General features: G+C 35.8%; 1 protein-coding gene and 1 pseudogene across 1 annotated transcript; one reads left to right on the top strand and one right to left on the bottom strand.

The window, feature by feature from the left end:
* Window positions 1-33,095: 33,095 nt before the first annotated feature.
* Window positions 33,096-37,228, bottom strand: LOC141672554 (protein SUPPRESSOR OF K(+) TRANSPORT GROWTH DEFECT 1-like; annotated as a pseudogene).
* Window positions 37,229-55,369: 18,141 nt separating this feature from the next.
* Window positions 55,370-61,655, top strand: LOC141672385 (chaperone protein dnaJ 50). The gene is made up of 10 exons (XM_074478972.1): window positions 55,370-55,547; window positions 55,643-55,705; window positions 55,800-55,866; window positions 57,229-57,288; window positions 58,919-58,969; window positions 59,065-59,145; window positions 60,124-60,236; window positions 60,392-60,509; window positions 60,659-60,785; window positions 61,269-61,655. The coding sequence occupies exons 1-10, from the start codon at window positions 55,423-55,425 to the stop codon at window positions 61,370-61,372; spliced, it is 909 nt and encodes a 302-aa protein (XP_074335073.1). The 5' UTR covers window positions 55,370-55,422; the 3' UTR covers window positions 61,373-61,655.
* The last annotated feature ends 10,434 nt before the right edge of the window (window positions 61,656-72,089 follow it).

Below are 72,089 nucleotides of genomic sequence, written 5' to 3'. Positions count from 1 at the left end.
ATAGGTCTTGCATACATATTTGATTAACTAATTAATTAATATTACAATTAACTATAATAAATAATTAAGCTAGCTGATTAACCAGACATATTATTTTAATACAAGGAGATTTGGTCTTAAAGCCAATATTGCTATGCACAGTAAATATGCAGAAATAATTACAAATAGATTCATGTAAATGGCTTTAATAAGCATGGTATCATGTACTCACACAGTCACACATATATGCTAATATAATCCAACATCAATCACACGCATATTCATATAAAATCATAAAGCAACATCCGATATATAAATTATCATGTATAACAAAAAAGACAACATTTTAGCTACACGCGCATGGCATAAACATATAACACAAGTAAAAGTAAAAGAATTTTGAAAGAGTCGAGTACCTCTTCGATCGGTGAATAGATAAAATCTGTACAATTTTTTTTTATTATTGTCTAAAGGGTTCCTTAAATAGCCACACAAAAACCCTAATTTTAATTAGGATATAATAAAATTTCCTTCTAATAATTTACCACCTCTTCATGTAAATTCCAAAAATAAAATATTTGACCCATACAAATACCTAAATTCAAAAGATTTTGATTTTCTAGTTTATTCTTACACTTATTTCCACAAATAGCAAATCTTTTCCCAAATCAATAACTTACACAAAAAGTTTCCGGGATATTCTAATTTAAAATATTTATCTAAACGAATTAATATCATAATATCTAATAAATAAATTAAATATAAAATTACGGATTTTATATTTTTCCCTCCTTAAAAGAATTTGGTCCCCAAATTCACATAATTTTTTTTTAATAAGTCATTAAAGAAAAGAAATCATACCTTAATTGCGATAGTCGTCATTTCCTGTGAGCTGGAATACACGTCCTTTGCCCATCTTGTTATCTGCTTCCTTCCTTGGTTGCGGTGGCGGGTTGTGCGGGCAATTCGAAATCTTGTGTCCTACTTCTCCGCAATGAAAACAAGCACCGGTATTCCAACGACAGACCTTGTCCGGATGATTCTTGCCACACCTCGTACACCTCTCTCGATCACCTTGACCTCCGATGTTATCGTACACGTGTGGCTTCTTGAGTGGTCCCCCTTGAAAAGATTGCCCACCAGTTTGAGTGAACCGCCTCTTATTCCAGCTGCCAGACACCTTTTCAGATTCTGCCAAGCCCCTTTCGATCACTAACGCCTTGTTGAGGACAGCCTCGTATGTCTGAAGTTCAAAAGACGCCACAGAGTTCCTGATGTCACTTCGAAGTCCCTCTTCCAATCTTCGTGCTCGACTACTCTCATCTGCTACTAAGGTCGACGCGTATTTTGCAAGCTTTGCAAATTCTGCTTCGTATTGAATGATGGTTTTATCCCCTTGCTGAAGGCGAATGAAGTCCCTCTCTTTCTGTAGACGAACTGTTCTAGGAAAGTACTTGTCCTCTAAAGCCTTCTTGAACTTTTCTCAAGTGTACGGTTCAGGATTTTCTTCAAGATTCGTTGTTGTCTCGTTCTTCCTCTTCTCCATAAGCCACCAGTCGTAAGCGCTTCCTTGCAATTGGTACACAGCTAAGGTCACCTTCTGCTGCTCATTGCTCCCAAGAAGTCCAAAAGCTTTTTCCATCTCTTGGATCCACATCTCGACTACTGCCGGATCAGTTGCTCCATCAAAAGTTGGCGGGTTCAAACGCTTGAACTGAGAGACGATGTTGGGCTTCGGTTGCTGATTCACAAGTACAGCTAGAATTTCAGCCAGCTGGTCAAAGACGTTTCCTCCTTCATCATTGTTGCCCTGATTTCCATTGTTGTTTTGATTTTCGTTGTTGTTCTGATTATCTCCGTCCATCTTTTCTAGAATACACAAAACAAATTCTAAACTTATAGTCAATAAACAAAAAGCACAAAAGTCAAACATATCAAATAATCACGCAAATAAATGCCTAAATCCAATATAATTTTCTAAGACTTATACGATAGTCTAAAGGATCGCATCCTAGGGAATGTACTAGTCCCATACCTAATACACTCCGAAGGACAGCCTGCTCTTGATACCAACTGTAACAGCCCGCACTTCCGGACTATTAATTGTAAATACAAAAACTTAAATAAAATAGATTCTTATTCGATAATTTAAATATATCACGAAGGTCAAAGCAGCGGTCAAACTCAATAATCAAAATCATAAAAACGGAGACGCAGCTCCACAAATCCGATAATAATTGTCTAACAGATAATCAAATTTATTCTTTAAATACGAAAGTCTTTATTCTAATTCAAATAGCACGAAACTAAGCAGCACAGATCTTCACATAGTTCACATTCCTTATTCTTAATATGCTCCAAATTCCGAACCTGAAATATTAAAAGGGGTGAGCTACAAAGCTCAGCAAGTACAAATTGACTAACTTATAAACAGAAAAATAATGGGTGTTTTAATAAAACGATTTTTCTTAAAACAATAATAGTTTTGTAAAACATTTTCTAAAATAAATCCAACCCAAAGTTTTATATTTTAAAATTCAGAATTTAAAACAGAACAGAGCATATTTTATAACAGAACAGATTTTATAACAGATCAGAACAGAATAAAACAGAACGAAACGATAATTCTTATAAGTACCACAGTCTTGATCTACGGCCACACTTTGCCAGTAGCCGACATCTTATTCTTATTCTTATTCTTATATACCACACTTTGCCAGTGGCCGGCATCTAAAGTTCAATAATTACGCGCCCTTAATAGGTATCTAAAGTTGCACACTCGTGCGCCTACTAAGGGTATCTAAGGCTAGTTCCGGAACTATAGCGTAAAATACGAACGGGTTCGAAAACGTAGAGACTGGGTTTCAAAAGATTCTCGTATCTTATTTCTTATACAGTTCGAAACATAATTCTTTTATCTTATACGAAATTCAAAAATCAGAGTATCAAAACTTTTCCGAATATAAAAGCAAGTCAAAAAGTACTTACCTCAAAGTCGATACTTAAAATCTGAAATTAATAACACGAACAAATCCTAAAATTTAATCATCAAAAGGTAATTAATTAATAAATTTCTAAACAAATTCTATACCCAAACTGTAATCTAATATTAATTTAAAATCACAAAACACGCGATGCATACTTGAGCAATACCAACTAGCAACTTAAATCATATCAAATAACTATACTAATCTATTTAAGATGGCAACACTTGAGTATATGTTTTGGGACGGAAAACATGGCACATGCAGAGAAAGTTAACATCCTGAACAAGGTTACTCTATACATGAACTAATTGGACCCAATACTCATTTACATAAATAACACATGTGTATTATCAATTAATCTAACATTAATTAACTATTAGCTTAACAAAGCATCATGCAATAGAATTCATGCAATTTATTAAAAAGAAAACCTTAAGATCCTCTACTGAAACACACAACATAAATATTTAATTTTACAAAAATGCATGCTCGTTTAATCTTTAATAAATTGTCACGCACACTTATATTAATAGGTCTTGCATACATATTTGATTAACTAATTAATTAATATTACAATTAACTATAATAAACAATTAAGCTAGCTGATTAACCAGACATATTATTTTAATACAAGGAGATTTGGTCTTAAAGCCAATATTGCTATGCACAGTAAATATGCATAAATAATTGCAAATAGATTCATGTAAATGGCTTTAATAAGCATGGTATCATGTACTCACACAGTCACACATATATGCTAATATAATCCAACATCAATCACACGCATATTCATATAAAATCATAAAGCAACATCCGATATATAAATTATCATGTATAACAAAAAAGACAACATTTTAGCTACACGCGCATGGCATAAACATATAACACAAGTAAAAGTAAAAGAATTTTGAAAGAGTCGAGTACCTCTTCGATCGGTGAATAGATAAAATCTGTACAATTTTTTATTATTATTGTCTAAAGGGGTCCTTAAATAGCCACACAAAAACCCTAATTTTAATTAGGATATAATAAAATTTCCTTCTAATAATTTACCACCTCTTCAAGTAAATTCCAAAAATAAAATATTTGACCCATACAAATACCTAAATTCAAAAGATTTCGATTTTCTAGTTTATTCTTACACTTATTTCCACAAATAGCAAATCTTTTCCCAAATCAATAACTTACACAAAAAGTTTCCGGGATATTCTATTTTAAAATATTTATCTAAACGAATTAATATCATAATATCTAATAAATAAATTAAATATAAAATTACGGATTTTACAAAAAGTGTTTAATTATCTCAATTTATTTAAAAAAATAAAAGTCACAAAAAATGTACAATACAAAATCTAATAAACATGTAACTTTTTTTTTTGACAAAAAGCATTCATTAAAACTCTCAGATACAGTCAGGACAAATCCCCGAACTAATAATACAACCTGATTGGGAAATAAAATGAGCTAAATATCTAGTCATTCTATTTTCAGATTGTTTAACAAACAGAATATAAATATTCTTGATAATAAAAATGATTACAAAGGTTTTCAGAGCAATCCAGTCGACACCAACAATCTTGAAAACAGTAGCGTCACAATTGACCTACGCACATAAAAAACAGGTGATAGTCCCGTGTTCATACCCGTCAGTTACGCCAATTGAGACCGGGGATACAGATGTCCCCATACATTGAACAATCTTTCGTTGTGCAAGGTGAGTTTTTGTAATAATCACCACTGTTTCAGATTCAAAGCTAACTTCCCAGATCTCCCGATACACCAATTGAATCATTATAACGGACCAAAATAAAAAAATCGAACACACCAAAATATATTAAAACACACCAACCACTCCAAAAGGAGAGACTCAAACCACTCTAAAAGGAGAGACATAAAAAATACCCAAAAAGATTGATGCACGAATCAAAAATTTCATCCAAAGGATGAAGATTATTGAAAATTATTGAAAGACAAACAGAAAAAATAAGAGAGGAGAATACGTCTCTTGCGATGACAATAGTTATTTAGATTGAGTGTATGAAGGTAGAGGGGGAGGCGGCGAGTGAGATGAAAAATGAGAGAAATAGGAGGTCGACTCTTATTAGGTCACTTATCAGTATCCTTCTTTTGATTACACCCTCAATTTAATAAATATATAACTTAATTATCTTTAAAAGGCACAAACAACCATCATACATGGCAAGTCGCACCATCTCATATAGACACAAGTAAGAAGTAAGTATATATACTTGATCACAAAAGTTGTCCAACACGTATAAATAAAAGTATTTGTAAAAAAAAGATGATTCAAATTTTAAATTTAAAATTCTGTAGTAAGTGATATTTCAATGTTCCACTTAATTAATAGCAGGAACAATAGAGCAGGATTGGATAGTTACAGGGTAAGGAGTTTATCCTCTATCGAGGTCTTGGGATTATTGAAAATGGATACTCATGTTATAAGTCATATTAGTAAAAAAAATAATAGGAATAATAAAATTAAAAACCATTTAAAATTAGAACTAAACAATTTACTAACTTTTAATTATAAAACCAATTATAACTGAAATATTTATCGAGCCAATCATCAATTACAATAAACATCAAACTTCTCTACTAATCCACCATAATTGGTTGATCCAACTGTCAAAATGCTACAAGTAGGAAACAAAGAAAAAATAAGGTCAAATATAGTATCTCCTATGATTAAATTTTAAATTTTGTTTGGGTTCAGACTTCAGATATCTCGAGAAATTTATAGAAAGCTTATTTCTTGAACAGGATTTAACTATACAACATATCAACCCAGTAAACTCATTTTAGATTTTAAGTGCGAGAACTGCTACCTAAATAACCAGAATAGCTTGGTAGTTATGGTTTTATGGATACTCTGCCGGTATATATTTATATATTTACATCTGTTCTTTTTGTAGCTCATCTTCTTTATGCACTTAAATTTCGGCAGAGTTGAAATTTATATCTTGGTTTCAAAAAATTTGTTAATGTAATAGAATCAGTAGAGCTATAAAACTAATATACGTAATTTTATGTGATATTTTTGTGCTCTTCGAAATTCTGGATTATCAAGGATACAAGGTTGGCGAAAGAGAAACAGAAGTTTGTGCTACTTTCTAGATCTTATATGTAAGCTGAAACATGAGCACTTCAGTTAAAGGGAGAGTTTGATAATATTTATATTTGTGAACATGACTACACTGAGTTTCATACAGGTCAAAATACAGAACACTCCTAAAACTACTTGGAAAGTGATTAGCTTGTGCTTTTTGTATAACACGGTTTTATTTTCCATGTGATTATTATCAGGAACTTCTAAGTTTCTAAACTATATATTGTTATTTTAGGTATTTTTTGATAAGGAATGCAATTAACAAGTAGATTTAGAGAAGAAATCGATATTAAAGAGTGAATTGAGAGATAGAACAAAGAGAAAGAAGAGAGATTGACATCAGAGAGAAATAGAGGGTTGTGAGAGAGAAATCCCGGAGAGGGAGATAGAATTAGTTAGAGTGGAGAGAGAAAGAGTTGATCTGTAACCCCAGATCCGGGGTCAGGAATCTTCCGGGGTCAGGAATCTGGGTTGTCACGATCAATCTTATAAATCCATTTTCAAAACATTTCCTATATATTTCTCATCAACATACAATTACTCATATCTCGACCCCTACCTTTCACACACATACACATACAGGTAATAGTCTCAGTGAAAGCACCTATATAATACTGAACCATAATAAAACAATGATCCAACAATTATTACATTCTTCCAAATATCTCTTCTAGATATGCTACTGATTAGGTTATAACAATTTACATAATTTAACTTAAACAAACAGGCTAGGATAATTAGCCACCTACCAGCTTAATCCTTCATCTCAAACCACTCATATGGACTAATAGATATCACCAACTTCCTTGTTATTCGTCGATGGTATAGTCACATTGCTATATGTGAGGTTGGAATATAAAATAACAAGAATGAGCAAATAATGCCCAACAAGTTCTACCAATAACTATCAACTTCTAAAAAAGAATATACTTTAATAGGAGTAATAGGGAAAGAATCAAACCTTTATACCCTTTATAGTGCTCCTCAATCTCAACATCTTTTATAAATCTCAAACCATTTTATAATTCTCTTATAGTTAAACTTACTATCAGATATACTTTTCATTCAATTAATCTTTAATGTATCATTTTCCAGCACTTAGTTGTACTATAATTTAATAACAACAATTACTCATTCCCTCTTTCAACAATCAACATCAGTTTCAAGATGTTTCATTACCAAACAATCTTAACAATCCAATAAGTTGTTAGATATAAGACCATTTATTTATTCTATTTATTATCAGTAATTATCGGTGACAATTCAATTTAAAATATTTAAAATATTTCTTTTTCAGATGGACTGAGACTTTCAACCAACTGGATATGATTAAACGATGATTAGTCATTTCAATCATGTCCTTTCGAGGAACCTTTTTACTGCTAGTAGATAGACAAGAACACTTTTCGTACTTGACCAGGACAAGAACACTTTTCATACTGCCTTTATGATGGACAAGATCACTTTTCAAACTTAACATCATCCTTTGGCAGCACATGGGCCAAAAATAAAATGGTTGGGCCGACTAGACACGGCCACTTACGCAGAAGTACCGCATTTTCAGTATTCTCAATCCAAGGTACTGATACGCTGACCAATCCGGTCGCATCTGCGAGGGTATTATGTACAATGATCCCTGCATTAACAGAGTCCCATGAATTATCAAAAATCTTTACTTTTCATTTTAATCCATTCATAACATTCCATGTTTCACATTCCACAATTACCTCTCAATTTTTTCTATATCAATCACATCATTCTTATCTATTTATTCTCATTATTACTATTATTTATCTCAATAATTTTTTTTGCATTAATTGTTATCCATTAAGGAATATTATTAATCAAAGAACATTCTCGATTTGACCCGGAAGTCTTAACAATTGCTAGGTTATTTAATAATCTCTTACTCTCTGATTTAAAATAATACTTTTAGAATTCAACCTTCATTTGAATATCAATTAAGATTCCTTAACCAATATTATTCAAAATAAATAAACTAAAGAAAATAATTTTATTTAAATAATTAATTGATCCTTCAAAGGATTTTTAAATAATAATTAAATAATTAATTGTTATCATTTAATCTTTATTTACCAAAATCCATCTTAAATCATTCATTAATCCCAAAACATTTCGAAGAATAGATAGATAATGAAATTAAAAACACACCATCCTTATGAGTTTAGTTTATGAAATTACAAACACACCATCTTTTCCTAGTGAAAATAGCTCTCCACAGTGGAAATTCATCTGGAGTTTGAAGGTTCCCTCTAAAATATTAATTTTCTATTGAAATTTCATCATGGCATCATACCAACGACCAATTTTCTTTCGGGAAGGCTGGGGAATTCAAAATTTCAAGACTCATGTGGGTGGTGTGGCCTTCAAAGAAAATCACTAGTGTTAGGTTTCGAGGCATAAAAACATAACGGAAACTTAAATTAAAAGTGTAAAAAGAATAAAAATTAAAACCCACTGCAGGATCCATGCAAAAAATAATATTTAATTCGTGGATGAGATGTCAACTTAAAGAGCTTTACGATTATGATTGTCAAAAGGAGATCATTGCTTTAGCTGAACACCACGTATCCCGCCTTAACGATCTACGCCGTAGAGGTATCCACACGAAAGCTGGTACGGAGGAGGCGTGTACTAGTACCAGAAATCGAACTCGTTCCTCTCTCTCTCTGTTAAAGTTTTGTTATAAAAACGTAGTGGACTAAATCAGCCCTAAGAGAATATATATGAGAGATAAAAACGAATTCTAGAAATTTCTAGTTGTTATCTAATTAAGTCTTACTCAAGCGACTGAATTTTGATTTTAATATTTGTAAATTCGAATTTTATTTATTCTATTAATTAAGTCCAACTTAAATAATAATAAATAAATTGAATTTTTTATTTAATTCAAATCCGAATTTAAATTGAATATTCCTTCAAGATTTCTTTGTGCGACCCTATAAATTATTATTATGTTGGCAATAATTTAAATATTTCATAGTTAAATTATAAACAATGAGCGGCATATAGTACTAAATTATTGCTACCCAAGTAATAATATTTAAATCGGTGATCTATTAAACCTTTCATGAATAATGTAAAATATAATTTAATTCCTTTAATAATATATTATAGATTAAAATCAAGGTATAATATGTGTCATCCTCATCATGGTTTAATCAGAATTTCCTTGATCAATGAGTAGACTATCATTTCAAATCAACATTTGAGCGCAGCGCCATGTATTTCATAGTCTAGTTCACACAAGAGACCAATAATATCACTCAAAATTAAGAAGGTTTAATCCTTTCTACATCATTCATATTTCTCACACAATTTCTAATATACCCAAAGTCCACTTTTATCATTACCCGATCAAATGCAACTTTCAATGTAACCAAAGTATATTAATCATCGTATAGAAATATAATAATATCAAGTCGAAGGACCATTACAGCATTATCACTGTGAGAATTACTTACGACACAACACATGTAAAATCTCACATTGGATCTATCCAGTACCATGTATATTTACATCTAATTGTATTTTCGACTTTAGTATCATTATACCTATGATCAATGAGATGTGATCATCAGTCAACAAACACACTAGTCTTAATGCATTATTATTGTCCCCTAATAATAATACTCGACAAGGGATATTTAAGAATATCGATACAATTCACATAATCTCATTTCTAAGTCACGTACTTAGAGATATAGAATGCATATCATATTTCAAGGACATTTATTAATCTAATATTTATATCGCAGTACATTAAGACGTAATAAATTATAAAAAGAATAATCGATAGAACATAAACATTAATAATCCATAGTGTTGTCGTAAGGGCATAAACACTAGCAGCTAGATCATCTATACTTTCGATGTGAAATTTTTAGATGGTCATGGAGGTTGTTAGAAAAATGGTGAAATATTCAAAATGTCATCTTTTCTTTGAATAACCTATGGTTAGTGTTTAATAAGTTTAAGAAATGCCATTACCATCGGGCTTGGAAAACGAGTGTATGTGCGTTTCTTTGGACCATTTGGTTACGTACTTACGTCGCAATGAAAAAGTGTTCCAGCACAAATCTATCTCCCAAGCTAGTGTAGAGCAACGAATAAATATCAAGCTTTCAAGTGGGTTTAAGCTAATGGGTGGCTGGAATATGACAAAGTGAATTTATGGATATTAAATCCCCAAGGTGCGCTACTATTACAACTATTGTAGCGTAAATCATGATTCTGGACACCTATTTTCCTGAGAAAATGAGTACGTTGCTGTAAATAATGGTTCATAGTGAGATGGTCGTGGGGGTATAGGGGGTGGATAAAGAACAAGGAAAAATGAACAATATTGTTATTTTCTTGTCCCATAGAAGTTTCATTAAGTATTCTCACTGAAATTGGCGATATTTTGTTTGTGTGAAAATCATGATTGTCAAGGTAGGTAATTCAGGAGCTCTAAGAATATACACTGACTCAAAATAACTAGTAGATGGCTTCTCATCACTCTCTCTTTCAAAAAATGCTGAAAGTTGAAAAAGAGGTATGGATGACACTACTAATGTTATAGGTCTTAATCTTCATTTAATTCTCAGTGCTTTTAATGAGGAGGCCCATGATATGCCAATTAAATAAAGGATTAACTCGTTTACAAAGTGTTCATGACTATAGCCTAAACCTTTATTGAAGCACTCTATCCCATCTTATTCAAGCTTAAGAATTTAAAATGAATTGGGTGATGCACTGTCTCAGTTTTGTTTTTATCTAGTATGTCTATGATGTTAGTTCTAGTGGTTTAGGAGCGTCATTTATAGTGGTCTGCTTTGTTTCAACTTTCGTGTTTATGTATGGTTTATGCATTATTAGTAATATAATTGCCTTTCAAAAAAAATGATACAATACGTAATGCCCATTTCGAGTTTCATAAACCTTGACTAATTACCAAGTCAATGTAGAGTTTTAAAGAACCCAAAACCAGCCATAATGTTCACAATTCTGCCCTAAGTGATAACTCCGGTGTGCGGGGCTGCTCCTTCCGACGCCGCGCCTGGACCCTCGTAGGGGTTGTGGTGTAGCTGTTGTGGGGTGTCTGCAAAATAACACCGGAAGGGGGGGTTTGAGCCCCACAACGCCTCCGATGTGAGAGTAAGAACTCACTTCAGGGAAGATGAAGATAGATAGGAATACAAGGTGGTCGTGTGTGTATACTAGTGTGTAAGAGAGCGTAACCCCTAAACCCTTTTCCCTTGAGGTATATATAGCCCAAAGGTAGGATTTAGGGGTTGGTACCTTTAGATCAGGGTCGTTCGTTGTTGGAGATGGAGGACTTCTGGCTCGGATGGATTCCATACACATGTCTAGGCAAGGACCACCTTTAGGGTGCACCAAAGGTCTGCTGACGCATGTCATGTTTGTCTCAGTTGTTGGTTTTTGATAGCTGTCATTGTCACGTGCCCACGTGCCCCTCCTTGGCGGGTTGTGGGGTATACTTTTGTTTGGGGGACCCCACTCAAGCCCGGCTCTGCTGAAGGCTGGGTTGGACTCTAGCTGAGAGGTGATCCTGTTCCTAGGTTGGGCCTGGGCCCGGCTATCCACCTGAGCCTGGCTCTCTTTATTTGCATGTTCCAGGTTAGGGGGTCTTGGCTCTCCAATTGAGCCCGCCTCACCCTAGAGCTGGGTTGGGTGCTCATACCCTATCATTTTCCCCCATTTCCTTGTGTAAATTTTCTGGATGAGGGAGTAGAGCAAGGATATAGAATTGTTGTTACCTTGGAAAAAATTTGCTGCCTTCTTTCCCCCCAATCCGGGTAAGGTATTGTAGAGACCAATCCGGATTCAAGTATAAGAAAATGGTTGACTTATAAAAAAATTATTGCTTGATTGCCCCCCTCCCCTAAATCCGGGTATGTTATTGTAGAGACCAATCTGGATTCAATTAAAAGAAATTGGTTGACTTAGAAAATTTTTGCTGCTTGATTTCCCCCAATCCGGATATGGTGTTATAGAGACCAATTCAGATTCAAGTAGAAAAAATTGCCCCCAATTCGTGTATGGTGTTGTAGTGACCAATCCGAATTCAAGTAGAAGAAATTGGTTGCCTTAGAAAAATTTGTTGCCTGATTGTCCCCCAATCCGGTCAAGGTAGGAGAAGTGGGATCCGGGTAAAAGGCTTTGAATTCCGAAAAAAATAAGAAAGTTGTAACGTCTATTCGGTCCCCCCCTCAATTTGAATCGTGGGCATTTAATTCTCCTCAAAAGACGCCACGTAATTATTTCCCCTCTTTACTGAAACTGTTACATATAATTATATTTAATTATTTTTATATAATAAATCATTTATTGGCCAATCCCGTCCTACCACATGGAAGGGACAGTTCACTTTCCCCACCCCCTATGAAAGGGGCTCTTCCTACTCTTTTCCTTTTATTACTTTCGCTTTACCAAAAACCCTCACCGCAAAACACTTTGCTTCTCTCTTAATTCTCCGGTGAACTCGAAGGTTAAAGGCTTCTCTTTCTCAAATTATGCAGTTGCTCGTCTTCGTTGTGTTCCTTTGCCGCCTTGTAAGTTTCTTTTCTTTAGTATTTATTTGTGATTTCCTCTTTTTGTTGTAGCTTTTTCTTTGATTTTTACATGCATCATTGTTCACTCCATCGATTTTGGTTGATTTTGTCTTGGTATATATACTGCATCTTTGTTGATTTCCAGAATATTGTTGGCTTTTGTGTTTTGGTTTAGATTCTCATAAATTTGTTATTTTTTTGTTGAGTTTTGGCTTCATAAATTTTTGGGTTTTGTGTTGGTGTTCTTGGTGTTCTTTGTTGAAATAAGTGTATGTATATGTAAAAAGGGGATGTTTTGGTTGCTTGATTCTTGGTAGAAACTGTTATTGGCTCGGGGCTTTTGTTTATGGTCGGGTAGGGGGTTCATACCCGGGTATGTATTATTGTATCGAATCTGTGTGTTTAGTTATCCTCGGAAAATGTTTATGTTTATACTCGGGTTGGAGGGAATAATCGGGTATGGGTGACTATGAATATCTTTGCTTTTTGTTTTGATAATTAGGGATTTAGAAATTAGGATAGTTCTAGTCCGTAAAAGCGATGTATGGTTGTATCGCCGGTTGGACTTACATTGCTGGTTCAGATTGGAAGGTTATGAGAGAACTAACATAATGTGTCTGGTCCGAACCACTTAGTAAAGAAATAAAACTCGTAGGAATTCAGACTAACTCACAAATTTTCTTTATAGATATATGGTCCGGACCAAGGTTCTTGCTAAGAGACCGCTCTCCTATTACCCGGGTTCATCAAGCCAAGAAAGTGATCCGGATTCTTTTGAGATAAGCCAATCCCGGGTAGAGATGGGTAAGATCACTGCGACCTCCAATGAAATTATTAGTAGGTTCCGGTTTAAGAAGCTCCCAGATTGATCTATACCTTTTACTCCCAATGGATACTGGATTGATGTGAAATACCACTTTGTGATTAAAGCCCGGGATGTTGAAAATTATGTTTATTATTTGAGAATCAAGTACAAGAAACAACCAGATGGTCATCCCGGGGTATATAATCAAGTGTAGCTGGATCGTGCTTTTGCGGACATGACAATAAGAAAGGAGCACTACGCCCTGAAGGACTCTTTTGTTGATACGGACCCAGTTGAGATGGATAAGGCAGCCCGGGTCGCTTTTCAGTTGACCCCGAACATTGAGTGGAGATGGTCAGAACCTCATGAAAGGATCTACCACCGGCCGGCTGATGACTTTGCCCGGTCTGAATGGAGAATCTCAGATCCGGTTGGAATCCCCAGTGTCACATGTTTATTAAGCATCTTTATAAGCATGTTTATAGGATTTCCCCTATGCAAATTACTCCAAATAGGATCAAGTCTATGACCTGGTTCATAGCTTGTTGCAAAAAGTTTGGGTTTCAGACTCCCCTGAAATTATTCCACCTGCTTTTTTATCTATTTAAATCTTAGTCAGAAACCCTTTTATGAGATCCGGTTCAGAGCTGTCGAGTGTGGGTATGGTCCGGGTAGGTCCAAGCCGATTATGCACCAGACTTCACAGAAGTACTGGAATGGGGAGATTATTCTGCTAAAAGGGATGGATTTCGCCTATCTCCTCTATTTCACTTTAGAGGGTATTCAAACAAAGTTCCACCTGGCTGTTCTTGAGGGTGAAGCTGTTGATCAGATTAGGGTTTTTTGTGATTGTCTTGGGTTTCAGCTTACCCGTGATATGTTCTTGAATCACAAGACTCATTTAAATTTTGGGTTTAAGTTTCTCGGTATTTGCTTTAGTTTCAATCTTTTTTCAGTATACCCAGTTATTCTTGTGGTTTTTTACCCGGATAATTTATAATATGCTTACTCGGGGCTTTTGTGAACTCTATGATACAAAGATTGTACACAGCTGCCTACAAGTAGAATCACAAAGAACAGAGAACCACAGATACGGCTTTTTTATTTCTCTAATTCAAGTGCTTGCTTAATTTTCTAATTGTAACTCTTGGTTTATATATCACCAAGTTATATTATAAAAAGACAAACTAATAAGACAAAAGTGTCTTAGTCTAATTACATGCTCCTTCATTTCTCCATCCAGCATCTTTGAATATCTTCAAGTTAGCATGGAAATGGAAATGCTTCTTTGTTCTCTAAAACCTGTAAATAGGCTGCCACATTCCATTTGCATCTAATCAACCCATTTGACTGTCAAGTCACTATCAACTGCAATTTGAATTAGAACATCCGTTGAAACTTCACTGGATCATCACTTGAAACTGTGTCGGATCATCCGTCGAAACTTCATTACATCATCCGTTGAATGTGACTTGGATCATCCGTTGAAACCTAGTAGAATCATCCGTTGAAAGTCTTCCATAGCAGTTAACTCCATTTCACTTATGCAAAATTACAAGGCATCTAATATGTACAATTAGCCAACCTATTTTGCATATCAAACTAGTAGTCAACATGATTTTGAATATCCTACAACTTCTAGATCTCTAAGGTATTGTAGTATGCAGGAATGTGTTACAAAATTTATTAAAACATAAGCTACACTCTCAACGGATGTTAAAGTGATCATCCGTTGAAAGCTACAAAAACACTGAATTAAATCTATTAAGGTGTTTTGGTGAACTTATCATCAAGCCTATGACATATTCCTAACAATCTCCCCCAATTTATGTCTACTGGAATTGTAGGCATAAATTTAGAGAAACTTGATGATAACAAAACACCTTCTAAATATAGACCGATTAATAGTAGATAATATTAACAAGTGTTGCAATTTATTGACAGTTATACAGAGGAAGGTTTATAGAAAATCTCATAAGCCATTTTCAAGGTGCTCCTTTAGACTGAGCAAATTTATCTTATTTCCTTGAATGTCTAGACTTCTTTCCCAGTTTCTTATTGTTCTCTTCAATCTGGTGTTGAAGTTTCCTATAGAATTCATATTCATCTTCATTAGTCTGATCCAGCATCTCTTGCATTTCCATGAGAGTTTCATTGCTTGAAATTTTTAGCTGATCTTTTAATCTGAAGAATCTTCTGATATTCTTCTCATCATTGAACCCCATTATCCAGTAAGGCCTCAATGCACTCTATCTCCATTTTAGGGAATAGTTAAGAATCTTGGGAGTGCATTTGGGTCTCTCCAGCTATCTCTTATCTTCTCAATTATGTTCAGTATCTCCCTTTTGACAACAATGTTGAACCCAAAGTTCTTCTTCATTGAGGAGAATATCTTCACTAAGACAGAATAGCCTTCATTGAGAATTCTGTAAAGAGGCCAAGTTAGCTCTTTTCCACCCTTGTACTTGAACGCTAATCTCTCTGGAAGCTTTTTATGAGCATCAATAGCTCTTACTTCATCTAGCTCATCCAGATAGAGATTTAGGTCTGAAAATTCCTTGATATCACATATTTAGAGTTGATTTCCCTTGTTGACAGTTGGTTTGGGTTTGGCTAGAGCTTTGGATTGAAGTCTGACAGGTTTGTCTTGTTTGATTGCTCTTTTCTTTGTTTTCCTTGGTTTGGTTGGAATTGGGATGTTTAGATCAGGGATTGGTAAGCTTTCCCAATCTATAGGTTCATCCTTGGGAATTATGGGTTCATCATGAAAATTTATATCAGAACAAACCTTGAATTCATCCTGCTCCATTGTGGGCAAGGTTAGTTGACTTGTAGTGGTGGATTGGGTTGGCATGTACTCTTCCTTTTCTTCATCAAAATCTAGCTTCCTCTTTACTCTGAATTTCTATCTTGGTACTTTTATCTGCTTTGGTTCCTCTTGCTTTTCTTCACTCACAAGCTCAGCTATCGCAATAGGATTTTCAGTTTCTATGGTTGCAGGCTTCTTAGCTTGGTTCTTGGCATCTAAGGCAGCTTGACTTTTCTGTTGTTTGAGCCTCACTTTTTCTTCTTTCTTAACTTCTGCAAATTATGGATGTCCAACCATCACACAGATCAATTTGCCATGCCTGTAGATTTTAGCAATTCTTTTCTTTAAGACTGTGTCTCTTGGGTCTTTGTGATAAGCAATGGACCTTCCAAACAGTTTCTCTTTATCAGGCTTGGGAGTGGCATAGACCAGGTCCAATGGATTTTTGCTTGAATTCTTTGAGTAGTTTTTCTTTGGCTTTAAAATCACATTGGCATGTTGAAGTTTTCTTGCTGAGGATTGACCCTTTTCCAAATTCTTTAAGCTCATTTCATTGATTGAAATTGGTCTCAATTGAGTGAAATATTTCACTAGTTTTTAGGTTATGCAATTTGACCAAAATTCTTCTCAATCTTCTCATCAATCTTTTTCCATTTTTATTTTAGCTCTAGTTCAGCTGCTGCTATTTTTATCAGGTCAATGGTGTCTAGCATTGGTGGCTTTGTGAAGGTAATTTCTGGAACAACTACCTTATTGACTTGAATGTGTACTTTCTCCCCCTCACTAGTTGTCCCCCCCTTACTAACTGGAATGATTACATTATTCTCCCCCTTTTGTTAGCATCAAGTTGGGCAGGGTTTGAGGTTTGTACAGCCACCAATTGCTATAGCAGATCTGTCTGTTTCCTGATTTGCAAGTATCTTGGCCATTGATTTCTCCATATTTGCAATTTTTGAATCCATAGCCTCAACTTTTCTGTTCAGATCAGCTTCCCTTCTAAGATTCTAGACTATTTTTGTCATGGTTATTTCTGGAAGCCTAGCATCCAATCTAGAAACAAAGTCTTGTTTAACTTCAGCAATTTCTAGCTTTAGTCCATCCACATCTTGACTTTGTTTGAGAGTTTGAATCTTGTGCAATTGTAGAGACTCCAGATGTGCCTTGAGTATACTTTTGGTGATGGCACTTGTGGTTGCTTGAATGGCACTTTGGGTGTCATGAATTAATTTGAAAAGTGTGGTTTGAAGATGTGAGTAAGTGCATTCTTTATGCATCATCCATGATAAAATATCTGCATCTCCCCCTATGTCCATGCCTTCTCCTTCATCATCCTCACCATTATCCCCAAAAGAGTCTTCAGAATCACCAGAGGGATACTCAAAATCATCACCGGCTATGGAGGACATGGCTTTGATTACATCTTTGGCCCTTAGAATGGATGTTGTTGTGTGCACCAAATTTAGAATCTGCTCAGCAGCCTCATTGCCCTGTCCAGCAAGAACTTGATGTGCTGGATTAGGGTGAGTAAATGTCTCAGCATCATAAGTGACAGAATCAAAAACAGCTTGATTTCTTACTAAATTAGCTGTCTCTTTTCAGCCTCATTGACATCCATTAACTCACTAACAATGGGAATTTCCCATTTATCTGTACCTGCTTTTCTCCCATGATCTCTCTGTTTTTGCATCAGGGGCTCCCCTTGGCTTCCCACCCTCACACCCTCACCTTCACCATCTAAGGCGGGACTCCTCTCATTCATTTTTGCCAAGCTGAAAGAAATAGCTTGCATTTTTTCACTCTTTTCCTCTCCTTTTGCCTGTCAGCAACTCAGCCTCTCACTATGTTTACTCCATTCTCTCAATCCTAATAGTGATTTTACAACTACTAGATCATCTGCACTTGTAACAATTGTTGAAATTTCAAGTGGTGCAGTGATATTCAACGGATGAGAGACATTCGTCGAGATAGTAGTTGAGAAATTCAACGGATGATTTCTGCTAAGCACATCCGTCGAGATACAATCACTAGTCGACGAATGAACAATATCTGTCGTGATAGTAGAAGTGAATGAGTTTGAAGTTGAAATTATTGTAGAATCTGTGGTGATTGATTTCAGATTGTCCACAGATTTCTCAATATTTTCAGAAAGAAATGGCAAGTGGGCCAACAAATCATCTAAAAGATGATGCCCACTTGCTTGAGATTTTGGCTCCTCCAAGAGAGTTAAAGATGGAAAATCAGGAAATGATGTGTGAATCATGTCCACATCCAAAGAGTTAGTGGGTGAGTTTTGTGTGTGAGGTGCTTCTATAGTAAGAGATTTTGGTTGTGAATCCACATTTATTGGAGCCACGTCAATCTGATAGTGAGAGGGTGTGTTAGGTCACACTTTCACTGTAGAGGGGGTGAATACAGTATTTATCACAATCAAATCAAACTTCAAGAACTTATGTAACAGAAAACAAACTTTATTTAAACAATAAACTCTGTTACAATCTGGAACTGTTATCTCTCAGTGATGAACAAAATATCACGAGAGCTGCTAGAGTTATACTAAATAATATTCTCAATAATAATAACACATATAGTGTAAACTCTATTTCTGTGTTTATATACTACACAGTTACAAGATATTCGCTAATTGATATGGAATATAATTCTGCTTCCTAAAATATATCAATCAGTTATCTTCTATTCCAAGTATTCCATTCTTCACGGAATTCCTTCTTCATGCATATCTCTTCTTATGTTTATCTTGATCTTCTTAACTTTAATCAGCTACTGTCCTTATCTGATCGTCCTTCAGCACTTAAGTTCTGATATCTATCTCCTGATAACATAAGTACTGATATCCCTTAAGTTCTGACTTCCAGTATAAGTACTGATCAGTTAAGTACTGATTTGTTCTGTTCAAATAAGATCTGAAATCTAAACATAAAACATATTAGCCATGACATTATCAAATATATCTAACAATCTCCCCCAACTTGTAAATTAACAAAATATACAAGTTTAACAGATATTTGATGATGTTAAAAACATTAAGTACAAATGCATGAGAAATAGACAAGATAACTACAACTTACAGTCCTTAAAGTTTTTACCAATTCAACTTCTGATAACAACTTCAATCTGTATAAATATCAGAATTTAAGCAGTTGTAGATCTTCGACTTGGCTTCATCATTTTCTGATCTCTCTGATGTCAGGAGTTGTTCTGAGATAATTCTTCAACAAACATTTCTCAGCATATCTGAGTTCATCAATCATTCTCCGTTTGACATCTTTAAGCTCTGCAGTATCTTCACCAGTTTGAAATATTGCAGCTCTGAGATCATTAATCTTTGCTTTTCTCAACTCCCGATCTAGTCTTATGACATAAGCTTTATTAGACTCTAGATTGAATTCAAGCCCCTTAATACCAAGATATGTTCTGATCTGTGCAGTATTAGGCTTCATATCAACAATATCACCATTGTGATTTCTGTACCTTGGAACATATCTGCTGTCAGACTTAACAGAATAAAGTCTTTTCTGTCTCTGAATCTGTTCCTTTAAGTAGTTTGCAGCAGTCTCTGTTATTCTGTCATCCACTTGAAGTAAGAACAATACATGCTCCAATTCTTCAAAATACTTCAACGGAATGGCATTTTGTCTTATATGATAAACCCTACCATCTGTCATGAAATACAACATGATGTATTCTTTCAAGTAGGTATGGTAAACCATCTGTACAGATTCTAGTTGATCCAATCTTTCAGGAGTTGCTCCAATACCTGGTTCACACAAGGAAGTTGGATCATCAGTAGTGTTGTGTACTCTTCTTTCATCAGCACTTCCCAATCCAGTTTTATCTCTAGCTTCCTTTCCAGTAACTACTCTTGCTTCAAAACCACTTGAAGTAGTCTTCAAAGATTGAGTCTGTTTTGCTTTAGTGAATCCTGGTAGGAGTGTTTTAGATTTATTTTCTGATATCAAGTTAACTTGAGCACTGTCAGAGGTTACTTGCTTCTTCTGAATATCAGAACTTACAATTTCTTGACTCTGAACAACTTGAGCCATGTCAGAGGTTGTTTTAAGAACTTTTCTTGAAGTCAGAGCAAGATTATCTTTTCCATCAGTAATTTCTTCTTCCTCAGGAGGTACATAAGGCTTGATAGGTTCACCAACCTTTTCTTTACCCTTGGATCTTGGATCTATCTGTGGTTGTGATCTAGCCAAAGTTTCTTCAGTATGTATCCTTTCTTTGATCACAATGCCTTTAGGTTTTGGAAGTAACTTTTTACCAGAAGCTTCAGATTTAGATGTGACTTTCTCTGATTTAAGTCTGGCTTCTTCTTCCTTTAAACTTTCCAAGTCCATCCCTGGATTTTCTTGAAGAAATAACTGTCTTGACATTTCCTCATCAAGATCTAGAAGTTCATCAGAACTTATCCTTTTACCAGCAGCAGAACTTATTCTTTTCCCAGTATCAGAACTTGTTCTGTGACTAGCTTGTCTTGATGTAAACCTTCTACCTTGACTATGACCACTACCCATTCCAGAGTTTCCTTGGTCATCTTTTCCATCATCCTTTCCTTGCAGTGACTTGTTGGTTTTGCATTTGGACTTAATTACCTTCTCCCCCTTTTTGGCATCAGCAGGTAATAAAAGAGAGATAAGTAGTTCCACTGAGGTCTGGATTTCAGTAAGTTGCGATTGCTGAGAAGCTTGATTTGTCAGAATTTGATCAATCTGAGCTTGTTGCTTCTCTTGAGTTTTCTCAATATAAGCAACCCTGTCAATGGTAGGTTGGAAGAACATTTCTTATCAAGTTTCCAAACTTGTTCCTGTTTAATAAAGTTCTCCTGAATCTTGTGTAGCTCTGCATGAGTATTGGAATGAAGACCTTGTAGATGTTTAGTACTCAATGCAGTGACTCTAAGCTGGGTTTTAAAATCATCAGAATTTAACATTTCATCAGCTTTAGTCAAGTGCTCAGCAAGATGTAAAGCATTTGGAACACAAGAAACTGAGTTCCATTCCTTAGTCCACTCCTGACCTGCAGGAGTTTCACTCCAAGGTACTGGTGCATCCCTGATAACAAACTCCTTTAGCAGTTCAGACTTAGGAAGAGTCAATGGAGGAGTATGTCCTGAAGGACCTGCTGCATCAGCATCTACAGTTGTAGCAGCTTCACCAGTATCTCCAACATTTGCAGCATCAGAACTTAAAGAATCAGTATCTTCTGATAAGACAACTGTGTGAGTAGCAATGGAGGCTTCAACATCCTCTAATTGCTGATCGGATACTAAGTTCTGATCAACAGCCATATCCTGATGCTCACCTAAAATCTGATCATCATCTTGATGCAGAGAAGGTGATAGTGATAACTCAGGAGTTTGAACAGCATCAGTAACAGGTGTTGTGGAAGGATTATTTGTTGTTGGAGCTTCTAACAAAAGTATTTCAGGCACAACCAAGTTCTGAATATCAATTTCAGCACTTGTGCCTGGATCAACAAGAGATATAGAAGGTGAATTAGCCTTGTCAGATACAGGTTCCTGAGATTGAGTTGACGGAGAAGAAGTGACTGGAGCAAATTCCTTGTCTTGCGAGATCAGAGATTCCTGATCCCCTTCCTTAGCTGCTTCCTCCTCATCATCTGAAACTGGCCTCTGTGCCCTCTGTTTCTTGTACTTCCTTGTTGATGTGGATTCCTTGGGAGTTGCAGGAACCGTCATACGTCTAAGCCTCTTGAGAAGCCTAGAACCCCCAATTGCAGAATCCTTCTGAGAAGTTGCCTTCTCAGCTTCATCTATCATAGGTTCTGAAGATGGAATCTGATCCTCAGAATCTGATTCATCTCTCAAAGTAATCCTCCGCTTCTTCTGAGATGTTTGAGGAACAGTCTTTGTTCTCTTTGGCTTAGAGGATGTAGGCTTCACAGTAGGTGCTGAAGAAGAAGGTTGAGCATTCTGTGAAGTGGAGAGATAGGATTTGAGATAAGTTCTGAGGGTAGGTTGAGTAGAATGAGAGGTAGGGACTGAGGTTGATGGATTTTGGTTACGGTGAGTTGGTTGAACATTTGAGTAAACAGATTTGTAAGTAGCTGGATCAGCATTTACCAGAATCTGTTTCACAGACTGAGGAATCTGTAATTGTCTCACCATTGATTTCTTTGTGTCAGCATTTATCAGGTCGTTAAAGTACCTTTTTGCAACCTTAAAAGGTGGGGTTTGAGTGCTTACTAACTGGGGTTCAGCAGTACAATACGTATAAATAAGTTGACAGAATCTAGCAAAATAAACAACATCTCGATCCTCTGTCATCCTATCCCCAATAAAACCAATTATTCCAGTTGCAAAATCAAAATGAGTTTGATGGATAATAGCATACCCGATGTGCTGACTTAGAATTGGGATGGCATCAAAATTTGAACACTTGTTGCCAAAAGCCTTGGTGATGCAATCGAAGAAGAAACTCCATTCTCTTCTGATATTAGCCCGTTTCAATTGTCCAAGTTTCGTCAGACTCTTTTCATATCCCAATTCAGCCATTAACTCCCGAAGGGCTGAGTCCTCTGGAACTGAGAAAGTACAATCTTCTGGAAGATGTAAAGCCCTGCGTACTGTACCAGGAGTGACTACAAAAGATGAATCACCCACTTGGAAAATAATACTGGGAGTTCCACGGTTACCACCATCATCAAAAATGCCAGTCCTCCAGAACCTCAGAACTTGTTGACTTGAAAAGAATTCAGGCTGAGTTAAGGCGTACCCAACCTCACTATGTGCAAGAAGATCTTGCACAAAATGCAATTCAGATGGAGCTTCAGCATGATCAAGAATTGCAGCATAGTTGTTTGGAACGAACTTTGCTCCATCAATGATTAAATCCTTTGGTGCCATGTGAAAAAAAATTGAAATTCAAGTATGCCTGTTAGGTGTTTGAGATAATATCTGTATGAAAACAACGGAAATAGTAAAGTGAAAGAGAGTAAAAGTAAGAAGAGAGATAGAAGATGAAGAAATTAAAAAGATTAAAGAAATCTTCTCTCTGCTGTACTTATACAAAAAAAAAAATGTTACCGTTGGACACCTGTCAGACATGCAGTAATAACGGATAGTTACTGGGCTCGAGAAAACAGTAATCATGACTTACCCATTTGCCGAGTTTCAAGGAAAAAAACTGTTCCTTTTATCAAGGGAAACAATTCAAATTTTAACCCGTTATCACTGATTGGATTGTTTTTCACTGCAACATTAATATTCTGAAAATGAATCATGTTAAAAATGACCGAGATAATTTCTATGAATAAGTGCTGACGGAGAATCAGAACTTAAATAAAAACAAAATTTAAATGGTCATCAGAATATCAATCAGGATTTATCAACACAAGATAAAATAACTCAGAGACAAAATCTTGAAGTAAAGACAGTTTTCATTAATATATCAAGTCAATACATATATGAAATAGAAATTACATCAATACAAGATTTTCCCTAAGCTTCTAATCCTAACATCAACAGTTTTAGTCCTAGCTAAGAAGCCTGACAAAGCTGAGGATGAAGAAGAACAGGAAGAAGACGAGATTAAGTCATCTTCCTCTTCCTATCTTCGACAAACAAGATAGCGAGTCGAATGATTCGCTCTTGCTGACTGATACGACGAAGGTGAAGGTCTCTTCGAACGGCCACCAGATCACGTTTGATAACCTCTGGAAATTGAATCCAGAGATTGTGAGGGATGTTGGTGATAGGGTAGGGAGTTGGAATTCCATTCAAAAAGACATGCACCGTCTCATCACCGTAATTGTAGAACCAGCCAAATTCAGCCATTTGTGATAGTAAATGAAAAACAAGACTGAATTTGTGATACAAGTGTGATGAGAAGACTAATGTGAAGTGGCTGCATATATAGGCAAGAGAATGCCAAGAGACGCAAAGAAATTGAATGCTGACAGGTAGAAGTAATTCTACCTCGTCTCCCTAGACTTTGAAAAAGAATAACAGTCATTGGAAAAGGAATGTGCACATGTAACAAGAGTGATCTGTTCAAGGACGAGTGCCATTATGTTTTAACCATAGACTATTAATCTTCCACTTCCACATTTCGAAATTAATCTGAGACTGTTACCAAATTTTATTCACAGATAAGTCAAGTAAAGGGTTAGACTGAAAAATCAGAACTTAGACCTATACCAGAACTTAACAGTCATCAGAACATAATGTCTTAACTCGAACAAGGGATATCTATCTTAGTAAATACTCATACAAGTTCTTAGTTATGAACGTCAGAACTTAATTATCAGAACGTGGAACTAGAACTTGTCCTCAGAATTTGTGCAGAAGTGACACAATGACTGTTTATCTAAAATAACATAGACCACCACAGAAATTTCATCATTCATATGGAGTGATGTGTGTGTGCATTAAGCTAAATAACAGACAAAGAGTAAAGTCTGATCTACTTCAGTACATCTTAGAAATAAGTCATAATTAAAATTTTGCTAAAGAGCTGTCATTATCCTGAAACCTACTGATAAATGAGTTCATGCATGAGTCCACCTCTACTGTTTTTGTGCTAATTTTATGCATCTTTTGAAATTCTATTTTACAGAGGCTTCTCAGTGTAAGTGAGTCACGACTGTTTATTAGAATTTATGCTATTATCAGAGTATTTCTCCAGTAATCATAGAGTGTGAAAAGTCACCAAGAAAAATATTTTGCTTTTCTAATGCATATTTACTTAATACCAGCAATGCACTTGGGTCGTCCCATTCACATTTTTACTCTAGATCTCAAAGGAGTACCTGATATTATTCTTTGATTCTTTTTCTTTTTCTTTTGATAAGTGAGGTTTATCAGCACTTAGTACATTCAGCAGTTTTACTAGAATCAGAACTTAAACAGATGAGTAGCATTATTCTAATTTGTGACTTAGTAATAAGATATACAAAGTAAACTTAACTAAGCTCAGTTATCAGAATTTGCTTGTGTCATAAGATTTCCACAGAAATAATTACTTCTTTCATGGGATCATTTGTTTATTGAAGACTAGTAGGTCAGTATCTAGCACAGTTATCCTCATGGGATTAAATAGTTACTGAAACAGACATATCACTTATCAGAGTTTAGAAACATATATCAGACAACAGTCAGTACTTAAAGACATTTATCAATTAATGCACAGAATATACAAAGAGATTAATTCTGTAAATACTGATCATAAAGTCTGATAACATAGAACAAGTTTAAGCAGATTTAGAGAAAGAACCTGAAATCATTCCAAGTTCATTTACCAATTTTGAAAAGGTAGCTTCACACAGTGGTTTTGTGAAGATATCTGCTACTTGTTGATCTGTGGGAACAAAATGCAATTCCACTGTACCTTCATCCACATGTTCCCTGATGAAATGGTACCTGATGCTGATGTGCTTTGTCATAGAGTGTTGAACTGGATTACCTGTCATAGCAATAGCACTTTGATTATCACAGTAAATAGGGATTTTGAAATATGTTAACCCATAATCCAGTAACTGATTCTTCATCCAGAGAATCTGTGCACAGCAGCTTCCTGCAGCAATATACTCTGCTTCTGCAGTTGATGTGGAAATTGACTTTTGTTTCTTGCTATACCAAGAAACCAACCTGCCTCCAAGAAATTGGCAGCTTCCACTTGTGCTTTTCCTGTCAATTTTGCAACCTGCAAAATCTGCATCTGAGTAACCTATTAATTTAAAATCTGATTCTCTAGGATACCATAATCCTAGATCAGCTGTTCCTTTAAGATACTTAAAGATTCTTTTTACAGCTGTTAAGTGAGGTTCTCTTGGATCTGCTTGAAATCTTGCACAAAGACAAGTAGCAAACATGATATCTGGTCTACTAGCAGTTAGATAGAGAAGTGAGCCAATCATACCTCTGTAATCAGTAATATCTACTGAATTACCAGTATCCTTATCCAGTTTTGTTGCAGTGGCCATGGGAGTGGATGCACTTGAACAGTCTTGCATTCCAAATTTCTTCAGCAAGTTTCTGGTATACTTAGATTGACAAATAAAAGTTCCTTCTTCAGTCTGCTTGACTTGAAGGCCCAGAAAATAACTAAGTTCTCCCATCATACTCATCTGATATCTTGACTGCATTAGGTTGGCAAACTTTTTGCAAAGTTTGTCATTTGGAGACCCAAAAATGATATCATCAACATAAATCTGGATCAGAAGTAAGTCCTTGCCATGATTGAGATAGAACAATGTTTTGTCAATAGTTCCTCTGTTGAATCCACTTTCCAGAAGAAACTGAGCTAAAGTCTCATACCATGCTCTTGGAGCTTGCTTAAGTCCATAAAGTGCTTTATCAAGCCTGTAGACATAATCTGGATGTTTGGAATCTACAAAGCCTGGAGGTTGTTCAACATATACTTCCTCTTCCAATTCTCCATTGAGAAAAGCACTTTTCACATCCATTTGAAAGACAGTAAACTTTTTGTGAGCAGCATAAGCCATGAATATCCTTATGGCTTCTAACCTAGCAACTGGAGCAAATGTTTCATCATAGTCAATTCCCTCCTGTTGAGAATATCCTTTTGCAACCAGCCTTGCCTTGTTCCTTACAATTATGCCATCACTGTCAGTTTTGTTTCTGAATACCCACTTTGTACCAACAACCGATCTATTCTTGGGTCTTGGCACTAAGGTCCAGACTTTGTTTCTTTCAAATTCATTCAACTCTTCCTGCATTGCTTGCACCCAATCAGCATCTTGAAGAGCTTCTTCCACTTTCTTTGGCTCAGACTGAGAGAGAAAAGAATTGTAAAGACATTCATTCGAAGTACCTGTTCTAGTTCTGACACCTGCCTCAGGATTTCCAATTATTAAATCAGGTGTATGTGATTTTGTCCACTTCCTTGCAGATGGAAGATTTTCTCTAGAACTGGATGCTCCCCCATGATTCATGCTGTCTTCGGTTTCATTTTCTGATGCTCCCCCTGAAACTATGCTCTCTGAGTTGGATCCTTCAGTATTTAGATTTTCAGCACTGTCAGTACTTGGCTTATCAGAACTTGACGAATCAGAATTTGAAGAGCCAGATGTATGTTCTGATGCTTCTTGAGATGTGATAATATCTTGAGTATGCTCCCCCTGCATTGGTGCATCTTCCTTTGACGTAGTCACCACAGTTTCAATAACATCAGAGTTTAATCCATCAGAATTTACAGTATCAGGACTTAGACTGTCAGGACTTGAGATATCAGAATATGAATCTTCATTTTCAAATCTCAGCTTATCATGATCAATGCAATCTTCAAGTCCAGTGATCTTCTTGTCATCAAAAGAGACATTGATAGATTCCATGACCACTTTTGTTCTCAAATTATAGACTCTGAAGGCTTTTGTAGAAAGTGGATATCCTACAAAGATTCCCTCATCAGCTTTTAGATCTAACTTGGATAGCTGTTCAGGATGAGTCTTGAGAACAAAACATTTACATCCAAATACATGAAAGTATTTGAGATTTGGCTTCTTGTTCTTCACCATCTCATATGGTGTTTTTCCATGCTTGTTAATGAGTGTTGCATTTTGAGTAAAACAAGCAGTCTGCACAGCTTCAGCCCAGAAATAGGTTGGAAGCTTTGCTTCTTCAAGCATTGTTCGTGCAGCTTCAATTAGAGTTCTATTCTTCCTTTCAACAACTCCATTTTGCTGTGGAGTTCCAGGAGCAGAAAATTCTTGCTTTATTCCATGATTTTTGCAGAACTCTTCCATTATCAAATTCTTGAATTCAGTGCCATTATCACTCCTCAAAATTTTCACAGAATCTTTGATCAATTTATCCAGATGTTTGACATGATCAATCAGGATAGATGCAGTTTCACTTTTTGTGTGCAAGTAATACACCCATGTGTATCTGGTGAACTCATCTACTATGACCAACGCATATTTCTTCTTTGCAATAGACATGACATTCACTGGACCAAATAGATCAACATGAAGTAGATAATAAGGCTCAAGAATTGATGATTCAGTCTTGCTCTTGAACGAAGATTTTCTTTGTTTAGCCTTCTGACATGAGTCACAAAGACCATCAGGAACAAACACTGATTTTGGCAGTCCTCTCACAAGATCTTTCTTGATCAGTTCATTTATCTTGTTGAAGTTTAAATGAGAGAGTTTCTTGTGCCAATTCCAGCTTTCTTCAGTTGAGGCTCTACTCACTAAACAGATTGCAGAACCATCAGAACTTGTTGAAAGCTTAGCTTCATAAATGTTACCACGCCTGAATCCCTTCAGAACAATTTTTCCTTTAGATTTACTAACTATTTCACAATGTTCTGCAAAGAAATCAACATGATAACCTCTGTCACAGATTTGACTTATACTCAGTAAGTTGTGTTTAAGTCCTGAGACTAGAGCTACATCTTTAATGATGACATTCCCAAGATTGATATTGCCATATCCCAAAGTTTTTCCAATGTTGCCATCTCCATAAGAAACACTTGGGCCAGCTTTCTCCACAAAGTCTGATAGCAGGGCCTTATTTCCAGTCATGTGTCCTGAACATCCACTGTCCAGAACTAAAATATTTTTCCTGTTGCCCTGCAATCAAAAAGACCACTAATTATTAGTTTTAAGGACCCAGACTTGCTTGGATCCTTTGGCCTTTTTAGGTTTGTTAACATTTGCAGCGGATTTAACATCAGATTTTATGTTAACAGTTTTCTTATCAGAACTTATACTAGAAGGAACAACAGAAACTTTCTTTAAAGAAGGTTTTATTTGATAATAATCATAGTACAAACTATGATATTCCTTACAAGTATAAATGGAATGTCATAAACTACCACAATGAAAACAAGGATTTTGTGGTTTGTATCTAACAGACTGACTCTTAACTCCTGACTTTGTAGATAAGGAGTTAATATTCTTATTCTTCCTGCAAAAAGAAGCCAGATGGTTAGAACTTCCACAGTTATAACATGCTTTCCTAGGAGCATCAGGAATAGATTTATAGTTATTGCTTTTATTCACACCTTCCTTTCCATTCCTGTTTTTCCTAGGTGATTTTACCTTGTTTGCATTCTTAACATCTTTCAGCTTATGCTTAAGCTGCTTCTTTGTCATTAAGCCTATGTTAACTTCAGCTGTCTTTTCCTGTTTTAGTTTGTCAGAAGCTAATTCCTTTTTAACTTCTGATTTCTCAGTTTCTGATTTTTCAGTTACAAACTTAACAGGTTTTAACTTCGGCTTTTGCTTATCAACAGGCTTAATTTCTTCAGTTCCTTTTTCATTATTTTCTTCATAACCTAAGCCCTCTTTCCAGTTTCCACTGCTCAGCAAATTTTGAGTTGTTTTGCCAGAGTTAGTCCAAGTTCTGATAATCTCTCTCTCCTTTTCTAACTCAGTTTTTAGAGATTCATTCATTTTTAGCACTTCATCCCTAACATAAAAAGCATCATCTCTATCCTTCTGAGTTTGATGAAACATGACTAACTCTTTTTCTAAGAAATTGTTTCTTTTCTTAAAAGCAAGATTTTCAGAAGTTAATCTTTCACATGTTAAAGTTTGATCTCTATAACTAACAAACATGGTTTTAAGATATCTTCTCAACTCATTAATATCATCAGTATGAAAAGCATAAGTAGTCTGAGGTACATTTGTTTCAGCAGTTTCAGAACTGCTCTCAGAACTTGATTTTTCAGCATTTGCCATCAATGCATAGTTCTCCTCACTTTCAGAGTCTGAGGTGTCTGTCCAGCTTTTCTGCTTTGTGACAAGAGCTTTGCCTTTGTCATTCTTGGTCTTCTTGCACTCAGGAGATATGTGGCCTTTCTCACCACAATTATAACATTTAACATTAGCATAATCTCCTCTGTCAGACTTTCCTCCTTTTCCTTCAGATCTTCTGAAATTCTTCTTATCAGAACTTATGCCTTTCCTGGAAAACTTCTTTCCCTTCCTGAACTTCCTGTATGCAATCTTTGTGATTCCTTTCACCATAAGAGCACACAGCTTCATCATCTCCTCATCAGCATCAGTTTCAGGCAAGCTTTCAGAATCTGAGTCATCATCACTCTCAGAACTTGATGACTCAGTATCAGATTTTATGATAAGAGCTTTACCCTTATCTTTCTTTGAGGAAGGTGGTTTGGGGGATTCCTCTTCAACCTTGAGAGCAACTGTCCTTGACTTTCCTCCTTTTCTCTTGCTTCTTTGTTCCATCTCAAGTTCATGAGTCTTGAGCATTCCATAGATTTCATCAAGAGTTGTTTCATCAAGATTGTAGTTGTCTCTTATTGTTGTTGCCTTCAAATCCCAACATTCAGGAAGAGCTAACAGGAATTTGAGGTTTGTATCTTCAAGATCATACTCCTTATTAACCAATGACAAGTCATTCAAGAGTTTGACAAATCTTTCATACACATCAGTCAATGACTCATTAGTCCTAGAGTCAAAGTGTTCATACTCTTGAGTGAGTATTGTCTTCCTGTTCTTCTTAACTGTTTCAGTTCCTTGACACCTTGTCTCCAGTGCATCCCATATCTCCTTAGCAGTCTTGCAGTTGATTACCCTGTTTGACATTACATTATCAATGGCACTATGCAATAAGTGACGTACCTTGGCATCCTTAGCAATAGATGCTATATCTTCAGCAGTGTAATCATTCTTTTCCTTTGGTACGGTCATTGCTGCTTCACCTGGAACTACAACAGCGAGCTTGGTAGGTTTGTGAGGCCCTTCCCTGATTCTATCAAGGTATTCTGGATCTGTTGCTTCCAGAAACATGGTCATCCTTACCTTCCATATGGGATATTCAGATGGTCTCAATATGGGAACTCTGATAGTCTCATATCGACTCTGAATTGATGTCTTTGATGATTCCTCAGTTTTGGTAGGCTTAGTTGGAGTTTCTGTGTTAGACATGACTGTGTTTGGATCTTTAACTGTATGTGTGTTAACAGATTGCTCTGATACCACTTGTTAGGTCACACTTTCACTGTAGAGGGGGTGAATACAGTGTTTATCACAATCAAATCAAACTTCAAGAACTTATGTAACAGAAAACAAACTTTATTTAAACAATAAACTCTGTTACAATCTGGAACTGTTATCTCTCAGTGATGAACAAAATATCACGAGAGCTGCTAGAGTTATACTAAATAATATTCTCAATAATAATAACACATATAGTGTAAACTCTATTTCTGTGTTTATATACTACACAGTTACAAGATATTCGCTAATTGATATGGAATATAATTCTGCTTCCTAAAATATATCAATCAGATATCTTCTATTCCAAGTATTCCAATTTTTCACGGAATTCCTTCTTCATGCATATCTCTTCTTATGTTTATCTTGATCTTCTTAACTTTAATCAGCTACTGTCCTTATCTGATCGTCCTTCAGCACTTAAGTTCTGATATCTATCTCCTGATAACATAAGTACTGATATCCCTTAAGTTCTGACTTCCAGTATAAGTACTGATCAGTTAAGTACTGATTTGTTCTGTTCAAATAAGATCTGAAATCTAAACATAAAACATATTAGCCATGACATTATCAAATATATCTAACAGGGTGCTACAACTGAGTCTTTTACTGCAGTTTGCACAGTGTGTGTGCCCTGTGTATCCCCGGTGTGTTTAAATTTCTTCTTTCTTGTGTAAGTTTGACCCTTTTGGCCTGTGCTCTTGGCTGAGAGCTTTGTTCAATAGTGACATCCTTTTGGGAGGATGCAACCAGTAATGAGCTTGATTCCTTATTAATCACTACAGTTTGTTGGGAAACTGTAGTGTGGCTAGGCTGGGTTACACACACCTCACTCTCCTTATTCTTATGGCTTCTTTGATTTTCACCCTGTCCCTCACCAGCCTCACTTCCCTTCACACTCCCCTCTTGGTGTTTGGTAGATTTTAAAACTAGTTTCTTTTGAGAGAGACTAGAGTGAGTTTTCTTTGACTTGGATTTAGAAACTTTTGATTGTGTGTCTTGGGTAGGCACTTGTTTGGTCACTGTCACAGATGTCATAGCCACAGTTGTTTGCAAAAAAATTTGTGGTTGGGTAGAAGCAGAGACAGAAGTGTTTACCTCACTTACCTGAGGTTCCTCCATGATTGGCAAGTAATTGAGGGGAACCTCACTGGTGATTTGCCCTGTTTAGATCAGCAATAACTCTCCTTTCTTGAAACCAACAATCAAGCTTGTTGGTTGGGTTCTCAATTATAAGATCTTCAGAAACAAAGTTAGCTAGAACCATAAACAATCTAGCATAATATATGTTTTTAGATCTTTTCTTTATGTCTCCCAGCTTATACCCTAACTCATACATCACAAAGTTACTAAAATTAAAATACTTATCACTCAAAAGCATCACAACGCCATAAGTGGCCTGATGCAATGTCTTTCTGCTGTTACAATAGGTCAGAAAAGCATTACAATAGACCTATTGTAACACTAAGGGGCGTTACACTTGCGAGCATTACATCAGGCCCCTATTGTAACACTTTAGGTATCTATTGTAACAGGAAGAAAAGTATTACAATAGACCCCTAATGTAACAACGTATTTCCAATTGTAACGTTTTATAGATGTTACATTAGATTCGAATTATTATACAGCAGTGGACCTCAATGTGGGTCCCACCTAGTCAAATGTAACACTCTGCGTGTGTAATGTAACAGTAGTGCTTTTTTTGCAGCAGTAGGATTCATGAATGTAACACTACATAACAAGCAAATGCAACAGTTAATCTTATAAAATTTGAAATAATAGCCCTATTTAGGCAACAATCCCATACACAATATTACCAAAACATCATCCAAAGTACTAAAACCATAATTCATATACTACAACCACAATCCAATAATATTATATTAACAAAATTTAGTTGATGCACCTAAATCTAGTACGTCAATGTTTTTTAAACCATTATGAGCATAGAAATTGAACTGGTCAGATTCAACAGCGAAAGCTTCTGCAACTTCATGATGATGCCCTTGATTACTCCACGACGAAGATACTGGATACCAAACCCAGTCCAAATAGTCCATAGCTTATTCGAATGATTAAACTTCAACTTTTATATTTTTCTCTAACCCTTTTATGCCTTTCCATTTAACATCGGATTACCGCGTATGATATCCCTGCAAAGAAACACAGAGTATCATTTATAGATTTCAAGTTGAGACATTTTTCCAAGATAAATATGATTCCCCGTGTGTGCAAAAACAACTAATGTACTAGAATGTTTATGGAATTTTCGGGTTGTAATAACAACTAATGGGTCTATAGCTTCATCTTACGATCAGTGAGATTGAAGGTTTTACAATCAGAGAAATTACAAAAAAGAAGAACTTTTACATTAAAGTGCAGATAAATTGGAAAGTTAAGAAAAGTTACCTATATCGACGAGCTAGAGAGAAAGGTAACACTACAAGGCAGTGCATCGACTCTAATGGATGTGTCCGTTGGAACAAAGGCTTTGAGCATAACTGCAACTTCAAACTGAAGGACCACAGCAGCAACTGGAAGATTGAGTTAAGGATTAAAGTAAGTACATAAACTGTAGTAACATACTTAGGTATCATTAAAAAGACCATATGATCATTTACATAGAACTGCTATGGTTATTTATAAAACAACTTTGTCAGAGACAGGATGCAGAATCAATTAGTAAACCTTCACTATTAGCCCAAGTCAGCTTAGATACTGCAGAATTTGCTGGTCTAACTGAAAGTATCGAGAAAAAAATGGAACTGCCTTTTTCATGCTGCATCAGCGGGTCCACGGTTGAGGCCAGACTAATAGTAAGAGTAAAGCTTATTTAATGACTAAAACAATTCAATTTTCTTTGTGCTGAATTACCACAACTGAATTTCAGGTAAAACTCCGCTGCCCAGAAGCCCAGCCCCAGCAAATAAATGGCAGTGTACACCCTATTTCTTATAGTATTTATAAGAAATGAATTAGGTGGCTTTTGAAGATATTATAAGAAAATAAAAAAATTTGGACTTGGGCCGATCAGGCAGCAATAAAATGCATTTAGGCCTAATAAAAGAGACATTTGAATATATTGCGTATTGAGCCTAAAACTCAGTTCTGCTTCAAAAAAATAGTAATTTTGAGAAATCAAAACAAAATGTGGAAAAGGCCAATAGCATTAATGAAATAACTTTGTTAGGTTCAATGCTTACACAAACTGAAATATCAGAACCAGAAAAACCTTCTGTTTATAACCCAAGGTTTCAAAGCCACTTTCAGTCAAGTCATTGGGGGTATCTCCTAAGTGCACCTGATTATGTACATCACATCACAACAACTAGATAGCATAAGTATAAAGTTGCTTTTGGAAAATTAACTATACAATAAGTCCCTTCACCTTAAACATGTGTTGTCGTGCCTATCCTTCTGGAAGGGGAATGTATATACGTTTGTCAAATCTTCGCCTAATAGCCTGTAAATTTATCATTTACTAAAAGTACTATGATGAAGATTTTCTAAATAGGGAACTTCATATAGAACCCCCAGACCTGGTCCAAAGCATAGGGAGTATTTGTAGCTGCAAGAATAAGAACTTTCTCATCATTGGTCCCCACACCCTGAAAAACGTGTCCGGGCAATAAAATTAAATAATAAAACATGTAAAACGAACACATCCAGAAAAATAGTAATAAATTAGCAGAGCCATTTGCACATGTCAATTTAGAGTGTATCTGCAGTAAATTTCATCATATAACAGTTCTCCGTTAATTTGTAACTTAAATACCTGCATTTGCATTTGTACAAGAAGCTCGGTTTTGATACGTCTGTAAGCTTCACTTTCATTGCCTTCTCCACATTGTCCACACAAAGAATCTATGTCATTAATAAAGATGATAGAAGGAGCACTATCACGAGCCATTTGAAAAAGATTTGATACTAGTTTTTCATTTTCTTCCATCCACTTCGAAACCGGATCTGAAGAAGAAATACTGCACTAAGGAAGCAGTTGGCACTTGCCAACTTATTGGATTGAGTTGATGTACATTATGAAAAATACTTCTACAAGAGCAATAGATTTTTATATTGACAAAGTCATAACAAACCAAACCACTAATGATAGTTTTGCATAAATGTGAGAGATAAGTTTGCATTAAATGCCTTCATAACATCGAAAAAAGCTGAAAATTAAAGCATGCATTAACAATAGAAAGTAAACATAGACAATCATAGTATTATTCAGTAGTATTTGTAGTTTCCAATTATGCAACGTTAAGAGCATGAAATGTTGGAGTAGATTTTTAACAGAAATTGCTAAGAGTGATGTAGAAAAGAAAGGATGTAGATCCCTTCATCAGTAACAAGCTGGTCAGGCTTTGAGAATTAGAATGATAAACTTCCAAACTTTTATATAATGTCCATTATAACCCCTTAAGACTTGCAATCTTGATACCTCTGGAAGTATATGAACTATACACAACATAGGCAGTATCAGCCTAGAAGCATTGCTGATGCAAGTCACTAAACAAACAATTTAAGTCAGCAAACATAAAATACTCTTAATTCAAATAGAAGAAAAATACTCAAATTCATTTATTTAAAAAAGAAAACGTATCCTCAATATTACTTAAACTTTGCATCCAGAATATTAGTAATTGAGCTGAACTACAGTCACACCACTATGAGCATACAATAACAACACAGAATTATTAAAAAAAAAGAACTCAGCAGCCAAGGAACAAAACATGTAGCATCAAGGATGTTTTTCTTTAATCAGTAAATCTATATAAAAAAGACATAGATAATCAAATGAACAAGATAGTAAGATGTGGATTAAGGAATCGAAGTTCTTAAACAAGTTATACATTCAGCTAATAGGATTCATGCAAGTGTGCATAGTAATAATTTTTACACTATTTTTGAGACCTCATCTGACTTGACGCATAATTTGTACATGATAAGACTTGATATTTCTCCACACTTGCATAAGACTTGATTCTAGACATATTAAAGTTCAGTCTCTTGGTTAACATTTCTTTCACAAAAGAACCATCCTGGAAACCAATACCATAAAGTTTATCTGTTGGACGTTGTAACCGTGAAACAATCAGATTAGAGGATAAGGTGGCTGTGTAACTCTGCATAACAATATATGTCGTAAACAATTATATGACCGATACAAACTTAGACCATTTGCTAGCAACCATATTCCCTGTCAAACACCAGTTTAAACATTACTCAGCTTTTTCTAGTCGAGAATTGGTAGTGGACTAAACTATAGCTGTCCAAGCATAACAAAATCTTAACAATTAAAGTGCAACAAAGAGCTTACTTTCAAGAAAAATAAGAGAGGCTAATGGAAACCAAACCAGCATCAAGTCTTATGCAAGTGTGGAGCAATATTACAGTGAACTGATTTCTATTGTGTACTAACTGACCTTGTAAACCTGCAATGGGATGACAAGGATATAGCCCAGACTGATATGGATTGCTTTATGGAAGACGGGTCTCTTGATGATAACAGGAGACAATACTCCGGTTGTGGGATTATTAGGCGGAAGCGGACTCGATGGCATTGGAGGCGGATTCACCGGAACCGAAACTGCCTCATCCGCTTCATCCTTCATAGCAACATCATTTTCACCAATCTTCGAAGGCTGGGTTGATACTATTTCTCCTACAAATTAAAATCAAACAAACTAAACTTAATTTCCCAATGTGAAAAAACTAATAAAAATAACAAATTAACTTATAACATCATTAAAAAAATAGCCTAGTGGTAAAGACGTATCTCAGTATCAAAAGAACTCAAATTACAAACCTAGAAAACAAAGTTCCGCTTTCCAACCCTACTGCACATCATACTTCCTCAAGCATCTATCTGAAGTAGTTAGCATTAGTTTTGATTTGAATAAAGTTGTCCTATTATTTAGGTAAGTATTACTTAGGTAAGTAGTTGTTAGTCGGTCAAAGTTTATTTGAATAAGAATTAGATTGTTACTATTTTATAGGCACGTAGGCTTGTTGCTGGTTTATCGGCACACTTATGTATTTCTCGTTTTGTCAGGCTTTATATAAGCCAATGCTATCTATCAATAATAGTTAAGTTGTTCAGAGAGCAATAGCTTTGTTTTAACATTTTGGTATCAGAGCTATATCTGAATATATAAGTTGAGAGCGAGGTAAACAATATAGAGTGAAAAGGGTATGGCAGAAGCAAATAGCAATTTTGCTCAACCTGCTATTCCGAAATTTGATGGAGATTATGATCATTGGAGCATGGTCATGGAAAACTTGTTGAGATCCAAGGAGTACTGGAATGTGGTGGAATCTGGTTACGAGCAGCCTGACAAACCAGAGAAGCTGACGGCTGAACAACGGAAAGTTTTAGAGGAATCAAAGCTGAAAGACTTGAAGCCTAAAAACTATTTGTTTCAGTCTCTTGATAAGACGATTTTGAAAACAATTACACAAAAAGAGACGTCAAAGCAGCTTTGGATTCCATGAAGATGAAGTGTCAGGGCAACGCGCGGGTAAATAAAGCTCAACTCAACCGTCTTTGCAGGAACTTTGAGGTGCTCGAAATGCAGAGAGATGAACCAGTTGCAGACTATTTTAGTCGAGTTATGATCATTGCAAATGACATGAGGAATTGTGGAGAAGACATGCAGGATTCTTAGATAGTTGAGAAAATTTTGAGAACTCTCACGGATAAATGGAACTTTATTGTTTGTTCAATCGAAGAATCGAAGGATATTGATGAGTTGTCTGTGGATGCTTTGCAAAGCTCACTGTTGGTTCATGAACAAAAATTCAAATACAGGAATAATGAAGATGAGCAGGCACTCAAGATTACTCATGAAGCTAAATATAGTTCAAGAAGACGCGGACGAGTATCATATCGAGGAGGTAGAGGCAGGGGAGGAGGCCGACAAGCATTTGACAAAGCCACAGTTGAATGTTACAAGTGTCATACTCTTGGACACTATCAATATGAGTGTCCAAGGTAGGAGAAGAGGGCCAACTATGCAGAACATGACGAGTCAGAGGAACTATTGCTAATGGCATCTGTAGAGATGAACGGAGGTAATTTTAAAGGTTTATGGTTTCTTGATTCTGGATGTAGTAATCATATGTGTGGTGATCATTCTATATTTAATGATATCGATGAAAGTTTTAAACACGTTGTGAGACTTGGAAATAATGCCAAGATGGATGTTTCCGGAAAAGGGAACGTAAAGTTATGGTTAAAAGGCACTAGCTTTATTCTTTCGGATGTCTACTATGTGCCGGAGTTAAAGAATCCTCTCATTAGCATTGGTCAATTACAAGAGAAAGGATTAGATGTCTTATTCAGATCAAATCAGTGCCGAATTTATCATCCATCAAGGGGTTAACTTATTCAAGCAAACATGACTGCAAATAGAATGTTCGCTTTGCTGTTTGAAGGACGATCACAGAAGGAAATAAAGCCAGATGTTTGTCTGAATACGGAAGCTCAAGAATTAACAAAGCTTTGGCATCGACGATACGACCACCTTGGCTATAAAGGTCTTAAGACATTACAGCAAAAGGAAATGGTAACTGGGCTTCCTGAGATCGATGAAAGTGGAGCTGTGTGTACTGATTGTTTGAAAGGTAAACAATATCGAAATCCGTTTCCTAAGAAGACCACATGGAGAGCATCGGAGAGATTGGAGCTTGTTCATTCTGATCTATGCGGACCAATCACTCCTATATCAAACGGTCGTAAGAGGTATCTTATTTCTTTTATTGATGACTGTACTAGAAAATCATGGGTGTATTTTATGCACGACAAATCAGATGCGTTCTATTCTTTCAAGCTATTTAAAAGCCATGTTGAAAAAGAAACAAGTCTTGCTATTAAATGTTTAAGAACAGATCGTGGCGAAGAGTTCACTTCCAATGAATTTCATAATTTTTGCAAAGAAAATGGAATTCGGAGGTAGTTGACTGCAGCATATACGCCACAGCAGAATGGCGTTGCTGAACGAAAGAATCGTACAGTGATGAATATGGTGAGGAGTTTGTTGTCTGACTCAGGTGTCCCAAAGATATTCTGGCCCGAGGCTGTCGCGTGGAGTTTTTATATTTTGAACGGGTCTCCTACTTTATCTGTGAAAAATATTACTCCAGAGGAAGCATGGAGTGGGACTAAACCTTCAGTGTCTCATTTCAGAGTATTTGGATGTGTTGCACATGTGCACATTCCAGATACACAAAGGACGAAATTAGAAAACAAGAGTAAGAGTTGTATTCTCTTGGGAAGAACAAATGAGGAGACACAGGCTTACCGCCTTTATGATCCGGTTGGAAAGAAAATAATCATAAGTCGAGATGTTATCTTTGAGGAAGATAGGAGGTGGAATTGGGATACAGATTATGAAAAGGAGATTGCGTTTGATTTAGAATGTGGCGATGATGAGAAGTTAGATGATTCTGTTGAGCCTCAAGATAATGAACCAGAACAAGCTAGCAAGACAAGCTCAAGAGTTAGAAGGCCGCCCATCTGGATGCAAGATTATGTACCTGGAGAGGGTTATGATTCTGGAGAGGGTTTTTCTGATGAAGATGTTGAGATTAATTGGGCGCTATCTGTAAGCACAGATCCGACAAGTTATGAAGAGGCAGTAAAAGATGCAAAGTGGAGAGAAGCCATGGATGCAGAGATGAAATCAATCGAGAAAAATGGTACATGGTATTTGACTGAATTACCAGCAGGTGCAAAGAAGATCGGGGTTAAATGGGTATTTAAGACAAAGTTCAATGAAAACGGTGAGGTTGAAAAATATAAAGCTCGTTTAGTTGCAAAGGGGTATGCGCAAGAGTACGGAATCGATTATGAAGAAGTCTATGCACCTGTGTCACGCATGGATACTGTTCGAATGCTTCTTGCTTTGTCTGCACAAAGAGGCTGGACTGTTTATCAGCTTGACGTTAAATCAGCTTTTCTTCATGGAACATTGAAGGAAGATGTTTATAATGAAAAACCAAGAGGTTATGAGGTGAAAAATGAACTACACAAAGTTTACAAACTCATCAAATCATTGTACGGGCTTAGACAATCATCACGAACATGGTTCGATCGCCTTGAAGAATATTTTAACAAAGAAGGATTTGTGAAATGCAATAGTGAATATACACTGTTTACCAAGGTCGGCGAAACAGGTAATTTACTGGCTGTCAGTGTTTATGTTGATGATCTGATATATGCCGGAGATGATGAGAAGGTGGTTACTGAGTTTAAAAACTCAATGATGAAAGAATTTGATATGACAGATCTTGGCAAAATGAGATTGTTTCTTGGCATAGAAGTCTCACAGTTTAATCGTGGAATTTTTATTAGTCAACGAAAATATATTTTGGATGTTTTAAAGAAATTTGGAATGGAGCATTGCAATGCTGTTCAAAATCCTATTGTTCCAGGTTTCAAGATTTCTCAGGATGAAAATGGTGCAGAGGTGAGTGGAACCTATTATAGGCAATTGGTGGGTAGTATGATGTATATCACAGCCACAAGGCCTGATATTGCTTATGAAGTCAGTGTGATCAGTAGATATATGTCCAGACCAACAGAGATTCATTTATTAGCTGCCAAGAGAATTTTACGTTATCTACAAGGAACTTCTGATTTTGGGCTATTTTATAACAAGGATGGAAATAGGGAGCTGGTCGGATTCACTGATAGTGATTATGCTGGTGACATCGATGATCAGAAGAGTACGTCTGGTTATGCGTTTATTTTGAGTTCAGCTGCAGTAGCTTGGTCCTCGCGAAAGCAGCCTATTGTCACTCTAAGTACAACTGAAGCAGAGTTTGTAGCTGCCGCCAGATGTTCAACTTAAGCCGTGTGGATGAAGAGAATACTGGGGACCTTCGGTTATGATGGCAATGAAAGTACTGCTATTTTTTGTGATAACAGCTCAACTATAAAGTTGGACACAAACCCTGTTTTTCATGGTAAGTGTAAGCATATAGAGGTGCGTTTTCACTTTCTGCGCAATCTGCAGAATAATGGAATTATACAGCTGACGTATTGTGGTACACATGATCAAATTGCCGATGTGTTAACCAAGCCATTGAAGTTGGAGTCTTTCTGAAGGATGAGAGAACAGTTGGGAGTATGCCAAGTACCTGAAGTAAACTAACTGTAATGAAATACAGTTTAGTTTAGAGGAGGAAATGAAGTAGTTAGCATTAGTTTTGATTTGAATAAAGTTGTCCTATTATTTAGGTAAGTAGTTGTTAGTCAGTCAAAGTTTATTTGAATAAGAATTAGATTGTTACTATTTTATAGGCACGTAGGCTTGTTGCTGGTTTCTAGGCACACTTATGTATTTCTCGTTAAGTTGTTCAGAGAGCAATAACTTTGTTTTAACACTATCACACTTCCACTTCTTTTCTCCGTGTTTTCTCAATAATACATATACATTAAGTATGTATTGTAAAATCAACTACAGAGCCAAAAACCTCAAAATAATTAAAACCTCTAGATAATCAAAATAAAAACCTGGTTAGGTCGAATCCCTAATCTATTGAAGTCCTAATAACCTGCAAAATAAAACCCCAATTAAGAAAAACAAATCCCCAATTACCCAATTACCTTGTTGAATACTCCTTCAAAATCACCTGCAAAATCATTCAAAAAACTAATAAAAATCTTACAATTAAAATTTGGAAAAAGTGAGAGATTTAGTTCGAAAAGAGTGTGCAAGAGAGAGAGTGAGTGAGAGAGAGATTTCAATTCAAAAGAGCGACGAGAGGAAGAGTGTATGAAGATGTGTGTATTTTTTGTTTAGGGGGAAGAATAATTTAGGGGTTTTCATCTACAGGGGGAAAATACCGCCCGAAAATTTCATCTCGGTAGATGTTTTCCTCTTTAATTTTAATTTTAATAAATAAAATATGTAATTAAATATATTTGTATATGTTAAAAATATTTTATGCATATTAAAATATAATATTATTTATTTTTAGACAAAATTTAAAATATTTAAAAAAATTATAATATCATATATAATATTCTATAATCATGAATAACCAAGAATATAATTATAATTCAAATTTTATGATAATATAATCAGTTTAATTTTTTTTTTTTAAAAGTAGCTAATGTAACACCAGGTACATGTTATGCAACACGGTCACTCTCGTGCAACACCAGATTTATAACTATTGTAACACTAAATCAGTAGTGTTACAATAGGACAAAAATTTCTTAGCTACTGTAACGAAATGCTTGTAACGCTTTTCAAAAAACATTGCATCAGGCTACTTATGGCATAGTGCATATAAAGCATGTTAACAAAGAATAGCTAACAGCATCAAAATTACTAATCTTGCCAAAAAATGCCTTTACAAAAGAATCACAGAGAAAGCTCCACTCTTTTCTAAGGCCCATTCTCTTAACCTCACCTAACTTGGAGGGATTAAGAAAATAACCCATAGAAGTAAGCATGTTGCTCACATCTGTGTCTGTGTGTGGAACAAGAATGTTATTTTCAGGCAGTTTAAAGCATGTTTGCAATGTATCACTATTAATGCAATGGTCCTTACCTTTGAGAGAGAAGGTAAAGGTTTTGTCCTTATAATTGAAAATAGCAGTTGTCCAAATCTCCTCAACAATTTCACAGTAGATGACTGGAGACTCCAGCATAACATAACTTAGTTTGCAACTTTGAATGAAATTCATCATTTTGTGATAGTCTTCAGAAGCAACAATCTCCTTGTTCACCAATTCTATGAAGTTGTTCTTTTCATATACAAACCCAGTTTGGGACATGATCTTGACTACTGGTGCCATTGCTGTGATTGAAAGTAATCGCAGAAAGAGAGTTTTTGCTTTGGAGACGCAGAGAGTTAGTAGAAATTGCTTGAGAAAGATTAAAGTAAAAATGAAAATGAAATAGTCTTTTATACTTTCTCAGAAATAAATGGTTAAAAAGTAAAAAGTAAAATAAAGTAAACAATGAAATTTGCCCAAAATAGCCCTTTAAAAATAAAATAAATTGTCGAAATTCTAATGATTATCCATCGAAATATACTTACAGACTGTAAGTAAATCCGACCGATGATACATATAATTAACGGCTATGATTAAAGCAATTCGACGGATGAGGATAAAACAAATATCCGTCCAGATAAAAAGTACCCAGAATAATACTTGATTTTTCAACAGATAATGAAATTCAACGGATATTCATTTTCGACGGATAATGAACATCCGTCGAGATGTAAATTTTGACAGCTAAAATTTCATCCTTGACAAGAAAAATCAAATTTGATTCTGGCTGCATTTCAAATTGCTTAGATATCAAAACCAATTAGGAGTAATTAAGCATACCTAACTCACTTATCAACCTAGTGAAGGTGGATTCATCAAGTGGCTTGGTAAAGATGTCTGCAAGTTGCTTCTCACTTGTGATAAAATGTAGTTCCACAGTACCATTTATGACATGCTCTCGAATGAAATGGTATTTGATGTCAATGTGCTTGGTTCTTTAATGTTGTCCTGGATTTTCAGTGATTGCAATAGCACTTGTGTTATCACAGAAAATAGGAATTTTATCCACCTGTAGACCATAATCCAACAGTTGGTTTTCATCCATAAAATATGTGCACAACAACTGCTAGATGTAATATATTCAGCCTCAGTTGTAGAAGTAGAGATTGAATTTTGTTTTTTACTAAACCAGGATACTAGCTTATTTCCTAAAAATTGACAGGTTCTTGTTGTACTTTTTCTATCAATCTTACAACCTGTATAATCTGTATCTGAATAACCAATTAGATCAAAACTAGAATCTCTAGGATACCAAATGCAAGTTTTGGTGTTCATTTGAGATATCTGAAAATCCTCTTAATAGCTACTAAGTGAGATTCTCTAGGATCAACCTGAAATCTAGCACAAAGACAAGTAGCAAACATTATATATGGCCTACTGGCTGTTAAATATAAAAGTGAGCCAACCATGCCTCTATAGCTTGAGATATCCATAGACTTTTCAGTAGTGTTTAATTCAAGTTTAGTGGCAATGGCCATGTGAGTTTTTGCAGATGTGCAATTCATTAAGTCAAACTTCTTCAAAAGATCATAAATATATTTGGTTTGACTAATGAATATTCCATCAGTAACTTGCTTAACTTGTAAATCAAGAAAGTAAGTTAGTTCTCCCATCATGCTTATTTCATATTTACTTTGCATCATTTTGGCAAACTTTTTGCAAAGTTTCTCATCTGTAGAGCCAAATATAATATCATCGACATAAATCTCAACAAGTATACTAGATCCATTAACATTTCTAAAGAATAAAGTTTTATCAACAGTACCTCTTGTGAAATGATTTTTTAAGAGAAACTTTGAAAAAGTGTCATACAAGGCTCTAGATGCTTGCTTCAATCCATAAAGTGCTTTCAAAAGATAGTAGTCATATTTTGGAAAGTTGGGGTCTTCAAAACCAGGAGGCTGACTGACATAGACTTCCTCCTCCAAATCTCCATTCAGAAATGCACTTTTAACATCCATTTGATAGACCTTAAAATTCGCACGGGCTGCATAGGCTAGAAAAATTCTGATGGCTTCAAGTTTTGCAACAGGAGCAAATGTCTCATCAAAATCTATTCCTTCTTGTTGACAGTAGCCCTTAGCAACCAATCTAGCTTTGTTCCTGACTACTATGTCATTTTCATCCATCTTGTTTCTGAATACCCATTTGATGTCAATAGGATTCTTGCCTTTAGGTTTAGGGACTAGCTTCCATACCTTATTTCTTTCAAATTGGTTTAGCTCATCCTGCATAGCTAAAACCCAATCAAGATCCAACAAAACTTCTTCTACCTTTTTAGGCTCTTCCTGAGACAGGAAGCTGATGTATAGACATTCTTCTTGAGTTGTTTTCCTAGTCTGCACTCTTGAAGTTGCATCACCAATAATAAGTTCAAATGGGTGATCTCTAGTCCATTTTCTTTGATGTGGTAGATTAGCTCTAGATGAAGAGGCTTCATAGTTTTCTTGATGTGTGACTGATTTTTGATTAGAAGAAACTCCCCCTAAGTTTGTGGATCTTTGACTTGAAGTTGGGGTCCTTTCTGAGTGTGATCTGTATTTCAACTCCTATTGATGACTCAAGGGATGTTGATCTTTGCCTCTCGACGGATGATGCAGATTGTCTCTCAACGGATGATACACTTGGTCTTTCGACGAATGTTGAATTATGTGCTTCATTTGTTACTGGCTTTTCTGCATTTTCCTTAGAGATTATTTCTTGATCACTTTCATCATCACTATCATCACAAATTATCTCAACATTATCAAATTTGAGGCTATCATGGAAACCTTCATCATGCAGTCCTTCAATCTTCTTATCATCAAACACAACATGTACAGATTTCATAACAATGTTGGTTATGAGATTGTAGATTCTGTATGCTTTTACAACTACATACCCAACAAAAATACTTTCATCTGCTTTGACATCAAACTTTCCATGCTGCTCAGTTTGATTCCTTAGAATATAGCATTTATAGCCAAAGACATGAAGAAAGTTTAATGTTGGCTTCCTATTCTTGAACAATAGGTAGGGATTCATGCATATTGCTTGATTGACCAAAGAAATATTCTGAGTGTAGCATGCAGTATTTACAGCTTCAGCCCAAAAATATATATGTAACTTTGATTCTTCCAGCATTGTCCTTGCAGCTTCAATAAGAGATCTATTCTTTCTTTCCACCACTCTATTTTGTTGTGGAGTTCTAGCTACTGAAAATTCATGCATGATTCCATTTTCTTAACAAAACAACATCATAACAGAATTCTTGAACTCAGTTTCATTGTCACTCCTGATTCTTCTAACTTTGAGATCAAGATGATTGTTGACTTGTCTTATGTGATTGATAATGATTTCACTAGCTTCATCTTTAGATTTAAGAAAAAATGTCCAAGTGAACTTTTAGAAATCATTAACAATCACCAGACAGTATCTTTTCTTTGAGATTGATAATACATTGACTGGTCCAAACAAATCCATATGCAGTAGTTGTAGAGGTTCTTCAATTGTTGATTCAAGCTTCTTTTTAAATGATGCCTTTATTTGCTTTCCTTTCTGGAAAGCACCACACAATCCATCCTTTGAGAATTCCACTTGAGGAATGCCTCTTACCAAATCTTTCCTGACTAGTTCATTCATAGTCTTGAAGTTAAGGTAAGACAGCTTCTTGTGCCATAGCCAACTTTCATCTTGACTTGCCTTGATGAAAATATAAGTAATAGATTCTGCATTTGATGAGTTCAATTTAGCTAGATACATATTTCCTTTTCTCACTCCAGTGAGAACCACTTTGTTGTTTTTCTTGTTGGTCATAACACAGGCTTCAGAGTTGAATGTTCTAGAGTTGCCCTTATTACAAAGTTGGCTGATACTCAACAAATTATGCTTGAGTCCATCCACTAGGGTAACTTCCTCAATAATGACATTGTCTTTAAAAATCAAGCCATATCCCACAGTATAACCCTTGCTGTCATCTCCAAAGGTGATACTTGGGCCAGCTCTCTCCTTGAACTCAGTGAGCAGGGTGGATAACCAGTCATTTGCCTTGAGCACCCACTATCCAAATACCGGAGATTCCTTCTATTTCCCTGCACATATCAAAATCCAATCAAGTTAATTTTGGTACCCAAGTTTCCTTGGGTCCTGCCTTGTTATCCTTTTTCTTAGGTTTCTTAGGCTTGTCCTCATTTGACTTAGGTATCTGGGATTCATCCTTAGTCATTTGAGTAGAACCTTTAAAACCACTCATCATTGCAGTATTATCATGCACAGATTGGTTGACATGGTATGACATACTATGTGCAAACATGTTATTCCAGAATGGCAAGCTAAATGACATTTGTGGCATACTAAATGCGGTATGATAAGGATTAGGTGCAAAATGCATAATAGCATAATGTGCAGATAAGTTATGTGCAGGCATAACATGCAATTGTGATGTAGACATATTGGAAAATGAGGGAGGTGCAGACATAGATGCATGCATAGTAGATTTACAATTAACAGACAAATAATTAATACTACCATACTTAACATATTTTTCTAGGAGCATATTTTTCAGGTATGTAGTTATTATGCTTGTTAATACCTACTTTTCCATTTCTATTATTTTTCCTTTTTGAGTCTGCTTTAACCTCAATTTTCTCCAATCTGTCATTCAGTTGCTTGATTGACAGACGTCTTACATTAACTCTCTTGTTTCCCTTGACTTGACTTGTTTCTCCTGTAACAAAGTTCTTAGAAATTGATCCATATTTCTCATTCAACTTAGCTAGCTTGACTTTGCTAACTGGCTTTCTATAACTCGACGGATGTTATTCTTTGTCTTTCGACGGATAAATCTTTGAGTCATTCGACGGATAATCTTCATTATCTGTTGAATCCATATCCGTTGAGAGTCCTTCTACCAAACTAGGATCTACTTTCTCTTTACTCTTTTTCCAGGCTTCCTCACAGAAAGAATCTATACCTTAAACTTTGGTAGTTTGAGTATGGACATCTCTAGATGATTTCTAAGCCTTAATTACCTCCTCTTCTCGTTCAAGTTGCTTTCTTAAAATCTCCTCTTTCTTTAAGGATTCAGTCAATTATTCCTTAGCAATTCTACACTCTATTTTTAATTTTTCAAACTCAATAAATTGAGTTTCTAACACAACATTTCTCTCACTTAAAATTAGATTATTATCTTCAATCCTATTGTTTTCCTTGGTGAGTGACTTAAGTGTAACGCGCAGATTATACAATTCTGTAGACATGTCATTTATAGCTTCATTACACTCAGTTTTAGAAAGATGTGCTAGGTTAGTGGTGATTACCTGATTGCTTGAAGAACTAACATCTGCTTCATCTGATTTGGACATTAGGGCTAGGTTGACATAGCTTGGTTCCTCATCATAATCTTCCCCGTCTGCTGCCCAGTCATTTTCCTGAGTCAAAAAAGCTCTTTCCTTTTGTTTGAGCAATTTAAAATACTTCTTCTTATAGTCAACAGGCTCAAACTTCTTTTTCTTAAAACTAGGCTTTCTGCATTCATTTGCAAAATGACCACTCAAGCCATATTTGAAACACTTGAATTTGGATTTATCCATCATGTTTCTATTTGGCTTGGCTGCTCCAAAATTCCTCTTGAATTTGAGCTTGGCAAATCTTCTTGATAGGAAAGCTAGATGTTCATCTATATCTTCCATTTCATCTTGACTAAGATGATCTTCAAGTTCAGCTACTAGCCCTTTTCCTTTGCCTTTACAAACCCTGGAGTTTGGTGCAGATTCCACAGCTTCAACCTTCATCTTTTTTCCTCTCTCATGCTCAGCTACCAGTGCTATAGATCCTCCCTTCTTCCTTCCTTTCTCCATTTGCTCATCTTGTTCTAGCTCAAGTTCATAAGTCTTTAGAATCCCATACAGTCTCTCCAAGGTAAATTCTTTGTAATCTTGTGAGTTTCTGAGAGAGACAGTCATAGGCTTCCATTCCTTTGGTAGAGATCTAAGGAACTTCAGGTTTGAATCTTGTGTTTAATAGACCATTCCATGCAGTTTTAGTGCATTTAGTAGTTTTTGAAATCTACTAAATATGTCACTTAAATATTCACTCTCTTCACAATGAAAGTGCTCATATTGCTGGATTAGAAGTTGCATTTTGTTTTCCCTTACTTGTTCAGTTCCATCACAAATGATCCGAATTGTATCCCATAGATCTTTAGCAGTCTTGCAGTTAATGACATTGTCAAACATGTCTCCGTCAAGACAATTGAACATAATGATCATAGCCTTCTTGTCTTTGTGTACTTGCTCAATGTCTTCATCTGTCCATTCTGCTTGTGGCTTTGGAATAGTTTGCTCATCACCTACAACTCCTTCATTATTTGTAGCAGCTTTTATAGGGACATGAGGGCCTTTCTCAATACAATCCATATAACTTTCATCTTGAGAGAGAAGATGCAGGTGCATTTTTACCTTCCAGTGGTGATAGTTATCTTTTTCCATAAATGGAATTTTTACTCCAACATCTTTTTTGTTCATCTTGTTAGTTGTTGTGATCTTTAAACTCTTTGTACTTCAAGAGCTTGCTCTGATACCAATTGTTATTCCCAAACAATCTAACAAAGAATTACAAAAGGGGGGGTTGAATGTAATTTTGGTTTCTTTTCAATTTCAAGAAAAACTCCAACTCAAATATATATAACAATGTTTGATTAAGCAAACATGCAGAATGAATATATTGATGTAATCAAACATAAAGTAATTAAAAACAAGTATTTAAAAAATTTCTGGTGGATTGAACTTATCCACCAGATATATATATATATATATATATATATATATCGAGAACACTGTGATACAAAGATTGTACACAGCTGCTTACAAGTAGAATCACAAAGAATAGAGAAATTCTCCACATATACGGCCTTTTTTATTTCTCTAATTCAAGTGCTTGCTTACTTAATGCTCTACTTGCTACTCTTGGTTTATATATCATCAAGTTACATTATAAAAAGACAAACTAATAAGCCAAAAGTGTCTTAGTCTAATTACACGCTCCTTCATTTCTCCATCCAGCATCTTTGAATATCTTCAAGTTAGCATGGAAATGGAAATGCTTCTTTGTTCTCTAAAACCTGTAAATAGGCTGCCACATTCCATTTGCATCTAATCAACCCATGTGACTGTCAAGTCACTATCAACTGCAATTTGAATATAAATATTCGTTAAAACTTCACTGGACCATCCATTGAAACTGTGTTGGATCATCCGTCGAAACTTCATTAGATCATCCGTTGAATGTGACTTGGATCATCCGTTGAAACCTAGTAGAATCATCCATTGAAAGTCTTCTATAGCAGTTAACTCCATTTCACTTATGCAAAATTATAAGGCATCTAATATGTACAATTAGCCAACCTATTTTGCATATCAAACTAGTAGTCAACATGACTTTGAATTGTAGTATGCAGGAATGTGCTACGAAACTTATTACAACATAACCTATAAATAGCCAGCCACTCCGGGTATTTGATTTCGCATATGATTCCAGCTTTGAGTAATTTTTCTACCTTTTCATCTATCGCCTTCTGCCTCTCTAGGGAAAATTTTCTTCTTTTTGTTTGACTGGCTTCCTGTTCGGGTTGACATCCAAGCTATGCATTGTTATGGATTCAAGAAGCCCGGGCATGTCTTTTGGGCTCCAGGAGAATACGTCAACATACTCTCGGAGCAATGAAACCAACTTTTCTTTAAAAACTGTCTTTATCCCGAATCCTATCTTTACTTTCTTGAAAGGATTGCTCTCATCAATCAGAATTGTCTATGTTTCTACTCCAGCCTTGACCTTTGCTTGGTCCTGGTTTGACACCATTTGCTGGATCCGGGCTTCAGCATTCTTTTTAACGTATACTTGGCCCTGGGCTAATTCTTTTGTTTGTTTGTTTTCCTTTAACTCACTTGTCCTTGTGTTGGTTGCATAGTAGGATTGCCCTGGCAGAGAACCAGGTCTACTTTAATCTCTACCATGTCTTGGTTGCTTTTTGGCTCCTCTAAGCCTGGCTTGGTTATTTTTGGATCCATATTGGATTCAATAACCTGAACTTTTTTCCCACTCCTTCCCTTGAGCGGGGGTGGTTTTTCTTATAGCTTTCCTTTCGTTAACTTGGTGGGTTTCCACCATGACAAAGGCCTGGCAATAACATCTTTCTGCGACTTCATGATCTTCTTTGACTTCTACGACCCCAATCGGAGTTGGGAACTTGATCTTCAGGTGCGAGATAGAAGTGATTACATGCATTCTAGTCAGAGCCGGGCGGCCAATTTTTCCATTGTAGGATGAAGGAGTGTTGATGACATAGAACTTTATAACATGGGTGACTTGGTTTGGGATTGATCCAAATATGACAGGAAGGTATAGGGTCCCCTGGATCGGGACCAAGTTGTTGCTGAATCCATAGCGGGGTTCTTCCCGACATTCATTTGAGCGGACGCTTCCTAGCTTCATTCAATCCACAGTATGCTTAAAGAGGATGTTGACCAAGGAACCATTATCTATCAACATCCTTCTAACTTCATTGTCGAAGATGTCTAGAGTAACTACCAAAGTTTCATTGTGACTAGGATTAACCCCTTCGTAATCCTTGCTGCTGAAAGAGATTATCATTTCCGAGAATGACTGAATAGAGAGGACCTCATCCCCTGAGTCCGGGCTGCGGGGAGGTGAGTGGGAGCCCCCTAGGACTATATTTACCATATTCTTGCCCTTTCTAGATCCTTCCCCTTTCTGATTAGTATCCCGGGATATGTGCTGGCTTAGGTTCCCCTTCTTGACTTGCTCCTCAATGAAGTATATGAGAGATAGGCAATTCTCTATTTTGTGGCCATGCGTTTCATGATAATCACATTGTCTATTGTAAGGCCAGCTCTCCGGGGAGTTTGCATTGGCTTTGACAGGTTGTAGAATGGCTTAACTTTTATCTCTTTCAGTATTTCTCCCCTGGTCCGGTTTAGGGGGTTCAATCTGGCTCTTGCCCAGGCTTCCTGTCTTTCCTAGTTGGTCATTGGCCACTCTTGGATTGCATCCTCGGACCTAGTCTCTGAAATATGGGAGTACTCTAGACTAATTGAGTATGTTGGCTTTGCTTGAACTTTTTATCCTGATGATAACCCCCTTTCGGTAGGTCATCAGAGTTCTTGCTCCTGGATCCTCCGTTCCGGGTCATCCTCATGGCTTGGAGCATATCTGTTTCCTTGATGAATCTAGCTGTCAAGGAATAGGCAGTGGCCAGGCTCTTGGGTTCCTTGTTGATAAATTCTATAATATACCTTTCGTTATGTTTCGGATCTAGGTTCCTCCGAAATATGCTTAGAGCCTCCCACTCATCTAAGTTCGAGAACTTGTTGATTGCTTCCTGGAAACGCCTCATATAGGCAGAGAGAGATTCGTTGTCCTACTAGCGAATAGTTTCGAGATGGAACATGTGCAGCTCATGTGTCTTGTTTGCTTGGAACCTCCTAAGGAAGGCTCCGTGAAATTCTTTTCAGTTGTGGATGTTCCCAGAGGGGATCCTGCTAAACCACCTCTGAGCCCCCCCTTGAGAGTTGATGCGAAAAATCTGGATTTGGTCAAATCATTGTAATAGTATATTTGGGCAATTTGCTTGAAGTAATTCAGATGTTCCTCTAGGTCTCCCAATCCATCAAATGAATCGAAGTTATAATGCTTAAGGCCTCTTTGTTGGGGAATGGCCTCTAAGAAATGGCTGAAGGGTGTTAGAGTTTCCCCAACCTCCATTCCAGAGTCCTTCTCCATCTTTCCTTGAAGTTCATAAATCATGTCTTTGAGGTCCTTCTGCCCCTCCTCATCATCATCAGAAATGACTTTGGGGGTGGGGTCTCTCCGGGTCATCTTGGTTTTGGACTTGGCCAGTACCCTCTCCTCTTTTAGCCGCATTCTTTTCTGGATCTTGAGTTCAAGCTTTGCTTCTTCCTCCCTTCTAATCTGATCTCTCATCTCTTTCAACCTCCTCTTCCTGGTTGCTTCTGTCTCTTTCTTATTAGTTTGATCCTTCTGATTCTTCTTCCCCTTTGCTTTGATTCGGTCAAAGACAGATCTCCGGGATTGTTGCGCGTCCCCGGACTCTTCTGGGTCATCTTCATGTTCAACTTCTAGCTGAGCCCGGGCTTGCTTAATGAGGTTCCTGGCATCTTATTACCTTTTCCATGACCGGTGTATGTGTTAATGGTTGCGCTTTGAGGGTGTCTCGGTCGGCCCCAGGGTCCTGTGCCTGTGAATGGTCATGGTCCTGGACCTGGGTACTTACGGAGGGTCTCCCAACCGTATTCTTCCCTGCTCTTACCATTGTCTCAAGTGTACAAACAACAACTGACCAAGATTTGAAGCTAAAAGTGTAGATCTAAGGTTGCTTTTTACAGATAACAAAAATTATGCAGAACAACAACAAACAAACTTTCTGGGTTTTGCTTACAATATCGCGGAATAAGTATAATGGGGTCTAAAATACGAAGACAATATGCAAGCTAAAGTAGATCTAGTTTCTAACACAATCAAAACTTTCTATAGCACACACAAACGTGCTTTAAAAACAAACGAAATTGGGCTCACACAAACGTGGCCTAAAATGATGAGCACACACAAACGTGGCTTAAATAAACATCGTTCATAGTTATAAGATAGCAAGGTTGCTTGATTTCTTACAATTTAAAGAAATGAACTCTTTCAAGAGTTTGCTGATGAAGGTGAATCCAGGGGCACCGTGACCCAAGGATGGAGAGCCCCTCCTTCTAGCGTCAAATGATAACTCCGATGTGCGGGGCTGCTACTTCTGATGTCGCGCCTAGACCCTCGTACGGTTGTGGTGTAGCTATTGTGGGGTGTCTTCAAAATAATACCGCAAGGGGGGTTTGACCCCCACGGCGCCTCCGGTGTGAGATTAAGAACTCGCTTTGGGAAAGATGAAGATGGATAGGAATACAAGGTTGTTGTGTGTGTATACTAGTGTGTAGGAGAGTGTAACCCCTAAACCCTTTCCCCTTGAGGTATATATAGCCCAAAGGTAGGGTTTAGGGGTTGGTACCTTTAGATCAAGGTTGTTCGTTGTTGGAGGCGGAGGACGCCTGACTCGGATGGATTCCATACCCGTTTCTAGGCAAGGACTACTTTTAGGATGCACCAAAGCTGTACTGATGTGTGTCATGTTTGTCTCAGTTGTTGATTGTTGATGGCTGTCATTGTCACGTGCCCACATGCCCTTCATTGGCGGGTTGTGGGGTATGCTTGTATTTGGGGGACCCCCTCGAGTCCGGCTCTGTTGAAGGCTGGGTTGAACTCTAGCTGAGAGGTACTATCGCTCCTAGGTTGGGCATGGGCCCGGCTATCCACTTAAGTCTGATTCTCTTCATTTGCTTGTTCCGGGTTAGGGGGTCTTGGCTCTTCAATTGAGCCTGTCTCACCCTAGATCTGGGTTGGGTGCTAGCCGGGGTGCTCATACCGGTGATAATTTATGGACTCTTTTTTTTTTGCTAAGCGATTTATCGACTCGTTATATGCAAGACATTAATATGCAAGACATTAAAGACATTAGCCCTTTTATTCAAACTTCTTTTAGTCTCCTATCTCCTGTGCTCCGTAAGTTTTATTATTTTATATTAAAGTTACCTAAGCAACTAGAGCATATAAGAAAAAGAAATTCACATAATCAGACTTTACATGATAACAACAAGGTTCCAAAAATGCAAAGAACACGACGCATAACCGTACGTAAGCCTAACTAAAATAATAACTAGTAACTACTTGCTACCCTCAAACTTGGGCATTGACATCAGCTTTGAGATTACACACACATTATGATGCACGCCATAATGACACTGCTTTTTAAATGCCGACTGAGCACCTTTATCACCTTCAGATGATGCAGTTGCTTAAGCATTATGACTCATCTAGCAGGACAACATACGTCCTAAGGTTGAATTTATGGAACATACAGCCAACACTATTTAATCGGAACACACAGCCTGCACTCTTTGTACAAAATGCAACTGATCAGCAGAATAGAGTAGAGTGTTGTTACAGCTGATGATCAGCAGAATAGAGTAGAGTGTTGTTACAGCTGAGGATAAAGCCAGATCAGCTAAGATCCGGCATCTATCGTAGTCTTCGACATGACACATATTGATCATGTTCCGAAAACTTACAAAATTCCAGTGGCAAAATCATTAAGTAAAAAATATAACAGGCATAAGCTTCATCTGCTAAGTGTCGAGAAGACGATTTGCTCTTTCATTTTAGTTTATTGTAAGATCTCAAATTCCTTCTCATTGCCTCCAACTCTAATTCTGATATTTCTGTTCTTCGATTATGCATGTTTGTGGCCTGCGTGAATATATATAGTGTGAGGCCCCGATCCAATAACCTAATTATACTCGAACTTGGACATTATTATAAACTACGAAAGCCCACCTAAATTAAAAATAAAATAAAAAAACAAGACCACTCCACTCCAGCCCACTAAAAATAAAAAATTGGGCCTCACAGTCCACTCTAAACCCATTCGTTTGAAACACCCAACCAAAATAAGGAACCAGAAACTACAGAGAAGACGACCATGGCGACACCACCACGAGCTGCGATCCGGTGTTGCGCGGTCGCATCGATCTTCGTGTTCCTTCTCTTGATCCAACCCTCATTCTCTATCTACTGCGATGAAGATGATTGTTACGATCTACTCGGGTACATACACACACATACATACATTTAACTCAATTTTCTACTTCATTTTTAGCTGCTTAATTATATTTATTTATTTATTTTTTTGTTGATTTTAGAGTTACACAAAGTGCGAATTCTTCGGAGATTAAGAAAGCTTACTACAAGCTCTCTTTGAAACAGTAATTTACTTCTCTTTATATATTTATATTTGTGTGTATTGTGTGTTTAATTGGAGATGTGAGTTTAGTTATGACTTGTGATTGTTGTGTATAGTCATCCTGATAAGAATCCCGATCCGGAGTCGAAAAAGCTGTTTGTTAAAATCGCAAATGCTTACGAGGTAATTGATTACTGATAGTTTACTCTATTTTTACGCATTTTATGTTGTTGATGTATAATGTGGAATATGATACTTTGAAAATTATGTACGATTGTGTGATGCTGCGATCAGTAATAATTAACGGAATTGTAAATTGGTTAACCAAGTATGTCTGACGGAGTACTGAACAGAGTACAATTAGCGTTTTCAGAACTGAAAGGATTACTGAAAACTACATCCTGTACTAGCAGACTTTGGCTCACAACCTTCGACCTGTATTTCAACCGGTGTTTTAACATATTAGAGCAAGTCCAACAAGTGCATTAGAGCATCTCCAGGAGTCTCTCAGTACAAACCCTATAAATATAATAAATAATTAGATTTAGGATATTATAAATAAGGGAAGACTACTCCGACAATACTCTTTATATATGCTCCTTATAATTAATAAAATATTAAATTTAAAGAAAGAAAGAAAGAGAGAAAGAGAGGAAAAAAGGAATTAAAAATGGAGGGAAATGAATATTTTATTCATAATAATGAGATAAGGTTCCTTAAAAATAAGATAGAAGGGGAGCATGTCAAACTTTTAAGGAACAACTAGCTAGTCTCTTGGAGTGAATTTTATGTCAAATTTCTTATAATTTGAATTTTAAGGGTCTATATAGCTAGTCTCTTGGAGATGCTCTTATATGTTGTCCTAAGCTAAAATTTAGGGCACTTGATCAAAAAAGTAGATCCAACAATGTCCTAAAAATGCCTTATATCACTAGGACAACCTCTTCAAGCCCTATTTCTAAAGTACCATTATACATGCCTTATTTCACCTCTCTCAATAAAAAATTGACTTCCCTCCTTTTTACACATTAATTGTTGGAGTTCATGTGCACAAATTATGTCCTAAACTACTAGGACACTATATTTTTATAATATTTATAAGGCAACTACTAGGACACTCTTGGACTTGCTCTTAGAGTGTCTACAAGAGGCTCCCTGCATTGGCTCTTAAGTTAAAATTTGAGGAGTGCTCTAACTGAACAGTATTTGCATCCATCCTCCTCTTTTTCATCTCAGCAAGCAAATCTTAAGCTTTGAATTTTAGAATTATATTAAAATTTTAACTTTTGTTGCTAATTTAAGAATTCAGACACTTTAAAGTTTTGAAGTACTATGTCATCAAGAAGTACTTATTTGGCTAATACCATACAATTTTCTTTTCTGATATTAAGTTTGAATTATGTATTATTTTTTCAAATATTTGTTTACTTTAATGTGTTTTAGGATAAATATCTTGTTGTGGTCAATGATTCAATTTCTGAATTTTAAAAATAAAAATTGATTACTGAGAGAAACCGGAGTATGGAATTCACTATTTACTTGCAGATCTTAAAGGATGAAACTACAAGGGGACAGTATGATTATGCAATTGCACATCCAGAGGAGGTGAGTTAGTGCTCGTTAGTTATGGATATATTATATTTAGATAACAACTCAACTGTTTCTTATGCCTTCTCCTACCATCCAATGTCGCCCAAATATGTTTCCACATTTGAGATTTCCTTAAGAATTTATTTTTTTGGCTGATTGGGATACCCTTAGAATTTCTGTTAAAGGTTGTGCCAAAATAGGTGTAGCTATTGTTAGAATTTGCACCTAAAAGTGATAATTGGTGCTAAAATAGCACCTTATCTCTCTCTTTTGGTACTAAAATAGCACTTTATCTCCCATGCATAGTTCTAAATATAGCTAAACTTGTTTCAAATTTAACCAACTTTCTCAACTATCTTTCTATAATGCCTACATATGTAATTTTCCTATCTAGTTCTCTCTCTTTTTTCAAAATGATGCCGCAGATCTAGCACAATGTTATAGTTTGTTTTATATATAGCACAAACTATAACATTGTGCTATTTTAGCACAATATTTTGCATACCATTGGCTTAGCATATTTTAATTTTAGTGTCATATTATAGATATAGCATACCATTTAGCACACCATTGGACATGCTCTAAGATTTGGCAAAATTTTCTATGAAGGCTGTTTATCAAAGTTCTAACTCTTAACAGTATACTAAATTATTTGACTATCCTAAGTTATAACTCTTACTTTTTATGTCAATGTAGGTGTAATTTCGTGCAAGTTTTTTTTGTCGTTGCTCAAACTTTAAAATTAATATCCACTATATGATTTACAAGAGTTTATTCTCTATAGTCATTATGCAAACACACTTGAGGCACGGCACTCTCGTGCAATTTGCACGAAGTTACTGGATCATGATAGCTTATTAGTTTCAAAAGCAGATCTTTTCTACTAGTAAGCAAATGTTTGCATAAATACTACTGATAGAGGATACTGGGGCATGTTCGCTAATGAATTTGTGCTTTGTTTTAGCATCTCAACATGTACTTGGTGTTGCAAATTCTGGTTGTTAGAAATAATATATAGACACTGAAGATCTCTCGGTACTTTTGGCATATGTATAAGCTTGTGCAAATGACTCTGATTTAGCTTAATTACATACATTCCATAAACTTTGATTACTGGGCTAGTTAGCAAATAGAAAAGAAAAACTGACGAGGAACGAATTTATTTATGTTTGTTATTAATTATTTATATGTAATTATTTTAGAGACAATTAAAATATTTGTTTAAATGAATTAAATGTGGAGCTATCTGTTCTTCTTATGTAGGTTATTCTAAATAAACCCGATCATTACGGGCCTTGCTCAATTAGGTTATTTTGTTAGGGTTTCTCTTTCCTATATGAACATTGTTATTAGACTTAATTATTGAGATAGTATTGAAATATAAAATTGGGTCCTTTTCATGGGTTGCCATCTGTAGCTTTTTACCCTCTGTGGTTGGGAAACCCTTGGGGTAGTGGTTGTTCTCCGGTTCATCCACCCAAGTTTATCTTTTCCTTTTATTTATTATCCATATATCAATTGTTTTACTATCTTGTCCTGCATCATGCTTGCATTAATAGCAATTTATGTCTTACCATTAGCTAAACTCTACTACTCTGGCACATTGATTTACGAACTAAATATTTTTTTTTACCTTCCTGTGCAGGCCTTTTACAATATGGCTCGTTACTATCAGGCTTACTATGGTCATAAAACGGTAAAATGTTTTTCCCCTTTGATTATCATATGTGTCCAAGCCGCCAATTGATAGTATTTGTGTTATGTTTACATTAATTTGTGTGTACTTTCTAGGATCCTCGAGCTGTCCTAGTGGGGCTTCTTGTGGTGCTGTCAGCATTTCAGTATCTAAATCAGTGGACAAGGTATAATCAGGTACATCATACATTGAATTTTAGTACATTAAACAGAAATACATCTAAATTGTTTATTCAGTAATATCACGGGTATTGGTACCATGGCAAGGGACAATCTAATGGCTGTAATTCTGTAACAATTGTTATAGGACATTTTTATTTTTTGGCAAATCTGTTTCCTGATATTGTATTGTGTAGCAGAAGGGTGTGCTTTTTAATGCAACTAAATTATCATTGTTCTCCATATTATTATGAGAATATCTGCTTATGTTAATCATATTTAAACTCATCATAGAAAGTGTAGAAACAGAAAAAAATGTGAATCTTACGACACTTTATAGCACAATCTGTTGTTACACTTTTTACTAGATTTTGTGGTTGACACTTGATTCTTAATTTTTTTTGTACAAAATAAAACAAGATTGGTTTTCTTTTATTTCATTTTGCATGATTCGCCTTTTTGATTTTCTTATCAGCACATAGTTTCAGTGGTGGAGGCACATGTTGACCTCCGGAGACACGTGCCCCCACTGGATTATTTAAAAAAAAATTGTTCATAGAAAGTTCATATATAATGTACTAATATTATAACATTTTAACCTTGTGCCCCCACTTCCCAACTCCTCAAAATCTGATTTTCTTCTATTTTTATTAACTATATATTTGGTTATATTTATAAATTGTATGTATATTTTTTTGAATTATTCATCTCAGACATACTCTCAGAGTATATTTATTTTGATATTACATGGAAAACTCAAAATTTTCAAGTCAAATATGTGATTTTTTTTTTGTAAAAATAATCAAATTCTTTTAGATGATATATATACGATATTTGAGTTGTTCCGTACCCTGTAAATTTAATTATTATTTTTTACATAGTAATTATGCGGTGCCCCCAGGGAGTAAACTTCCTGGCTCCGCCACTGCATAGTTTCATGGTTTTCTGTTTTCTTATCAGCTAGTTTTAATAATTTTGTATGTATCCTTGCTGCAGGCACTTGACATGGTCAAAAAATCACCAGCTTATAAAAATAGGTTGCGGGCGTTGGAATTGGAACGCAGTGGAGGTGTGACCAACAAGAAGAAGAGTAATAAGCAGACAAACAAGTACGATCTGTTAAACGAATTTGAATATATGCAGAGTTCAGATACTTAGTTGCTTCTAATATACTTTGCCATGATTATAGATTTTCATTTTGAAATTTTTGGTTGAAATTTTTCTAGATTAGTCTCTTAAGAAATTCTTGTGTGCCTTGTTTCAGAAAAGTGGATGATGATCTGAGCAAGGAACTTGATTTGCAGATAAAGGGAGCTGAAAAGCCATCCATTTGGGATCTACTTGGCATCCGTTTTATTCTCCTACCTTACACAATTGCAAAGGTATGAGCACCAAGATCAGTTAATGATTACTTTGGGATCGCTCTTCACTTTATAATCAATCACCATAGCTATTGTATGCACACATAAAACATAGAAGTTGATCTACATTAGGCAATACAGATTTACTAACCATTATGTTATATATTCAGTTATTGTTGTGGCATGGTGGTTGGTTCTGGAGATATCAGATTAAGAAAGCTCCGTATTCGTGGAATGATGCCTCTTACTTGACACAAAGATCCCTAGGGGTGCCTCATGAGTCATGGCGGTATATGGGTAAGTTACTTATTTTCCTCTTGTTGATGGGTTTGTAAATCATTGTTTCATTCTAAAGGTTTTCCTGCTATTTTATATATATATAACTTGGGGTTCCAATTGTGTTTGCTTTATACGTAAAACTGTTAACAGCTCTATGCTGTGAATACCTGCTTGAATATTTAGCAAAAAGAAGTACCTGTTCGAATTTGACAAGTTCTTGTCATTAAATCCCTTGCTCTTTTTTGATTGCTGTATCGTGAACCGTCTAAATCTTCAACCTTCAGCTGTTTAACTGACATGTCACTAATGCTGTTCAAAAGAAGGATGGGTACGGTTGGGCTTGTTGTGTTATTAACATTATTAGGTCCGTTATTATGAAAGAGAACCACAAAGAAATAGTCACATGGCACCTGCCATGACCTGGACATCGTATGCACATATAGTTATAACTCAAATTCTGCATATTTTACTGATTTAGATTTCGGATTTTTCAACTTTCAGATGACCTGAGGAAGGATGATCTGATTGAGAGACGTTTGTGGGAGAAGTCTAACATGGACAGCTATGTGGCAGAGATGCGGAAAGAATCGAAGCGCAGAAGATAATGGCTTTGAATAGCTTCTTTCTTTGAGATAAAAAGAAGAAATTGTGGAGGATAAGAAAGCAGTAGCTGCCACTTTGAGTTAGAATCATGAAACCGGAATTTTATAGATGCCATCTAAAGATCTAAATAGTTAAACAATTGGTTTTCATCATAGAAAGCAGAATGTACTTTCAGCCAGCCCTTTAATTAATGGTTGGGTGTATTACAATGTACTATACCATATATGCAACTCCGAGAATAGTCATATAAGAAGCTTTACGGTATAAATTGAATTTGATGTTAAATTATTTGCAGAAGTTTGTTTTTGCATGTCTAGGAAGTCATATTCATTTGGTTCCTTCTATTTACTTTGGATTAGTATCAAATTTTCAAAGTGAACTATCTTGATTCATTGTTATTTATGAATGAAAGCTGTTGGTTTGGTCAGTCAACTACTCAGCTTACCGCAACGGCCAAACTACACTGGATGAATGAAAGTATTTTCTTTTGTTGGAATGGACGTCTTTATTTGCTTCAAGTACTCCACCTCTTCCAAGTTGTAATCGTGTGCATAGTATGTCTAACATCCCATTTTATTAGTCACGCATTTAAGAAAAGTTGGTTGAATAGTTATTGGTGAGACTACGTAGCTATATGAACAGTTACATGATAACACGAGAATAATACTAGAACATGATATGTTAATAATACTACGACTACACAAGAAATGAAGAAGAAATGAAGACAAGATAAATACAAAGAATCAAAAGATTAGAAGAAGGCTTGAAATTTTTATACAGGTTACTGAAAGAAGTTTAATAATATGTTCATGCCTTAGTGAAAAACAAAGGTTAAAGACTTTCAGGATTTCAAAAATGTTGAAGATTCAGTATATAAGTGATACTAGAAGATTTCAGTGTATTAGCATTGATTGAAGATAGACAGTGTTTGAAGTATAAGAATCTGAAAAATTGAAGACAGGGTATTAACAGAGGTTAAAGAAGACAGCTGCAGTCTTGAATTTATACTCACTAACAGAAGTTCACTTATATGTTCAAACGTCAGTGAAAAATAGTAAATGAAGTATCAAGATTGTAGTAGTAATGAACACGTTGTCTAAGGTACCAGAAAGGGTTCCAATGAAAATACATTTGTTTATTGACAGTCAGTGTTCGAAGCGATAAAGTTGTTGCAAGCTTAACAATGTAATCAAGGCTATAATATGAAGACCTGAATCGGAGTTAGTCGTCTGTGAACCAGACCAGTTGCACTAGACGTCAAGGAATCTGGGTATTATTTTTAGAAGAATTGTTAAGTTGAGGAACGTATTTGGATTGAACGTTTATCTGTTAAAGTACGAGAAGAGGTGCGCAGGTTCTACAGCTAGACAGCTCGAGGGATTAACTAAGTTCAAAGTTTAACTGGTAACTTAAATAAATTTATTTAATGGACTTTAATATAATTTATTTAATTAACTTAAAATGATTTATTTTATAAATTTTAAATAAGTTTTTTTATAAATCTAAATTAATTTATTTATATAAGTTATATTTAAGTTTATTTTATAAATTAATTTAGTTACAAAATAAAACTTAAATTAAAAGAAAAAGAAAACAAAAAAAAGAAAAAAGAAAAGAAAAGAAAAAAACAAGAAAAAAGAAAAGAAAAGAAAAAGAAAGGAAAAGAAAAACATAAACAAAAAAGAAAAGAAAACAAATAAAGAAAAAAAACCATGTTATGGTCGCAAGTTAGATAGCAGGTTGGAAACCAAGTACAAGTTTTGTACTTGTATAAATATGTCGCAGGTTAGCTTTTGATTGACATAAAATCTAAGGCAACCTATGTACAAGCCCCTGATTGCAGGTCAGGGAGTGTGAAATTATTTTAAGTACTACAAGCTCGTCCCCCTTGGTCGCAGGTTGGTTTTTGTGCAAATAAACTAAGCACAAAGCTTCCCCTCTGATCGCAGGTTACAAGAATACACCCGCGTCGCAACTTACTCCTTAGCCACAATTTTGTTGAACATTCAATTAATTTGTGTGGTTAATTTTCAGCCACATATTGCAATTAAATATAAAGTCTACACAAAGTAGCAGAAGCAATAAAGAATTCAGAATTGTTCTATTCATCTTCTCTCCCAAGAGAGCTGATGAAAATAGAAGTAAAGATTTTTAGAGAAACTCAAGCACCTTCTTTTTAAAGTGTATTTAATCAAACATCTTCTTTTTATCTCTTTTATGGTAACTTCAAGGCCACTAGGGAGACTAGAGTCGCAACTTATGTTATTTTCTAAAGCAGCTTAGTTTTTTTGGTTAAGTATCAACCTGCAACATCAGCATGGACTTACTAGTCGCCACTTAGCATAAACTATTCTGTAGCCCCAAAAATTTTTATTTTTAATTTATTTATTTTTTCCAGAAAAATTAAAATCTTTAAATTAAAAATTTTCTTAAATCTTAATTTACGTATTTATTTTATTTTTTAAGAAAATTCAAAATTTTTGAAAATTAAATTTTTTGAAAATACTTATTTTTGATTAATTTATTTTCTAAAAAAATTAAAAAAAATTAGAAATTTAAATATTTCTTAAATATTAAATTAAGGGTTCTCAAAGTATTGGTAGGCTCAAGATTCCTCCAGGTTTTAAAGATGATTTTAATCTTTCGAAGAAAATATTATTCCAATGAAGCTGATTTCAAGACCTATAGAAGAAAATTGTTGAATTTCCTCAAAGGCTTACTCCATAGAATACCACTGGATTTTCAGATGCAGGAAAAGAATGAAATTTCTACGGGTACAATTTTTCTCGAAGATTTTAAGACAACTATATGATTCCATATTATACAGTCACACAGTGGTTTGTACCAATGCTACATTTATCCGGAAATCAATGAGACCATAAAGAAAGGAATTGTGGAGGTCGGAGAAAATAGTGGGGACATACAAATATCTCAGTTACATGCATTAAAGTTGGAACCTTGGGACATAATGTAAGAATTACTGATAGTTGAATCAAAGGAAGCTCATATAGAAATACTTGAGGGACTGGATGTCAGGGTAGTGTTTCACATGTCAGAGAAGTTTAGTCGTATCAGATTCAAAAGGAGTACATAAGTTAAATCGAAGGATCAAGCCTATCTTTTCTGAAGCAGAGACTTTTACAAATTCAGTTCAAGAGGTGATTACAAGACTGAGATTGGGACATAAACAAGATTTGATAGTTACAATTCTGACAAGCAATATGTGTCAAGTAACTATCAGGAGTTTTGCTACAACAAAACAAGAAGCTTGACAAACAAGGATGAGTAGGGACTCAGTTGAAGAGCTGTGACAAGGGTGGAATGTTTTCTTAGGGAAGCAGCCAGTCAAAACTTAGAGTGCACGGGAAAGAGTTGGGATGGATCAGATGACGAGAAGCAAGATCATGAATATCTTGCTTTCATAGCAGTCTCTGAAGATGGTCCAACTCACATATATCAGGTTTCAATTTCTTGAACCACTGCAATATTTTGCTCTCAATATTCAATGCATGATAAGATCTTAGTGTTTAAATGTTTAACGCTCGCACAAGCATGATAGCATCACACATAGATAATGCTGAACTAGTTCACTAGAATATTTTTCTGGTAACTAGGATTGATGTTTAGCTTGTGCATGTTACTTTAGATGATCTTAAATAATTTTTTGAATATTTATTGAAGATGATTAATTGCTTTAGTAAGATATATGTTTTCCAGCACTTAAGACCTTTGTTTATTCTTATCTCCTGTATCCTATTACAATGTGATTTATTCATTTTATCTGAATTATTTGTTAAGATGTATTAGTTTATACATGGATTGAGACATCTAGATGAGATACATCAACAGGATTGGACTAGATAGAATTAGTGGTTTATTTGTTAATTCTTTTTGTTCCATATCATGTGTGTCTTGAACAATTCTTATGTGTAATGTTTCTGAATGAATGCCATGTATTCTTAATTCAATGTTTGCTTATCTCAATGCCATGAATGCATCTCTTATTACTTGCATTAATTATAGAAAAACATGTTTTAGGATTATAATAGGGCAAAGACTGCTAGTCCTCCTTATGTAATGTTGGAACCATTTTTTCCCTACCCTAGAGACAAATTTGTCAAGGGTATTAAAATGGAGAAAATGGTCAGTCAAAGATAAGAATTAGCATGATAAGGTTGCAGATGTTGTTATCTCTATTTATAGTAAAATCTCTAATCCATCTGGACCTAAACTAATAAGTTGGGTATCAAGAACTGTTAATCCATTTGTGAGTGCAGGACATAACAGGTTAGTTGATTCATATGAATTCTTGGTAATTGATACTCAAGACATATGACAACAAAGATTTTCATCACGGGACAAGCTATACAAAAAAAGGAATATCATCATGGACTGAACAATTGGTATCAATGATAACAACTAATCATTGGTGTCACTGATAATAATTGAAGCATCTTTCTTGCTGGAGAATCAAGGAACAAATCCTCTTATCAGACATTTCTGCATCAAAAGACAAAATGTCAATTCAACGAAGGATTAGTGTCTCATCTGAAGGAGGAAGGTTGAGAAGCTTGCTCTGGTTAAGAGTAAGAAAATGATAAGCTCGTGGCTAGACTCTCGGGAAAGGTGAAGTCAATGGTTTCTACTATAAAGCTTCATCTGATAAAAGTTTAGTTATGACATTAGAAGCACTCACCATTGAACATCAATTCAAGGAACTCTTTTGTGAAAAGGGATTAGTGAGGGGACTGCCTCATCTGAAATTCAGAAGGATGAGATAAATGTGAGGCATGTCAGGAAGAGAAGTCAAAGACAACATCACATCATAACAAAGAAATACCTTAGTGATGATTGATGACTACTCTTAACACAAAATTGTTGTTCGTGCGTTCTCAAGACAAGACATCACAGATGGTGATTGATCATATCAGAAGATCAAGCTGGAAGCAACTGTAAAAGAAATGATCTTGTGTTCAAATAATGGGACTGAATTCAAGAAACAGTACATTCTGAGACATATTCAGCACTGGGAGCTCAGTGTCAAAATGGAGTGGTACAAAGAAAGAACTGGAACTTGATTAAAGCTACAAGGGAAATATCAAGCTAATCAAGACTTTCTAAATACCAAAGGGCTGGAGCAGTCAAAACAGTTTGCAATAAGTAAGATCAAGCCTTGATCAGGATGTATACATGAAGACCACTAATGAGTTAATGGCCAACAGAAGCAAACACTGGATAACCTGAAAGTATTTAGAGAGAATATTCTAGAGAAGAAAACAATGAAATGTTTTCAGTTGTTTAAAGATCTTGGCATTTTCAACTAAGACTAGTTAGGATATTTTCCATAGCTACTCAGTGGAGTATACAACCTACAGGGCATTTGTGGTTGATCAACAGAAGGTGATAGACAATCTTAGTGCACAGTTCAACAACCACATGCTCTAAGCTATTAAAGGAGAAATTAATGATATTGATGATTCATATCCAAGCAGCGTAATGGCAGTGTATAAAACAACTCATTATTTCAATGAAGCCAGTCAGTAAGGGTAAGGATTTTCAGGAAATCCCAGCAACAGCTTAGGGGAAGCAATAGAAGGATCAACTAGTCAGACACAACACCACATTGAAAATCAAGAGGACATAACAAGAACATATCTGCTGAGACAAAGGGTTTGATGTCAATATTATTCCTAGAGTCTAGTTCTTAAGTGATCCAGATGTTGGAGTAATGATTAGTAGGGCTACTGAGCATGAATGATTATTTCTCTAGTTTTCTATTCGAAGAAGAAACTAAGAAAGTTACAGAAGCTCTGATAAATCCATATTGATTGGGTGATTGTAAAGTAGGATGAGCTCAATCAGTCATCAAGCAGATTGTAGGGAAGCTAGTATCCAAACCAAATGACAATATTATAATTGGTGCAAGGATAACTAGAAGTCAAACTGGATGACAATGGCATTGTTACGAGGGACAAGGCCAAACTGGATGCTAGGTTATTATTAGGAATAAGTATCTAACAAAAAGCACTGGTGACGAGACTTGAGGATATTACAACATATCAGGCACCTGATGCACATTCAAACTTGGAATTGGACTCTAGTAGATGTGTACAAGTGCACTCCTGGTTGGTGAGTCAAAAGAGGAAGTCAATGTAAAACAGTTCATGGACTTTGCAATATCAGATCAATTGGACTCTGTATATCTCTTCTTCACAAGCTCACCTCAGGTTGGTATGAAATGGTATCTTACTCAAGAAATTGTCAAGGACATGGTATGACACTCTAACTGAAAGTTACAGTTTAATATGAACTAGTAGAGTCATCATATTAATAACTCTCTTATCACTAGGCACAAACATAATGTTATATATGTGTAGTGATATAATGATAATGTTATATATTGGTCTACTAACAAAGACTTGTGCAAGATTATTTGCTAAGTAATTGCAAAGTAGGTATGGAGGAGCATGTTGTAAAGTTGTAATTCTTTTTGGAATCACTTCAAGCAAGCCATTAGAATAATTCTTTTAGGAGCTCAAGCAAGCCAAAAGAATATTTCTTTTAGGAGCACAAGTAAACCAAAAGAATGATGGCAATGCAAGTAAGTTAAGGATCTTTTGTAGATGCAAAATTTAGAAGATTCTGAACATGCCAAGACTACTTACCAACTGAAACTACTAAATCTTGATCAGTGAAACTCAGGTATAATGACAAGCTATAGAGGTATGACAAGCTCACTCTTTTACTCAAATGCCAATAGACAACATGTAATGTTCTCAAGACGCCAATGTGCAAGTTTCAAGTGGATCCTAGAGAAACCAATCGTATAGCTATTAACAAGATTATTAGATATCTTAAGGGACTATCAACTCTTGGAGTAAAGTACCATAAAGATAATATGCTTAACATGTTTGGCTATATAGATATAGATTACACAGGTTGTAAGAAAGACAGGAGAAGCATCTCTGAAGCTGTCAACTTAAGTGACAGGAGAAGCATCTCCAGAAGCTGTCAAGTTCATGGAAGAAGATTGATTTCTTGTTATGATAAAAAACAACCTCAAATCCAACAACTCTGTGGAACACTCTATGATAAGGCACCTTGACACCAGGTATCACTTATGTTATGTCACACACACACTGTAGAGGGGGTGAATACAATGTATAGTACAATCAAATCGAACTTTAATAACTCAAGTAACAGAAAATACACTTTATTGAATCAATAAACTCTATTACAGTATGGAACTGTTACCACTCAGTGATGAACAAATATCACGAGAGCTGTTAGGATTACAATGAATAATCTTCTCGAATATGATAACACTTATAGTGTAAACCCTATGTCTGTATTTATATACTACACAGTTACAAGATAATCGCTAACTGATATGGAATATAATTTTGCTTCCTAAAATATATCAATCAGATATCTTTTATTCCAAGTATTCTATTCTTCATAGAATTCCTTCTTCATGCATATCTCTACTTATGTTTGTCTCGATCTTCTCTTCTTATAAATCAGCTGCTGTCCTTATCTGAACGTCCTTCAGTACTTAAGTTCTGATATCCATCTTCTGATGATTATCTCCTGATAATATAAGTACTGATATCCTTAAGTCCTGATTTCCAGTAAGTACTGATTCATCCTGTTTAAGTAAGATCTGAAAACTAAACATAAATCATATTAGCCATGACATTATCAAATATATCTAACAATCTCCCCCAACTTGTAAATAAGCATAATATACAAGTTTAACAGATATTTGATGATGTCAAAAACATTAAGTACAAATGCATGAGAATTAGACTAGATAACTACAACTGACAGTCCTTAAAGCTTTACCAATCTTTAACTTCTGATAACAACTTTAGTCTGTATTCATATTAGAATTTAAGCAGTTGTAGATCTTGACTTGGATTCATCTTCTGATCTCTCTGATGTCAGGAGTTGTTCTGAGATAGTTCTTCAACAAACATCTCTCAGCATATCTGAGTTCATCAATCATCCTCCTTTTCGCATCTTGAAGTTCTGCAGTATCTTCACCAATTTAAAAGATTGCAGCCCTGAGATCATTAATTCTAGCTTTTCTTATATCCTGATCCAGTCTGATCAAATATGCCTTGTCAGACTCAAGATTGAATTCCACAGCCCTGTAACCAAGAAAGGTAGTTATAATCTTTGCAGTGTTGGGCTTCATTTCAACTATATCACCCTTGTGATCTCTGTACTTTGGAAGATATGTGCTGTCAGACTTAACAGAATAAAGCCTTTTCTGTCTCTGAATCTGATTCTTCAAATAGTTTGCAGCACTTTCTGTTATTTTGTCATTCACTTGAAGTAAGAATAATACATGCTCCAGTTCTTCAAAATACTTCAGTGGAATGGCATTTTCCCTTATATGATAAACCCTACCATCTGTCATGAAGTACAACAAGATGTGTTCTTTCAAGTAGGTATGGTAAACCATTTGTACAGATTCCAGTTGATTCAATCTTTCAGGTGTTGCTCCAATACCTGGTTCACTTAAGGAAGTTGGATCATTGGTAGTATTTTGTATTCTTCTTTCATCAGCACTTCCCAATCCAGTTTTATCTCTTGCTTCCTTTCCAGTAATTACTCTTGCTTCAAAACCACCTGCAGCAGTCTTCAAAGGTTGAGTCTGTTTTGCTTTAGTGAATCCTGGTAGGAGTGTCTTTGATCTATCTTCTGATATCAAGTTAACTTGAGCTATGTCAGAGGTTACTTGCTTCTTTGAAATATCAGAACTTACTATCTCTTGACTCTGAACAACTTGAGCCATGTCAGAGGTTGTCTTAGAAACTTTTCTTGAAGTCAGAGCAAGATAATCATCTTCATCAGTAATTTCTTCACTCACAGGAGGCACATAAACCTTGATAGGTTCACCAACTTTCTCTTTGCCCTTGGATCTTGGATCTATCTGCAGTTGTGATTTAGCCATGGTTGCTTCAGGATTTGTCCTTTCTTTTATCACAATACCTTTGAGTTTTGGAAGTTTCTTTTTACCAGAAGCTTCAGATTTAGATTTGACTTTTTCTGATTTAAGTCTGGCTTCTTCTTCCATTAGAGACTCCATGTCCATTCCTGAATTTTCCTGAAGAAATAACTGTCTTGACATTTCTTCATCAAGATCCAAAAGTTCATCAGAACTTATCCTTTTACCAGTAGTAGAAATAATTCTTTTTTCAGCATCAGAACTTGTCCTGTGACTTGTGATTTCAACTTTTCTTGATGAGAATCCTCTACCTTGACTATGACCTCCACCCATTCCAGGGTTTCCTTGGTCATCTTTTTCATGATCCTTCCCCTTCAGTGTCTTATCAGTTTTGCATTTGGACTTAATTACTTTCTCCCCCTTTTTGGCATCAGCAGGTAAGAGAAGAGAGACAAGCAATTCCACTAAGGCTTGGATTTCATTTAGTTGAGATTGCTGAGAAGATTGATTTTTCAGAATATCATCAATCTGAGCTTGTTGTTTATCTTGAGTCTTCTCAATATAAGAAACTCTGTCAAAGGTAGGTTGAAAGAATTTTTTCTTATCAATCTTCTGAACTTGATCTTGCTTCATTAATTCTTCCTGAATTTTATGTATCTCTGCATGAGTAGTTGAATGGAGACCTTGTACATGTTTAGTACTCAATGCAGTGACTCTAAGCTGTGTTTTGAAATCATCAGTAATTAACATCTCATCAGCTTTGGTCAAGTGCTCAGCAAGACTCTTTGCAGATGGAACACAAGTAACTGAGTTCCATTCCTTAGTCCACTCCTGTCCTGCAGGAGTTTCACTCCAAGGCACTGGTGCTTCTCTGGTAACAAACTTCTTAACTAGTTCAGATTTAAGAACAGTTTGTTGAAGTGCATGTCCTGAAGGACCTGCTTCATCAGTATCTGTATTTGGAGCAGCATCACCAGTATCTCCAGCATTTGCAGCATCAGAACTTACAGAATCAGCTTCTTCAGATAAAACAACAGTATGAGAAGCAATGGAGGCTTCAGCATCAGCCTCTAAGTGCTGATCTGATTCTAAGTTCTGATCAACAGCCATATCCTGATGCTCACCTACATTCTGATCATCAGCATCTAGATGCAGAGAAGGTGTAGTAGATAATTCTGGAGTTTGAGCAGCATCAGTAACAGGTGTTGTTGATGGATTAGTTGTTGTTGGAGCTTCTAAGTAAAGTATTTTAGGCACAACCAGATTCTGGATATCAATTTTAGCACTTGTGCCTGGTTCAACAGGAGATACAGTCTTAGGAGACACAGATGGTGTGTGAGCCATTTTAGTAGCAGCTTCCTGAGTTGGAGTTAATGGAGAAGCAGTGGCTTGAGCAGATTCCTTTTCTTGTGAGATCAGAGATTCCTGATCTCCTTCCTTAGCTGCTTCTTCCTCATCATCTGAACTGGCCTTTTAGCCCTCTGTTTCTTGTATCTTTTTGAAGGTATGGATTTCTTGGGAGTTTCAACAACAGTCATTCTTCTAAGCCTTTTGAGAAGCTTAGATCCCCCAATTCCAGAATCCTTATGAGAAGGAACTTTCTCAGCTTCTTTAACAACAGGTTTCGAAGTAGAAACCTGTTCCTCACTATCAGACTCATCTCTCAAAACAATCCTCCTTCTCTTCTGAGGTGTTTGAGGAACAGTCTTTGTCCTCTTAGGCTTGGAAGATGAAGGCTTCACAGTAGGTGCTGAGGATGAAGG

This window comes from Apium graveolens, chromosome 7, assembly GCF_009905375.1.
Source record: "Apium graveolens cultivar Ventura chromosome 7, ASM990537v1, whole genome shotgun sequence".
NCBI classification, from domain to species: domain Eukaryota; kingdom Viridiplantae; phylum Streptophyta; class Magnoliopsida; order Apiales; family Apiaceae; genus Apium; species Apium graveolens.
The sequence above is the reverse complement of the archived record's forward strand: the minus strand, read 5'-3'. Positions and strand labels throughout refer to the sequence as shown.

Excerpts from the sequence above, each read along its gene's own strand:
- LOC141672385 (XM_074478972.1), top strand. The coding sequence starts at position 55,423 with ATGGCGACACCACCACGAGCTGCGATCCGGTGTTGCGCGGTCGCATCG. Across the intron at positions 55,867-57,228 it reads AAATCGCAAATGCTTACGAG|ATCTTAAAGGATGAAACTAC; the intron begins GTAATTGATTAC and ends ATTTACTTGCAG. Across the intron at positions 60,786-61,268 it reads TGAGTCATGGCGGTATATGG|ATGACCTGAGGAAGGATGAT; the intron begins GTAAGTTACTTA and ends TTCAACTTTCAG.